Source organism: Sparus aurata, chromosome 17 (genome assembly GCF_900880675.1).
Source record: "Sparus aurata chromosome 17, fSpaAur1.1, whole genome shotgun sequence".
Lineage (NCBI taxonomy): Eukaryota > Metazoa > Chordata > Actinopteri > Spariformes > Sparidae > Sparus > Sparus aurata.
This window is the reverse complement of record NC_044203.1, coordinates 18,760,041-18,832,129: the sequence shown is the minus strand read 5'-3', so window position 1 is coordinate 18,832,129 and position 72,089 is coordinate 18,760,041. Positions and strand designations below refer to the sequence as shown.

General features: G+C 42.0%; 3 protein-coding genes and 2 long non-coding RNA genes across 7 annotated transcripts in view; 3 read left to right on the top strand and 2 right to left on the bottom strand.

Annotated features, from left to right (window-relative positions):
- Window positions 1–9,320, bottom strand: part of kcnn4 (potassium intermediate/small conductance calcium-activated channel, subfamily N, member 4) — a 25,443-nt gene extending 16,123 nt beyond the window's left edge. Inside the window, exons 1-2 of one of the 2 annotated variants that reach the window (XM_030393351.1) lie at window positions 8,754–9,320; window positions 1,279–1,374 (exon numbers count right to left, since the gene is read on the bottom strand). In XM_030393351.1, coding sequence (XP_030249211.1) covers window positions 1,279–1,374; window positions 8,754–9,155 — 498 coding nt within the window. In that variant the 5' untranslated portion in view covers window positions 9,156–9,320. The remainder of the gene's footprint in view (window positions 1–1,278; window positions 1,375–8,753) is intronic. The other variant, XM_030393352.1, reaches the window with a different exon arrangement.
- Window positions 9,321–10,153: 833 nt separating this feature from the next.
- On the bottom strand, window positions 10,154–18,155 carry LOC115567110 (maternal B9.15 protein). The gene is made up of 5 exons (XM_030393366.1): window positions 17,926–18,155; window positions 13,664–13,852; window positions 13,142–13,279; window positions 12,576–12,900; window positions 10,154–11,409 (listed from the first exon to the last, which is right to left on the bottom strand). Exons 1-5 carry the CDS (start codon window positions 18,102–18,104, stop codon window positions 11,197–11,199), a joined length of 1,044 nt encoding a protein of 347 aa, XP_030249226.1. The 5' UTR covers window positions 18,105–18,155; the 3' UTR covers window positions 10,154–11,196.
- LOC115567125 (uncharacterized) lies at window positions 18,113–25,596 on the top strand. 2 transcript variants are annotated; one of them, XR_003981141.1, is made up of 5 exons: window positions 18,113–18,194; window positions 23,225–23,332; window positions 23,668–23,804; window positions 24,097–24,243; window positions 25,368–25,596. It is a non-coding gene; the product is annotated as an uncharacterized LOC115567125 (long non-coding RNA). The 2 variants fall into 2 exon arrangements; XR_003981140.1 differs by having other exon boundaries at window positions 23,225–23,804.
- Window positions 25,597–31,823: 6,227 nt separating this feature from the next.
- LOC115567126 (uncharacterized) lies at window positions 31,824–57,490 on the top strand. The gene is made up of 5 exons (XR_003981142.1): window positions 31,824–32,286; window positions 45,580–45,640; window positions 54,615–54,877; window positions 56,019–56,088; window positions 56,552–57,490. It is a non-coding gene; the product is annotated as an uncharacterized LOC115567126 (long non-coding RNA).
- Window positions 57,491–58,776: 1,286 nt separating this feature from the next.
- Window positions 58,777–62,496, top strand: spaca6 (sperm acrosome associated 6). Its single transcript, XM_030393370.1, has 9 exons — window positions 58,777–59,018; window positions 59,172–59,258; window positions 59,459–59,530; window positions 59,801–59,824; window positions 59,910–59,987; window positions 60,521–60,624; window positions 61,745–61,901; window positions 62,008–62,200; window positions 62,377–62,496. Exons 1-9 carry the CDS (start codon window positions 58,805–58,807, stop codon window positions 62,450–62,452), a joined length of 1,005 nt encoding a protein of 334 aa, XP_030249230.1. The 5' UTR covers window positions 58,777–58,804; the 3' UTR covers window positions 62,453–62,496.
- Window positions 62,497–72,089: the final 9,593 nt, after the last annotated feature.

Here is a 72,089-nt window from a genome sequence, read left to right as displayed (position 1 = left end):
GTGACGTAATGATATGTCACAAAGTCACAGGATGAAAGGTGGAACTGCTAATGAGGCGTTTCAGGACTAGTGTTTTCTGTGGGAGAGAGGAGCTTCTGTAGGTGTGGACTTGGGCTTTTATAACTTTCAAGATCTTTTATATGCACAAGAACCTATATGAAGGAAAGGGGGAAAAAAACGAAAAAAACAAAACTAAAACTAAAACACTAGACATTCTCTCACTGGTTCCAATTTGACCTTTTATTTTTTCAAAGATATCAGTTAATGTTTGTTGCACCTGTTGATGTGCTATCTTTACGATTTGACTGTTTAACTAAACGTGGGAGTTAACGTGGCATGCTAGCAGATGCATTTGGTGTCTATGCGCTGTGATGGTGATGGCTGGTTTGTATGATAAGTTCACTTTTAAGGAAGCGAGAATATGTCCATCCCCTCAGTATATGGCTTTATTATGACTCAGTTTGCTGGAGAAAATAAGTGAAAGTAAGCATCCTCCGTAGAACTTTCTCATCTATTTGCTCCACTGATTGAGACTTGAAGACTCTTGATTATCTCAGCTTGATTTAGTGTGTCAGCTGCCTGTGTGTTGTCTCCACCCTAAACCTCCTGTCTCTTATCTCCTCTACACACTTGCACGGACTAACCTCGTATCAGATACATGTGGCCTGCGACAAAAGTGAAAACCAAGTTGGTTAAAACATAACCCCAGCAGGACAACTTAAAACCTGAAGAGGAGTTCAGTATTCAACACTACCATGCACACACACATCACTCTCTGCACTTGTTCGCACAGCTCATTATTAAATACGCATGCTGTGGGTGTGTACAAGGTTAAATGAAAGAATGTTTACTCTGTTTAATTTCAACCAAATCCCTTCATGTATATTGACTTCACACACAACGGCAGCAAGCTATGTGGATAGACAAAAATATGGCAGCTGTAGTACCGTGCATGCCTGTGTGGGCTGAGGTTTTCACCCAGGGTATTGTACGCATACAGCAAATATAACACGGATAATCAATGTTGAGGCTACCATCAGTGGACCGAGAGCTTCCTCTAAAGCGACTGCCCTCAAGTATCTCTAACAAAGCGTCTTTCTGACCACGCTAATTTGGAACAAACATGCCTGGTATAAAAAGTGATGCACAAAAATATGGCAAGTTGAGCCCTGAATGTCAACAACGCACCTATGCATGCAAACACAGGCCCTCGCTCGGCACATTATAATAAGGGCGTCCAAACTGTTGGAAACAACGGGGGGAAAAAGGGAAACTCACCCTGATGTCCTTATAATGGAAAGCAATGATGAGGACCAGGAGACACCCAGTGGACAGGCTGATGGAACAGTTGAGGATTAAGGCAAAGTTTGAGCCCTGGGAAGGAAAAGAGAGACGAGGGAGATAAGACATGAAAGGAACAGTTTCTCTGCAACAGCTTAGATTTGATTTCTTTCCATTAATTTTCTCCTTTTTTTAAAAAAAGCTCATGAAATGAAGGTTGCTATGTCTACTGTGGTAATAGCAGTGGAAAGAGCAGCAGGATATACAGATAAAGTAAACAGGTTTTTTAGAGAGGTAAGATTACCTTCAAGGAAAATTACCAAAATAAAAGCTTAAACAGACAGTGACATTAGGTCACTGCAGGCAAGTGTGGCCTCCTGACTGTTAGCACTCTCTTAGGGAAAAGGTAGGGTGGAATTGTACATTTGCAGTTTCCTTTTCAGGTACATTGTGTATTTACATATTACATTCTTAGTTATTTAGTTATTTGGTTAGTTTTGTGTCATTCCCAACGTCCATTAAGTAAAAAACAAAAAACTAAACAGGGACTTCTTCCATTAACAAACTACGAAAAATACCATTCATAGCATTATATATATACACACATACTTACATCATTTCAGGCATTTCATGTCTTTATGTGTGACATTTCAAATACAATATGCTCTGAATATCAAAGAATATCGAAGAAGGGAGAAGAAGAAATAAATAAGTCTATAATGGCAAAGGGCTTTGTCCTTTTTTCCAGCCTCTCCTCAAGAAACTAGCTAACTCATGCATAATCAACTGAAGCTTTGCACATTGTCAGTGTTTAAAATCAATTTCTGTTTTTATGCGTGGTTTCCAGTAAAAACTACTGGAAACCACGCGTAGAAAAACAAGAGATTATTATCATTTCAATATGTACCCTAAACCTTTGTACGCCAAGTGTCCAAATTCTCCTATAAACAATGAAAAAAATATTATTGTTCTTTTTCTCACAATTTAGAATGGGAATTTTTCCCAATACCATGCAGACAGACAAACAATAGTCAGACTGCAAGAAGGACTTGATCGCTCTCCAGCTTCCAACCCAAGAAAAACTGTGCTGCAAACTGGGCCTGGAAGTAATGTACCTTTATTTCAATATAAAGGATAAAATATATCAAATAAATATATATATATATATATATATATATATATATATATATATATATATATATATATATATATATATATATATATATATATGTATATATATATATATGTATATATATATCAAAATATCTAGTTATGATGGTGCAATATGTAAGAATTTTAGTTTAAAACATTCAAAAATATATTTAAACTATCAACAGAATGTGAAGAAATAAGAGTTTTGACATTTTATCAAAGAGGTAAATGTTTTGTGATGGAGAGATATCTACTGAAGTTAGCATGCTAACCAGCTAGCCCCGGCCCATCCTTCTTCAAAATACCACTCTGTGCTCCCAGTCCGGATAGCTAGCTGCACGTCTAACTGAGCTGTCTATCTAAGAGAAGCTACAGTTATCAGCGTTTAGCAGTTACTCTGGTGATATGCTGCCCCCTATTTGTTTGGAGTGTAAAATTGATAGGTGGCCAATTCTTACATATTGCACCTTTAACACCATTCACTGTTTTTCCAAATGTAGGGATCTCAAGCTTTTGTATAGTTTTTGTGAATGAAATGTTCTTTAGTTATGGTCTGTTGGTCATTTTTTTTAACAGTGCTTTTATTTATTTTTTTACATGTTATTGACCAAACAGCTGTCAACTACATGAAAAAGATGACTCAATAATGAAAATTACTTGCAGCCTCTACTACCTTCTACTTTTATAAAGGATCAAATGGTATTAATCAAGGATTCATTATATGCACATTACACTACTCCAGTGTTTTTTAACTTTTTTTGAGCCACTGCAGATTTCTTACATCAAATAAAACCCACGCCAGACCGCCAATCAAAAATGTTACAAAATGAATCTACTTTACAGTGAGAACAAATGCACTACTCATGTACTTGTGTGTCCTTTCTCTGCTCACAAAAGAGCGTAAACCATCTTTACTTTCTAACTAAGGTTTTATCAGAGATTTGCCTTCCTTTAAGATTATTTCAAGCTAATTTAAATGTAACATCCTGCTGATTGTGTTATAACAGCACACATGTAGGCTACTTTGTAATTCTAGCCTTTCCAAAAGGATCTTCATTAGAAGTTTACAGTATTTAGTACGCCCTAATGAAAGCGGAATTACTGATTCTGTAATGTACTCCAAATAAAGTACATAAAAGCCACTCAATTACTGTAACGAGAGTGCTTGTAATTAAATACTTTCCATTCTAAGGAACTGACAGCTGGAGACAAAGACACACACACACACACACACACACACACACACGCACACACACCATTGGACGGTTTGCCTCTCACTGTCCATGTTTTCAACTGTAGCATTAAGAACTACCCATAAGCCTCTGCCATACAACTCTGGTGTCAGCAGGTTAAAGAGCACCTATTACCTTCATCCACGCACCCTCAGAACAACTGATGCAACGTCAATGGAAGTTTTTAACAGGGACGTGCAGTTTAATGTGGTTTACAGTTAAAAAGATAATTACAAACTTTCAAACTCGAGGAAACTTGAGCATGTAGGTGGTATGGTGTGACGTCCGTTGGCAAGGTACGCCGTTTTCCACAGTTTCTCCCGTAGCATCCACATCATGTCTGTATTTCGTCCAGGGCCAATTAGAAGACCCCACAAAAGCTCAACATTTCACCACACTCCATAACAGAGAGTTCAACAACATGTTTCTTGCCGAGTTTCTGAAATTGTTTTTGTAACGTTTTCCTGGTGGAAACAGTCATTTCAGGCCCGGTGAACCTAATTTTCGGTTAACCTTGACACGGATTGTTACTCATAGTCTTGGAAGGACAACGAGCCACCTTCACCAGGACGGGCCACCCAGGGCAGAGAAAAATATAAATAAGTATAAAACACTGAATCCTGTGCAAAAGAAGGTGGTCGGGTTTGTATGTGCTCTAATACATAAATACTCATAAAAAATTATAATACATGCATCTGACTTTAGTTCTCCACTTTAGTTTGTTGGTCAGTGTAGTTTCATTAGTTTTCATGGAGATTCATGGAATAAATGGTATGCTGCAGTCAACTTAAAGGGTAACCAATTTAACACATTCAAGTGTGTTCACAGTTGTTGAGGTGTACTGCTGCATGTGAAAAACTAGTATAAAGACTTTTGTGGCTCCAGAGGAGGCTGCATGTAATCTGATAAATTGCCTTCAATTATGTAGCATTAGCAAGTTGCGTTGTGGGTAATGTAGGCACCATACTGTTTGAAAAGCAGTCCGCTGTTCTAATATTGCATTCTTATAACACTGTCGGACTCATTATGGCTGGTTTAAAAACAAAAGATCAAAGATGATACAGCAGAACCAGAGATATCACCTTTTTAATTCCACAAATTCTGTCTTCCCGGTGTCTACATTACCCACAATGCAACTTGGCCGCTGAATGGCATCACTGGGGGGCAATTTATCAGATAACATGCGGCTTCCTCTGGAGCCACAAAATGCTTCATACTAGTCTTTTTTTCATATGTGCAGTTGTACTCAAGACCTGTTAACACACTTTAATGTGTAAAATTGGTGTGGTTAACCCTTTAAGAATAGGCTTACAAGTACTGTCCTGCAATGAATGTCTACTGATGTAGTGCGATGGTCACAGGAAGGACAAAACACTTATTACCTGGTGACACATTCTATGATTATGGGTGCCACAGAGACCACTTAACAGTAAGACTGACCCATCAAGCCGGTTTAACACTGCATCGGACAATGTTTATGTTGTCTTAGTTTAATGTGTGCTGATGAGTGAAATCACAGGAGGGATGTTTAAGGAGCTGCCCCTGATGTCAGGCAGACACTCTACAGGACAGGTGTGGCTACCCACAGGTGAGTAAACCACTGCAGTGCACCTGGCAAAACTGCAGTGACTATATTATATACATTTTTATTCCATTAAGGTTGTTTTGGCCCATCTGTACATCTGTTTCACCTTTATGCTTATATGATACACAGGATGTTGGTTTGTAGGTGAGCAGACGTGTCACATACTGGGAAGACTTTGCTGACGCGGTACACAGTTTGTAGTTGACTTTTGTAGGTTTACATGTAGGCCATATATGTAAGCCAGGTTTCAGTGTGTGGGTGAGTAGCAACCACACTGCAGCATCCTGGCTCATTTTACATAATATGTGGGCCGATACACTTGAAATAGCTTCACATGAATGTTTACAACTTTTTACTTCCACCTATAAAATGACTACGCTGCTATTTGCCTGTAGACGCTCTGAGGTTAGAGCTGTTACTTTATCACGTGTTAAAATTCCATCTCAAAGGTTTAAAAAAGTGAATGGAACTTAATGTACTTTTTGTGTCTGCTGAATCATTTTTGCAGAGACTTAAAGGAACAGTTCACCCAAAAAATTTAAATTCAGTCATCATCTACTCAACCTCATGTCAATGGAAAATCGCTTGAAGTTTCGTAGCCCGCTAAATGTTTCTGAGGCTTCACAGCAAAACTTTGCAGCATTCTCCCACGTAACTAAAGTAGATGGGGAAAATGACTGAAAAAGACTTAGATGGCTTCATGCAGCCTGTCCAGCTTAGTACTTAACTGATTTGAAAATATGTTAATTAAGCTTCTCAGATAGGGTGTGCGCTAAAGCTTTTGGCTTAGAAGCTACAGTGAAGAGCTCAGCTAACAAAAGGGTGTAAACAAATCAATTTATAATCAATAGTAGTACATTTGGATCTTCTGGAGACTTTGATTATGCCAGACGAGCTTGAGAGATCCATTTTATTATTTTTTTTCAGTTTCTTAACTCTTCTTCTCCTTCATTTTTTTAAGAGAACTCTACGGCGCTGTTTTGCCCTGAAGCACCAGAAATGTTTTGCAGACTACAACTTCACCCGACTTTGCATCAGCACGAGGGTGAGGAGTTACTGGCACAATTTCTCTTTTCAGGGTGAACTGTTGCTTTAAGTCCAGGCATGACACTTTTACCGCTCATAGGTGTGCATTCAGCACGGGAGATTCAAGTGAATGAGTCATAACTGTCATCGGCTACACAACGACACTTTGATCTACTGTACTTTCAAACAGAGGAGCACACAGAATGTAAAAGGAGGATTCAGACATGAAGTCGCTAAACGGAGGAGCAAAAGCTGAAAGGAGAAAAGCCAATGACATCTACTATACAAGCAATTAACACAAAACAAATGCATGTTAAACGCAACAGTTAAAACACGTCCAAATGAGATTAAAGGAGACAAACGTTGAACTTTCATTGAAGGATGAGGGACACAATACAGACAACAGCAGACGAGCCAGTTCAAGCATGCAGTGATTGTGATTGTGTTAGTTCAACTCTTCCGGGCTTTAAAATTATGTGCAAGGGATGGTAAGAGTTGTTGTGTCTTATATTTCTTGGAAGGATGTTTCAAAACTTCAAAATTCTTTCTGGCCGAAAGTCCCCCCTTAAGCCTGATCTCACTGAGCTCTCCCCAACATTTCTCTATGTGCTCAGTGAGTAATCCATTAAAAGTTCTGTTTTTCTACACAAACATCGTGCCATTTAAGAATTTTTCCAGCAAAAGAGATCATATCTAGGAAGTGTATATCAATAATCGCAGCCTGTATGTTTTTGTCTGTGTTTTTCTTTAACAAACACTAAACATCGTGCTCATCTTTTCAGTCTCGGCGTGGATATTGTTTTGGATTGTGAGGCCGGTCCTGGAAAATAGCTGCAGAAGAGGACATGAGGTTGCATCCAGGTCAAAGGGCACAATCCTGGCTCATGCACAGCCCCAAGTCAAGACATAGAGACTCTCAGACTTGGCCATGCAAACACTCTAATTATACACTAAATGATGTGGAAAGATAGCCTGAAGTACTGTGGGCAATCTCGCTGTAGGGGAAGAGGTGAAATGTGGAAAAACGTTCCATAAATAGCCCTGTTTTTTCGTGCATAACCATGAAAAGGTAATCTCAAAATATAACTTTGTAGACTGAGGCACGCAAGTTAGGCGTCTCCAAAATATCCTACAGTGCACTTAAAAATGACTTTAAAAAAAAACAAAAAAACAAAAAACAAAACAGTGCTGTGCTATGTGAGGAGAAGTCACGTCAGTCCACAGGGGAGGACGATGTCACAGCTCACGCTCAGGACTGGGACATCGCACGAAGTTAAAAAAGATGAGTGCAGAAGACGGTTATGTAAGCTCTGGTGAAATCAACAAGGAGCCTCTCCAAAATAATATGCTTTAACTGCGGCAGGGAACACTTTTCCAGTTGCATCAGCATTTCCATGGTACCGGAGCTGATGCCTGTTGTGAGGAATGGACAGACAACACCTGTTCTTGGTTCGTATTTGTAAACTGGAATAGCAGCGTGCCAAATAATATTCGTGCCAGCGCCGTTAATTTCACGACCGCTTTTCTCCGGGTCCAACTCTCTGAGCGCATCAGGCAATATTTCCATAGGTTCCTCTCAGAGAGATTGGAGCTGATGTGAGCTGAGAAATGTGCGGCTCTTTGACACCGTAATCAATCATTGGCTTCACAGCATGGAGGTGGTCTGATGTTTTGCAGCATGAGGACTTTTTTCCACATGTGGAACTGGCGTGTGCTGTAGGAAGTCGGGGGGGAGTTAATAATTTGTTGATTGTGCGGCCTGGCATTGTTATCCACTGAGATCTGCATGTTAATGTCATGAGGCCGCGCTACCAAATAGTGTGTCTGGGAATGGAAGAACTAATCAGGAGGCCAGCGAGGTTCAGAGCCCAGGTGCAGGGTCTGCTGCTGGGCTGATGTGACAATAAGTAGAGCCCGTTGTGTAAGAGTGGTGTCCCCTCACCGGTTATGATGCTACTGTAATGTGTCATAATGAAAGATAATCTGGTTGATCATAAATTAATCTACCAATTTGTTTGCATCAGTTCTACTCTGTTGCTCCATTGTTGAGCCCCGCTGCAGAGGTAAAGAGGACAGGCTTTGGTTCCACTGTTTCTGGAGGCATGACTGTCATGATTCTGTGGATTACTTTTATAATTCGATGATGAGTTCAAGGACCATCTGACAAAAAAAAGTGACTTAAAACCTTTAAAAAGGGATGTGAATGTGTCACCGATCATACACTGCTGCGTACACGCTCCAACACCTTATTAAAAGGTACAACCCCTTCATTTTGTGCAAAAGTGGAACATAATACATCAGCAAGTTTTGGAGTGATTTGTGAATATGACACTTCTCAGCAGGAGACATCATAATGAGAGTTACACCGGGAACAGAGATGGGTACAGCTTTAAAACCAGAGAGTCACATTTCAGACATTCCCAATTATCAGTTATTTCACACTCGAGCTTAGAAAGTGGTTAATTTCTTAAACCTACCGGTTTGTAAATTACGGGACACGTCTCGGCGTGGATTATCATGAGCAGTATCCCGAGCACAGCGGTGGCCAAAGCCATCGCGCAGAGCCGCTTTTTATCCTCCAATAAAAACTTTCTGTCTCGCAGTCTGTAGAGGTTTTCTCCCTCCATGGGAGCTGTCCGCTGGGACAGCGGCACCGATATTTCTGCCGAGTCACCGCCGTTCCGATTGATCACGCCATCGTAGTTCACGCAGTCCACTTTGGAGTCGCTCTGCAGGCTGTAGTTGGTCATCTCCATCTCCAGAGCGCACACGAGACGTCTGCCCGTCTCTGTCTCTGCGTCGCCGCTCTCCGCTGGCGCTGCTCCGTCGTCGGCCTGTCCGCTCTTCCCTTTGCTTTCCTCCCGGGCTGGGAAAGGCATAGTCTGATGGGCGCGCTGTCTACCAAGCCCGTCTCTCGTTTGTCGCTCATCGAAGTGGCAGGTTTACCAAAACACTTGGCCTCTAAATACACCCTCACCTTATCACTCCTACCAACCCAACCGGCGCGACGTGGTTACGCGCACTGATGCTATTTGCACACGGCAGCAGCTCTGCTCTCCTATTTGCATGGGTTAGTATTTTAAATTTGTGTGCGTGCGTGTGTGTGTGTGTGTGTGTGTGTGTGTGTGCGTGCGTCAGCCTGCCACAAATGAACTCTTTGTGTCCATGTTTTTCTTTTGTTTTCTCAGATTCTTGTGCCTGTTTTGTATTTTAATTATCGGTGAACAGGCCACATGAATACCTGCTTTTCTTTTCTGAGCACAAATAAGGAAAACCATAAAAAACAAAACATAAGGAACCTCATGTTACATGCCTTTGTTTATTGGTAGTCTGACAACAGGGATGAGCACGAGTTCAGCAGCTACAGAGTGACATCTCGTGGCTGAGCGCGCTCCGGTGACCTGTTGCGCTCTGACCCCGCGGCAGTCAGGGTTTGGAAGTCACTTGGGTTCATTTTTCAACAGGATTTTAAGGTGTTGCCTTCATGGAATCACTATAAATATGCCGTATTTGCTTTATTGTATATTGGTGTACTTCCCATTCCTGTTCGTTTTTTTCACTTGACTTGCCAACATGTCCTTTCACTTCCTGCAAGTCCTCCATAGGCAAAACACTACGTGACACAAGCTCTCCCCTCGCTCTCTTCACTAGGCCTTCCAGAGGAGGAACAGCGTCATGACCTTGGGTTAAATGACGCACCCAGTACGCAGCAGTCCTTCCGCTGCAGCATCCTGCCTGTATGACTTGTAATGATCCCTACAGCGCTCAGAAGGACAGGTGGTTTTTCTAGGTCAGGTCAAAATGTTTTCATTACAGTAAACGGCACCAAATTCAGCACAAGTTGATTACAGGAATAAACGACAGAGGATGACTTGAATAATCAGGTGTGAGATGATTTAATTGGTGGCAATAAGGAGGTAAATAGCAAATGCAAAACAAATGCTTAAAGCACACAAAGTTCCAATAAATAAGCATGACTATAATTAAATAATACAACATGCGCACACAGTATATAAGGATCAGTGAGTGACTGTCAGGATTTATACAGCCGGAGTAGATTTCATTGCAAGTTATTTACAATAAAAAAAAGTTTTTTTTTAAAAAAAAAACCCACACAGCTTTTCTTTTAGCAGGCCATAAGACAGATACACCCGGATAATAAACATTGGGAATTTTGCTGACAGCAGAGAGTTTCAAACCATGTTCTCTGAGGTTACATGTGCAATATTGAGCAGCCAGTTAATAAAAAAAAAAAGGAATATACACGTCCATGTATGAGCTGTGACTTGAGCGCCATCTCGTGGTGGCCAAATAAGTTACAACAATAACACAGTGAGGTTAGAAAGTGTGCATCTAAGTTCTGGATTATTTACAAGCAGTTTAGTAAAAATATTCTTCTTAATATACACATAAGGTAACTTTAGCTACAATAGATTAAAACTCTGAATCACATTTTACATTGATTTACCGTGATGTATACACTGTGTACACACTATCTGGTGAGAGGAATAGCAAAGAGATTGACAAAACAACAAAAATAATGCAGAGAAAGACAATTATTTGGCATTTCAAGGATATTGCTGAGAGTTCCTGAGTTAGTCCTAGCACCCAGTGACTGAAGTCATTCTTCACGTGTACAGTACGTAAGAAAGAATTAGCAGTGCAGACCTGACAGATTGATGGCAACAAAACAAAGTTTTTGCTCAAGTTTAGTGGTATCTTTGCTGAGTACAAGACATAGATTACAAGTCACCAGAAATATAAAAAATGAAAAGAGGAATTATTAGAGGTTGCACAAGGAATTACTTTCAGCGATACAGTTAAAAATGTTCTTTTGTGGCCCAATTTTTTTCTGGACTCAGAGACCTGACACAACATGGCTCAGTTGAGGGAGCTTGGAAAGACACTTCCCTGGACGGTCTAACCCTTCACAGCTCCCCAGGGCTGCAGAGTGGCCTGAGGCAGGATGAACTGTGGAGACGGCTGCGGCAAGATGTAGTAGCCAAATACCTGCTGGGGCGGAGGAGGCGGTGCTGGAGGCACGCACACTGTGTTCAGAAACACTGGAGCGCCCTTCTTGTACTGAGGCCAAACTGGTGCAGGGTGGTAGAAATACTGGAGGCTGGCAGGGATCTGAACAGGAAGGAGTGCAAGAGATTAGAGGGACGTGAAACACACTTTGTCCATATGGGAGGAAACAAAGGTGTTTTCCTTTCTAGAACATTTAATACTGAAACGTAATCACAATGTCAACAAGTCCCATGAAAAGACCAAAACCAACAATCCCTTTGTCTGTCTCTCAGTTCTTTCAGACGTTCTGTTCCTACAGGGGACATATTTAAAGGTGCAGTATGTAAGAACTGTCTAATTCACACTCAAAACAAACAAGAGTAGCATTTCATCAGAGTGACTGCTAACTGCAGCTGCCATTAGGTAGTGGCAGCCAGGAACTGTAGTTTCTAGCAAGCGTTACCTATATGCATAATTGGTGCATTTCTTTGGGACCAATTCCAGCTGCGGATTAACACATTTGATGTTCTGGCTCTAAAAGCAGCAGGATATGGTATGAGGGACTGACTCCCACTACAGTGCCCATTTTATGGTAATTCATGCAAATGTTTCAGACCGTAATGCTTCTTCTAAGGATTTCAAATGAAGCTTAACTGTCTGACATATTTTGAGATGCAGTCACCCAAAAAATCGTCGAGCAGAATCCACAATTTGAATCAAGTGATTCAATGAACAATTAATTGAGCTGCAAGTGAATGCAGATACATAAATGATGTTTTTTGGTATAGACCTAAGTATTTTTACTATAATAGTGTTATAGCCCAATTTTTATATTTATATATATATATATATTTATATATATATATATATATATATATATATATATATATATATATATATATGTTTTGTTTTGTTTTTTTTCCCCCCCTTCTACTTGGGTTGTATAAATGTAATTTATGGTGCTGTTGGATGGCTGCTAGTCTGGATAAAGATTGTTGATTGATTCCGCTGGGAATGAGAATTCTCTAGAATTGCTGAATAGATGACATGTTGATTTAGAAACTGAATGTAAACTAAAGCTTCAAACTCTTCAGTACAGTGTGGTTCATTGATGTGTTTTTGTACAACAATTAAATTCTATGGCACAGATTATACACAGTCATATCAGACTTTGACTGCACAGACAAGACATGTCGTAGGTTCAGTTTCCTTGGTTTGTTTTTTATGGGATTTCTTGACAGTAAGAAAAGAATATCACGAACAGATGGTCCTAAATAAGAAATAATTACCATATTTCTGACGTATTTGACCTTATTTGGTCCTTCTCCGCGCCTCTTCCGAATCCTGGGCACCATCAATATTGTGTACGTGTCACTTTCTGCCGCTTCCTTCTTCGCAACCTCCTTCTCGTCATCTTTTGCCTCCTCCTCTGTGTCGCTCGATGCAGTGGAACCACAATCTGAAGAGGTAGCGGAGTGGTAATCTGATGTGTCCAGGTTTACAGATTCCCCAGACAAGTCATGCCGTTCTCCCTTCGCACCCTCCTCCTCCTCCTCCTCGTCATCTTCCTCTTTGAAAAAGCTTATCGTGAAGGGCCTGCTGTTCTCTCCAGATCTGTGAAGAAAAAAAAGGCGGGTTATTTTAAACCACACGCAAGTCATTCTTAATTTAACTGTTGCCTATATTCGTACTTTTCACGTCCCACATGCTGTTATTCACCACTTTGCAGTATGCATCATGGCTTGAACTCACTCTCATAAATCTTGGCTAGACTGAGAAACGCCTCCTTGTTGTTAAAGCTCGTCTGTCGGTGTCATTCTTTGCCTCTGCCTCAGCAGGCCAGCCGGTGACTCACCTTGCACACACCTCCAGGGGGTCGATCCACAGAGTGAGCTCACGCGGGAGGCCGAGCTCACTGGGTGTGAGCTCACTTTCCTCACACGCCTTCAGGACCGCCTCATCACAGAGCACTCCATTATTTATCCGGATACATCTGTAGAGTAAGCGCGAATGATTATATGGATCTCGCTGATAAATGAGATATAATTCTACAATCTTTTAATCTTTTTAAATGAGCACTGTGTAGTTTTGGAGAAGAAATTCAAACCAAGACTTATTATATTAATGAGGTTATAATGCAAACTCAGAAATATTTATCTCTTCCATCACTGAATAAATAAGCTGTTCTCAGAGGAAAATAAGGTCCCAGAACACTCTTGGAAGCTAGAGAGGTGGCAGGTTCTGCCACATATAAACATAGTAAACCGATATGAAATGATTATAAAATGATTTTTTATTCAGTCATGAAAACAAAGATCTCCCAAATTAAAATTTCTGCCCCAAAACTACAACGTGCACCTTTAATATTAGTAATTACCTGTACGCCTGGCCCTTGCTGGGGCTGTCAGGGTACCAGTGGTCCTCGTATTTGTCGCATAATAGTTTCTGTAGCTTCTCAGCAAACAATTCTGCCTTGGCTTCATCCAGTTTGCCACGTGCCACGACCAGGCGTTTGAGGAAGTTGACTCCAGCTTTCACCTCTCTTTTCATGGTGTCTGTAGAAAAACTGAGGAAAAAAGGGGAGAAAAAAAATCACTTGAGGCTGTAAACATATACATTGTGGTGTCTCTGTGTTTATGAGAATGAGTGAGTGGCTCTGTAATAACACACCACGCTGACATTTGAGTACATAAAGAAGTGTGATTTAAGTTTTTGGTAACAGACTGTGACTTCCCTTCAATAAGCTGCGGGGGAGCAGGAACGTCAGTTGCAGTGATAACAGCACTTCCCTGTGCAGTTACCCCTCAGCCTCCTATTTTTATAACCTTCAGGGGAGCGCTGTGTGTACGAGTGCCTGGCATTTTACAGCTACGGACATGGCGACGTGTTGAGAGTGGAGTTTGTATTCAGGCAAACAAGATGCAAAGTAGCCCTGCCATGCTGACATGCAAGTATTCTGAAATGCAAATCCAATGAGCTCACTGTGCTGTTTATGCTCTGATAGCATGTCTGTTTGGGTTTGGTGCCAATGTCAGCCTGACCGAAGAGAGAACTGTGTTCAACAAAGGCCAAGGCAAATCCAACTTTGCAGCAGAGATGGCTCGGAGTGCTGACATCCTGCTGATGGCCCTGACGAGAGAGTCGTGCCTTGAACTTTGAGGTGCAGGGAGTCATTTGTTATTGTGGCTTGGAACACACAACTGTTGCTTCAGCATGTGTAATGTGTTGTGAGAGAAAATTATTATTTGCCCCGGCGGACTTGGCCACAACCTCGACTAAGAGGAGTGGTGTGACACAACAAGTAAGAGTAGTTGTAACTTTAGAACCCTAACAAATATGTTTTTACATCACTCCAACTATGAGAGCCATATGTTTAGATGTTAAACAGCAGCCTTTCAAATTGCAGTCAGTTATTAGTTTGCGTGGTAAACAGGTTCAAATTGCACGTATCCTTCAGTTTGTTGTTTTTCTGGGTTACATCTCCATTTTGATTTCCATCACTCAGCAGCTGAGGGTTCATTCCAACATTCCGAAAAAGCAAAAGGTTATTGGTCAGAACAACCTGTCACTTTGTCCGACACACACAAACACTGACACAGGTTTTTCTGGTCCGTTGCCGTTTCAAAATTTCTGCCAAAACTTTAAAGAATGTTAAAGCAGCATTGTATTTCCTCAACTTGAAACCTCGAGAAAACACTGAGGGTGTGTTCGCTGACTGTGCTTTAACTGGACGTCTCACTGCCCTTGTCCCCCTCAATCTTTCATATAGAGTGTTCATGTCCAAGTTAACATGATTCACATTTCAGTAACATAAAGCAGAGATGAAACATACATTTGGCTCTGAATGTTTCAGAAAACAAGATGCGAAAATTATTGAAGAAATACTACGTTGTATGTTATTGTCTCCTGCCATTGTGATATCAATTCATTTTAGTATTTAAGTTGTTTGATGTAGGAGTTTATTATTATTTTTTTTTACTATTATTAATCTGATTCTTGATTAACTGATTAATTGTTTGGTAATAAAATGTTAGAATATAGAGAAAATTACCATCACAATGTCTCAAAGTCGCTAGGCTTTTGTTATATAATTTTGTTGAGTTGTGTACTTACATTATCCCAAATATTCCCGACAACAATCAAACCGACATCTGCACCTTCAATCAAGGTAACAGTAGCAGGACCACTGTGATACGTCAGAGAGTGTTTGTTTGTTCGCTCGTGTTGGAGCACGATAATCAATTTTCACGGGGAAAGGAGGCTGTTTAACACTTATGAAAACAACCTCCACGATCCCACACGACTTCACAACATCACCAAAGTCCGACCCATAGAGTCACAAGTTACATTGTGCGCATTCAATCCCAAGTTTAAGCTTATTTTGTTCAAAAAACAATGAAAAATCCAAAGATATTCCGTTTGGTATCAAAGAGGACATACAAATATTCATATGTGAGAAGGTGGAACCAGTGTTTTTTGTGGGCGTTTATGATTAAATGATGAATTGATTCTCAAAATTGCAGCTGATTCAATTTCAACTAATTTACTAATAGTGTCAGCTCTGGCTTTTCCGATATGGCTTGAGAAAAATGTATCTGTCTCACAAACTAATAAACAATTTAAACACCTGTTGGATTATCTGAGAAATACAGTAGTGGTTCACACAGGACGACATGTAACAGTGTTAAAATAATTTCTTGTGATTTATTATTTTTGGCCCTGACACAAGGTTCAGCTGACAACATGCAACACCACACGCATCGCTCTCAAGTCACGCATTGTATTCTGTTAGAGCCCAGCCCAGACTGAGTCATGTTTACAACTAACTTGCATCATACCAACTTAAAGAGAAATGTTTGGAGATACCAGGAAACCTGAGACACATTCACATCTCCAACTGGGTTTATCTATTTTATTTTATTTTGATTACTTGTGCCACTTTCTTGATCTAATCAAAGGTTCAGTGACGCCCTTAAAAAAAAAATAGGCTCCCAACCATGACGAGCAGAGTTGGCTACTCAGTCTGCACACCATGTTTACTCTGTCTGTTTACTGAACAGCGACATGCAGCCATTATCACAAAGTCTGCTGATACTGTTTTGATTTTACGTGTGAAAAACTTGACCGATTTGCAGACTGAGACCGTGTGTTTAATGATGGAGGAGAGGCTGAATCACTTCTCTGGTCGCCATTTGACGCCTTTAAAGCAGCACTATGTAGCTTAATGTAAGACATTTTAATCAAAAGAGAATAATCTTAATTGACTGATTTTTCTATGCCTCCAAACAGCATTTGAGGGGAATGCAAAGAGAAAGTGCAATAATTACTATTAATAATAAATGATCAACACCTTTAGCAACATCTCACCAAGTGTGTCTCAACAAGTATAAGCCGACATGTTTTTGTTCTTTGTTTTGATTTAACTTATCAAAAAGGTGCTTTTGGGGAGGACATTTTAATCCAAATGATAAAGATCTTTATCTGGCTGTTTTTTGCCTAAACAAACTAAATAAACAAATTATCTTACTTTGTGACAATAAACTGAATAAACAAGCTGACTTTAAAGGACAAAACAATTTCATACTGTTTTACCAAGTAGGTAATTATCAATTATCAAGGTGCACTATGCAGTTTTGGGGTGGGAGTGGGACCTTGATTGACTGATATTTTAACGACCTAACAAACTCTCTTTGTTTTCATGCCTGACTAAACGGACTGACCTTGAAGGAACAACAGAATTCCGTACTCTTCAATTTGAATCCAGAAAGGTGGCAGGGTCCGCCACCTATAAACAAACAGTGTTCTGGGGACCTTGTCCCCTGAGAACCTCTTGTTTATTCAGTTTTGGAAAAGATACACATTTCTGAGTTCGTGTTATTAAGTCGTTAATAATGCAAATATCAAAATTCCACGTGAGGGTTTCTTCTCCAAAACTACGCAGTGCACCTTTAAGGTGTTCTCAATGCACAGCTGAACAGGGGGTTCGTGGTTGTGACCGACAGGCAGGTACAGGTGAGGCTTTGTGAGACCTCTTTGAGATCTGGTTTCGTCGATATTTCACTTCAGGTGAAACTGAAGGAGACACAACAACGCGATGAAGACACAACTTTGAGTGCGTGACTCAAGTTAGGAACACGTGTCTGTGTGCGTGTAGCTGCTCGTGGCTGTGTATCACAACCAGAAATGAAGAATAAGTTGAAGAAGAAAAAAAAGTCGAGATGAAACGACAGCTGAATTCTCTCTCGGGACTCTAGTTTCTGTTCTCACTGCTGAGGGAGAGGAAACTTCTCGCGACGAGCTGGAAATAACACATTTGGGTTTTCGGGTTTTCTGACAGCGCGGAAACCCCCCAGTGGAAATGAGCAGAAACAGGCCTCCGCTGAGGTGTTGAAGGTACAACTTCACGTTTACTCAACTCTTAAAAAAGTTTGACGCGGGGTAGTTTCTAAAAGTTTATCCGTTAAACCCCTTTGTGATAAACTAGTAAAAACATAAAAATAAATTGTTCGCTGATAATAAACAGAACGACACACAAAATCAAGTGGCGGACTTATTGATAACAGTTTGATAAAAGCGACCTCAACAAATTAACCATTGATAAAAACACTCAGAGAGAGACAGATAGAGAGCGGTACTCACGATACAAAGCGTCCGGGCAGCGCGTGAGTGTCCTCGGGGCCCCTTGTGCTTGTTGTCTCGTGGCTGTCTGCCTGCTGCTGCCTCCGTGCTGCTGTGTTGGAGTTATTATGGTTAGCACATGTTGCTTCCTTGTTCTCGGCTCTGCGCTCGTCCCTGCTGCTGCAACAGAGACGTAACATTACCGTCAGTGTGACTCACTTCCTTTACTCAGCGCCGTGAGCAAGAGCTGACGGGGCGACACCCCACCGGACCAAATATGGGCAGTGAAGGTAAACAGCTGAGTGAACGGGGCTTTCTCTCTGTTACAGGACGTCTGTTCGGTCCTATTACTTACAATAATACTCATTGTCCTTTAACTCTGTGATATTTGATGTTTATCCCTCGTGCAGGTTTATTTTTTGTTTGGCGCGTGGCAGATAACAGTGATATTATGGTCACGTCATCGTTCAAGATACTCGTTTTGCTTCCACTTTCTAACAACGCGCCCTTTTATTAAAGATTTACAGGCTGTGTTAACTGACTGCTTCATCAGTGGCTTGTAAGATGATCAGGGAAGACATCTTTATGGTTGCCAGGTTGGGAAAAAACATAATAGATTCCAATAGAAGCAGCAATGCAAAGTGGCAAAATAGAAAGTACCAATGCTGTGTGTAGGCTACTATATGTAATTATTGAAATAGATTTTAATAGCACAGGTGTCAAAATGTATGTGTGGAGTTGAAAAGCAAAGTAGCAAAGGGGGTAAAACCTGAGGAAAGTACCTCAAAGTTTAAGTGAATCTACGTAGTTACATTACATGAATGGTGGAGAACTCCTTTGACATGGTAGTTTTTATTTAATCTGTCATAAAAAAAATAAAACAGACGAAAACCAAAACAACTGACACAGATTCAATCCCACAGTCACACCTGGTCATGAAGTGACAGAAAAAATTATGATGTAAATGGATTTGCATTTCTATGGTGCTTTTCCTGTCTACTGACCATTTAGGGTTCAGTATCTTGCTCTTGTTTCGACATGCAGCTGGGGGAGCCGGGTCTCTGAACCAGCAACCAAGTTTGCATTAAATTGGCACATGACAAAATGAAAAACTAAAAGTTATCATAACTTCTGGTCATAAGACGTACTAGTTAAAAAAGCTATAAGCGATATACTATCCAATATATATGTATATATATATATATATATATATATATATATATATATATATATATATATATATATATATATATATATACATATATATATATATATATATATGTATATATATATTTATAATTCATATTGTGAAAGAAATATGAAATAATATAACAAAACCTATTCTATAAAGTAAGAAAAAACATAGATATAAAAATATATTTTCTTTTTATGTTGTGAAGAAGCATAAACTGGAAACTCAAGTCCCTCAAAAAATAAAATAAAATAAATAACAGTACCTTAATAGACCAGTTAGTGATAATGTTGTTTATAAATACTCCTGCTTTCTAATAACCATTACATCTGCTGTCATTAATCATTAATAAAACATTTTTTTTAATAATCCATGCATCTTTAGAGAATAATGGGTTATTAATAAGTGGATTTAGGTTCGGATTTTAAACTATTTATCCAGATCCTAATTGTTTAAAGTACAGTACTTGGGGGATTAAGGGAACACTTTATTGCCATAGTATAACACCAAGTCAGTTAAAATTCAGGGATATCAATCTGTCCATTTAGGAAGCAGAAGTAATCATGAATCAATTCCACTACTTTGGTGCAAATGAAAGTGACAACAGGTGCAATGGAGAGGCAAAAGCAAAACAACATACATAAAGGGAAAGTTTTTGCATGTGGTGGCCACAGACAATTGCTCTCTCTGCATGAGGCGGCACCTGCAGTCCAAACAGGTTGCACAGGTAGTCCAGTTGCTCCAGAATGGCACCTAGTGGGACCTGTGCTCACAGCCCTGCACCATACAGCTCCACTGGCATTTGTGAGAGAACACCAGAATTGGCAGGTCCGCTACTGGTGTCCTGCTCTCTTCACAGATGAGAGCAGGTTCACACTGAGCACATGTGAAAGACGTGAGAGACTCTGGAGATGCTGTGGTGGACATTGTGTTGCCTATAACATCATCCAGTATGACCGGTTCTGCAGTGGATCAGTGATGGTCTGGGGAGACATATCCTTGGAGGGTCGCACAGGCTTCCATGTCATAAGCAACAGTACCCTGTCTGCTGTAAAGTACCGGGATTAAATCCTCAGAGCGGTTGTCAGATCTTATGATGGTACAGTGGGCCCTGGGTTCCTCCTGATGCAGGACAATGTCAGGCCTCATTTGGCCATGAGTGTGTAGGGAGTTCATGGATGACGAAAGTATTGATGCCATTGACTGTCCCTCTTGTTCCCCCGACCTAAATCCAATTGAGCACCTATGGGATGCTATGCATTGGTGAATCCAGCGACACCAAGTGCGGTCACAGACTTCAGGTGCTCACTAATGCCCTGATCCAGGTCTGGGAGGAGATTCCCCGGGACACCAGCAGCTGACTCATCAGCTACATGCCCAGACGTTGCTGGGTATGTGTACAGGTGCGCGGGAGCCGTACACACTACTGAGTCACATGATGAGTTGCAGTGATAGAATTCAAGCAAGTTGGATCAGCCTGTTCAATTATTTACTTTGATTCTCAGTGTGATTTTGAATCCAGCCCTCAGTGGGCTCATGATTTTGGATTTCACTGACCATTGTTACGTCATTTTGTTTTCAACAAATTATATAACGTACATCAGAAAAGATTTACTAACTTGAGTAATTCATTTATTAAGATCTGATGTGTGTTTAAAGTGTTCCCTTCATTTTTTTGAGCAGTGTAGTAAATAATTTATTAACCAATAGTAAAGTTATTGCTTTAATATTTTTGAAGGTCCTTATTAGGAGACAGTACAGATTTTATATTTCAACAATCATAACTTAATTTATTATATTTTTCAGTCAAATCAAAGCAATGATAACCACATTTGATTTTTAACCAAAATACTTACCAATGTTTAATAAAACAGCGTTCAGGTTGGCTGTTACATTGTTTTTGAGTTTGGGTTTCACCATAATAAGCTGACACACTGGAATTCATAAATGCACATCATTACTGGTTTTACTGTCCTCCTAAAATCTTAAGTGCGTTTGTGGATTACCGCAGCTTTTTTATTTTCGCCTTGCACATATTTAGATTTATCTGGGCTTATTTTATCTTTATTCAGTCAGAGATGTTGAGGCCCTCAGTCCCAGCAGCCTTAGATGGTCTACAGTCTACAGTTTATTATTGTACCATTAAAAACAGCCATTCACCTGCTGCATGAGCACTGGCGAAGATTTACAAGTTTGGGTTCAAACACGAATGAGACGGGTGATGAGAGAAAAGACAGAAAAAACATTTCTTTACTCAGAGATGGAAAAGTTCAGTCCTGACCTTAAAGGGCAATATGGAAGAACTGGCCAAGTGTTAGATTCATACTCTAAACAAATAGGGGGCAGCACATCAACAGAGTAACCGTTAACTGCTGCTAACTGTAGTTGCCTTTAGCTAGTTAGCTCAGTTAGCAGTGTAGCTTACAGTCCAGACTGCAAGCTTGGAGCACTAGAGGAGTGTTGGTGTTGTTTACACAGTTGATACTTGTAGTTATTTTTACATACATAAACATTAAGTTGATATGGCGAGCCATTTAAGCACGCACTTGCTATTTTACACACATGCAGTAGATACACTCAGCTACCCCAAATCCTGCATCCTGCTTACAAGCTAACGTAAGCGGCGAGTTTGTGTGTGCATGTGTGTGAGCTATGTGAGAATTTGTCTGAGTGCAAAAGGTAGCAGCAAAAACTTGTATAGAATTTTATTGATTCACTATTTCACTATTTGTTAACTCTTCTTACTTATCAATACCTATGCATTTGTGTTAATTGCTTTGAACTCTGTTAACTTTACTAAACCTGTACAGTCGTTGACAGCAATAAAATCGTAATATTTTCTCTTTTTTTTTTTTTTTTTACTTTCAGACTTGAGTGAGGCAGACTAACAGGTGACTAACAATGATTTGCCAATTGAGTGCACAATAAGTCTGGACTCGCAGCAGCATTGTGATGATAACTAATTTATCTGGGCTTATTTTCAACAAACTGTCCTATATAATTTGTTCAAACTCATGGCTCTTGACCACAGAGCTACGACCATAACAAGCTGCGAGTCTGTATGTTTAAGATCAATAAAGCATCCATAAATACCAGCAGTTCACAGCAACACAGACTGAAAGACTCACATAAATCACAGAGCAAAGGCTCATATAATATTAACAAGATTGTACCATAAGAGTATTTTCTTTATAGTCCCTTAAGGTCAGAACCCCTACATTATTAAGTGTAAAAAAAAAATGTTGCTGCTAATTGATTGTTGCCTAGTTTGCAAAGTATCGTATTTTACGAGCCAACTATATGTTTTGTATGTAAAACCTAGATTACAGAGTGACTACAACTGTGAAGTAAATGTAAAAAGTCCTGTAGCTCCCTTGATAGAGAAGAAATTTTATTTTAAAGTGACATAAAATGTGAATATTCAAGTAAAGCACAGGAACCTTGAAACAGTGCTTAATTACAATGCTTGAGTAAATGTACTGTTTTACTTTCCACCACGGCTTCTTAGATAATATTGATCAGGGAGCTGCACTTCACTCCTGACCAGACTGTGTTAGTTCCTCTTTGTAACCACTAGAGGGCAGGCTGGTTTCTCTTCTTAAATTTAATCCCAGTTCAAAATGTTGCACCGAACGAGGCAGAAACTACTACTCACGACTCTGTCCCAGTCTTTATCGCTATATTTAGGTGTCAGCTCTCCTTTTCTCCCTTGATAACCGCATCTGTCAGCTTTCTTCAAACTCAACCATCATCCCTCCATTTGTATTTCTTTTAAGTCTAATATCAGGCCTTAATTTTATTTGAAATACTGCATTCTTGCAGGACATTTGCACAATGAAAGAGAATGAAAACAAACATGTCGGCCTTTAATGCTTTACAGACGAGCCATTAGCTGATTATTAGTTCTCTGTGCGATGTCAGTAATTCCTGTTACCTCTCTCACTTTTCCTGTTGTCTTTCAGTCTGTTCTTCCTTTTCCGTCTACACACACCTTTATGTCCCTTTTCCTTCTTTCTTTCACGCAGCTCCTCATTAGTCCCTTGGTTTCTCTTGGTCTATTTCTATTTTAACCTTTTTTTCCCTTTCCTTTCTGTCTCCTGACAGTGGTGTGTGTTTGTGTCATTGCAGGTGCTCTGAGGACAGTGTGTCAGATCTGTGTGGATTTTTTCTTCTCTCCTGCCTGTACTGGGTCACACTGCCTGTCCCAGTTGCCAACTCAAGGGAAAAAAAATTGCGGTGAGTGAGTGTGTGTGAGAGATGGAAATAGATAGATAGAGACATGAGAGAGGTAGAAAATGTTCAAGAGTGGGTGTGTTAGTATTGATTAGCATTGTTTTGAGGGGCTGATGGAAATTAAATTGCCTTCTCCGTCTTTGTTTACCGACCGTCTCTCTTTCTCACTCTTTTTGCTGGCGTTGACCTCCTTCCCACTCCATCTTCTTGTGGTGAACCTCTGTAGGCAATTTCTGCTGTTAACTATAAGACTGATTGCATTAAACAAGCAATTAATTTTCTCAAAGAGTCACAGGTCGTTCTGCTTCGTTCTTCCTGTCTTTCTAATCCTCATGCAGCCTCTCAGACCTCACAGCTTCTGCACGACTTTCTTCAAACTATTGATTTTCCCTGCCAGTTTGGCATTCGTGCTCCTCAAATACTGGCTGGTCTTCTGCTGTGATAATGGGAACTCAAACCGGGACACGGTTTCAATGTACGTATTTCTCACAAGTGTTCAGATTTTTGTAGATAAGTATTGGAAATGAAAGCACTTGACCTCGAAATGTGATCGTTCTTTTTCAGGAACAGCTTCTCTCTGAACACGTCTGGCGGTATCAATGAAGCCCACACGCACACACCACATGCAGCCTGCTTCGCCTTTAAAAACATATTGATTTCTCTCTTTCGCAGGGAGCTTAATGCGATCGATCGGCCAGGCCCTTTCAAGATCAGCGCCAGTATAAGCATCTCTTCCCCTAACACACATGCTGCCTCTTTCCCCTCAGGTAATGACTGTCCTTGGGCTGGGGGGAATAGTTTGTCTGCATTAAGAGAGAGAAGTGTTTCTCGTAGGATCCAGTCCCCCTTCGTCCTCGCTGCTCCTCAGTAATGTGGTTAACTATGGAGAGTGTATTCGTCCTCTTTGACAAAAGGTATGAGCGCATGCAGCACACACCTTCTTTGACCTTTATCATCTGCCCATCCCCCTCCCTCCCTCCCTCCCTCCTCCTCCTCTCCACCTCTCAGTGGGTCGATACCTATTTGTATTTGCAATGCATTAGACCAGTGCCCTCTTTTTAGATTGAAAAAGTTGGCTTTACTCACTTTGGCGCCTTGCTGGCAAATCGCACATGTAGACAGATGCTTTTTTTATGATAGTATTCCAACATTTTCTTGTTCTTTAAAGGCATTTTAAGATCACGGTAATGTGTCTGGTTAGCTCTTAAAAAAAGCAGGAAGTAAGATTTATATCTTTATTCAGTCAGAGATGTTGAGGCCCTCAGTCCCAGCAGCCTTAGATGGTCTACAGTCTACAGTTTATTATTGTACCATTAAAAACAGCCATTCACCTGCTTCATGAGCACTGGCGAAGATTTACAAGTTTGGGTTCAAACACGAATGAGACGGGTGATGAGAGAAAAGACAGAAAAAACATTTATTTACTCAGAGATGGAAAAGTTCAGTCTTGACCTTAAAGGGCAATATGGAAGAACTGGCCAAGTGTTAGATTCATACTCTAAACAAATAGGGGGCAGCACATCAACAGAGTAACCGTTAACTGCTGCTAACTGTAGTTGCCTTTAGCTAGTTAGCTCAGTTAGCAGTGTAGCTTACAGTCCAGACTGCAAGCTTGGAGCACTAGAGGAGTGTTGGTGTTGTTTACACAGTTGATATTTTTAGTTATTTTTACATACATAAACATTAAGTTGATATGGCGAGCCCTTTAAGCACGCACTTGCTATTTTACACACATGCAGTAGATACACTCAGCTACCCCAAATCCTGCATCCTGCTTACAAGCTAACGTAAGCGGCGAAATTGTGTGTGCATGTGTGTGAGCTATGTGAGAATTTGCATGAGTGCAAAAGGTAGCAGCAAAAACTTGTATAGAATTTTATTGATTCACTATTTCACTATTTGTTAACTATTCTTACTTATCAATACCTATGCACTTGTGTTAATTGCTTTGAACTCTGTTAACTTTACTAAACATGTACAGTCGTTGACAGAAATAAAATCTTAATATTTTCTCTTTTGTTTTTTTTTTTACTTTCAGACTTGAGTGAGGCAGACTAACAGGTGACTAACAATGATTTGCCAATTGAGTGCAAAATAAGTCTGGACTCGCAGCAGCATTATGATGATAACTGTGTTCAAATAAGAAATCCATGACAAATAAATACAATTTTGATTTGAATTCATTGCAAATAAATGGAATTCTATCACTGTTTGTTAACTATTCTTACTTATTCCCAAATTACTCTACTCATTGATGCATAATAAATCACACACAGTCTTGTTTTTCCCAATGCACTTAATACCACAATGAATTTCTTAAAAACTGTATTTAAAGAAGTCAAACAGATCAGCATGTCAAGCTGTTTGTGTCCTTTCTGCTATGTTGTCCTTGAATACAGTCTTTACCATGGTGCACTGTGCTGCATGGGGATGCTCCAATCGTTCGGAGAAAGGCATGTATGGCTTCCCCAAAGACAGAGAGAAATATGTGAGGTAATCATATTCAAACAATGCATTTGCAGTTTCGCACACTTTCAAATACCACACCACTGGGAAGTTTAAGATTCAATTAAAGATTAAATTGAAAACAGAGAACACAGAACAAGAAAAACTACTCAAAAAAACAAGTAAAGTTAAGTTGCCACCCCTCCCAAGAAGTCTATGATGTCATTCCCCACATTGAGGAACTGTTTAGGACAAAGGCTGGTTCCTCCCTCATGGAGCTTCCCAACGCAGTGGGTGTGTTGAAGAAGGAATCTCTGGCACTCTCCAGCAGGCTTCCATCATGCTATGGAGTAAAAGAAAAGATCATCGTAGATTTATTAGGTTTAGGTTGAGGATTGAAGCAAAAAAAAAAAAAAGAATGACAGGAAAAAACAACACTTAAAAGATGGCCATCTTAGAAGCAAGAGCCACACCAAGAAGGTGAAAAAGAACAGTGGCCTAGGTTCCACACCAAGCAACCCCAGAACAGCTGAAAGTGTTTCAGGACAAAGCCAGCATCACTGCCCCTCCACCTACCTGTATCCAGCAAACATCACTGTTCCGCCAACTACAATCATTAACAAGATACATGTAACATCCTTGTCATCATCATTCCTGAGCTATAAGATCTTTGGTCCTTACTCTTCAGTTCTCCTGATGTGCACCATGCAGCATCAATGCTGTATAATTACTTAAATTATTCATTAACTATATATCCATTACAGATACTAATATACATAGACTCATCACCCATGTCATAAGGCATACTTGTGCAGTCTAAGACAATCCAGTTCAACTGCTCTGCCATACATTCTTCATTTATAAAACTCATATATTTCTAAAAGGTGATCATTCTGGTTGCTGTTTATTATGAGAGTCTTAGTGGATGCTGCTGTGCTAGGGTGCGTTATATTCATCAGTGTTTCTGATATTTTGCCCTCTCCATTAAAATAAGGCAAAATATAAGCAACAGTTGTCGAGACAATGCAGTCCAGCACAGCACCACCACCCACTATGACCTCAACAAATAACATAAAGTAGAATGAACAGCTTTCTGATAATGTCAACAAAAACTGAACATGTATAAGATATTATAAAAGCAGAATTTATGGAACAGCTGTTGTACTGCACTGCATGATGTTGCACAGGTGTATCAACTAATATGACAAATAGCGATAGCGTTATGTGTAGTATGATTCCTTGAATAATATTGCAAGGTAATACCCATTTAGTATAATTTATTATGTCTGAACCACCTAACTATGTTTTCAGTCTCACTGTGGTCCACTCAGTACTTCTGGCCTGCAGCATCACTGACGCTCCACAACAAAGTGCTCCTACTGTAGGTTCCCAAACATACACAAGATGATATCACCTGTTAGAGACATTTGTTTAGTATGACTGCTTGAAAAATATTGCATTCATTATGCGTTTTCAGTCTCACCATTGCCTACTCAGCACTCCTGAAGTGGCATCACTGCACCTATACTCGAATATCTATTAAAAACTGACAGCCCTGATATAGTAGGCTATTGTATAATTGTATTGCATTGTATGTATATGTATGTATGTGTATATATATATATATATATATATATATATATATATATATATATATATATATATATATATATATATATGTGTGTATATATATGTATATATATATATATATATATATATATATATATATATATATATATATATATATATATATATATGTATATGTATATATATATATATATATATATATATATATGTATATACATACATACATGTATATCTAAATACATACTGACGATGGTGTTGAGTCAGTGCAATGCGGTGGTGAGAGACATTATGAGCTCCCAGTCCAGAATCAGTGTCCTCATATCATAAGCCTCACCCATCATTCTGCAGACTCAGCAATATTAAATTGACGCTTAACTACAATCACATTCCCTACACATTAACCTCACTACTAGTTTAAATTGACAGCATTGGATTAAGTTATATTTAGAGAACAGAATTTACGTTTATCAGCCTGTTGCATGTGTTGCTATCGTTATCCAGTGTGCTAGCCTAAAGTTTTATCTGTTAATATTCTCTAAATCTTCTAATCTAGACGGGGGCAATCCACCAACATACTTAATTACTCATGTCAATTTAATTCCAATGCACTCGTGATATGAAAAGGTCATTCTTTAAACATTTTACCTTGAACAAGTGTTGCTCCGACCATCTGCTCCATAGGAATTACATTGAGCAGCAGTTAGCTTGTGCTAACTTCCGGGAACTTTTGAGGGGCTCCATGCTTCGCCATTGCTGTGAAAAAAACTGAACCATTGCAGTGAACGTAAGTGGCGTCACTCTCTCTCTCTTAAGGCTCTCTAATATAATAGCTGTGCCTGAGGGAAATATCTGGCTCTTCAGCGGCTAAATGTTTCGTGTATTCACAAGTTAGTTGCTAACTTTGTTTGCCTTGGATTAGGTGTTGAGAGGTCGTGTGAACTGAGGATTGTGAGCTTTATCAAACAAGACCTTTTCACAAACTAGTAGTTTCTTGATCAGTTAATGATATAAAAGGATATCAAATATTGTTTATAGCTGCTAATATTGATTATAGTGGTTAAAAAAGAATGACAATTTAAACATCTACAACTCTAAGACCATCATGCAAACTTCATCTGGTAACCTTTTCCTGTTTTTATACATGAAACTGGAGAGTTCCCCTTTTTTTTAGTCTAAACTGATTAACAAATTAAACAATCTAAAAATTGAACCCTGTATTTCCAGTATTTCGGACAAAAAAGTCTTCCAGCTTTACTTCAGTTTAGCAGACAGCCCTTTCTTGTTCGGGTTCAAGTGCTGTATGTGCATGTCATGTTGACATTTTCCCTCCACTTATGTTTTCTCTGTAGATAAGACGGCCTCTTGTCCACCCTTACCTCTTTGATCTAAGGGTTTGACAGGATTAAATCAGCTTGAAAGTCATTTTTCACTAGATTTAACTTAGTTGTTGACTTTTTAATTGGCTATATTTCAGTCCCTGTCTTTGGTTCACATGGCTGCAGTCTAAACACAACATACATTACAGTGCTGTCCATCTCCTAAGTGCATTAGAAATAAACAACACAATACAGAAAAGGATAAAGAATACTATAAGTAATTATAATGAATCGCTTAAGCTGGTACCGGTCTAATGTATGCCTATTTCATCCTGGGAGATCCGATTGCAAGCACTGAATAAATCAAAAATTGTTGAATTAATATTAATTCAACAAACTTCATGTATCTTTCAAGTGATTTCCTGCTTGTACCAAAGTTCTTCTTTTCAAAGAGAACATTGCATTTCCTGGTTTTTAAAAATACTTTCAAATCTCCCAAATCACCTCACTGCTGAGATTTGAAACTAAAATGTAAATGTGAAAGTTTCAGCCTTGTGCTGATTTTCAGAATATGAGTGAAAAAAAAAGGCTGGAGAAATTTTCCAGAACTATCTTGTGTATATTATGTCTTTGTATAACTCAAAATAACACATTGTTTTTACAGGCCTACAATTTACTCATAACTTCCTATCATATTGTTATTAGATATTATTTAGAGATAAAATAGGAAATAAGGAATTTCCCAACCATATTGCAAGAATTGATGTTGGCAAAATATGTTTCAGCAAAACACTAACATGTTAAAACTTCACATCTGATATGTTAAAACTTTACATTTGACTCTTCTAGTATGAAGCTTTAATTTGTTATGTTAAATTTTCAATTTATGTTTTGGCATCACTGTGCCTACAGTGTGGTTTGGTTTGAAAACAAAAACCACTTGGTTAGGGCCCCAGGGGTCAGGAAAATATCTTGTCTTTGATAGATTTTGTTACCACTAACACAACTGGAAAATGTCCCAACATCTAGTTTATTATACCCAGTTATAAGCCCATAATTTCATCAAATATATCCTGTGGTTATGCATGTAGAATTGTTGGAATGCTTCTTGAGAAGTGGTTTGTCATTAAAAAAAAATCCAGTGGTTTAGCGATTGGCAGCTGTATCCCTACGTCTTGTCAAATGTATCCAGTAGTTTCACGTTTGCAAATGTTTGAAGGTGTCGTAAAAAAGTGGTTTCATGTTTTAAAATATCCAGTGGTTTAGCACTTACAAACAGTCAAAGGCCGTATTGAGCAGTGGTCGCTTATCCTAACGTCTCGTCGAAAACATGTGGTTTTACTGGCACTAATACGACCGGACAATGTCCCTATGGTTTGCCTCATTAAAATATCCAGTTGTTTTGCTTATCAAATGTTGAAACAGTGTCTCAAGCAGGGGTTTTTACCAGCCTCTTCTCCTGCTTGCGTGAAAGTCAACTCATATATATGTAATCTGAACCTGATCGGACACATGTGGCAGAAATGTTCATATGACACATAAAATGCGCAAATGTATTGTATCTGTTGTTTGCAGAAACGTTATGGTCTGTATAATTAAAGACTGTCCTGGTTGTGCTAGTAACTAAATGGGAAGCGTTAATTGAACTCTCTTTGTTTTTATTTTTGTGTGATCGCTGTGAAGACCCTGCATAGTTCCAGGAAATGTATTGGAAAATATTTAAAAACTATGGGCCTATTTCTCATAAAGCATTACATGGACTTTTCTTTTTCTTTCTCTCTGTTACTCTATTTTTGTTGTTGGTGGTGGTGCTGTTCAAATCTTTTGCCTTAAAGTTATAAAATGCACTCCAGTTACATGACACGTTTCTGAGCCCCGGGTCCACTGTGCAGACTCTGGCACCGCATACATAAATGCTCAGGGACTGCTTGTATAATATAGAACAATTTAACATATGCAAGTCTGTGCTTTGAGAGGCGTCGGGTGGTTCGGTTTACCGCGTGCCCCCGCTGGCCTGCGATCGAATCCTGCCAGAGCTCCTGACTCCCCTCTGTCTCCCCCTCTGCTGTCTCAACAATTAAATCAGTCAAGGTGAGTGGACTGCCCACTCACTTTCTTTTTCATACAGCGAAAAAAACAGACCAACACATAAAAGCATAAGCTGGTATAGAAGTCTACTTTGTGACCCACAACACAGACGAGTTGTCTTATTATGAAACATTTCACCTGTATGTCAGCAGTTGCCATGGAGATTTGGTGCAGCTATGCGAGGCTCTGCTTAATGGTCCGACCTTAACCTTGCACTTTTTCTCGACTGCACGCTTTCATGATGTTACAAACATGCGGGCATAATTTATACGGGGAATCAATATTTCACCACCCGTCTGTTCTCTCACCTTTCCCAACAAAACGTATCAAACCCATTCCTTTTAATATTCAGTACGTTCAGTCTTCGACAAGGGTGAAAAAAAAGGAGAGAAACTTGTGCTCGGATTAAAATATTTTTACGTGTTTTGGACGTCGTACATCTTCTTTGTTTCTTGAACTGATTTTCAAGTCGTCCAAAGCCTTGAGCCACCATTTACAAACCTTTCCCATCCCCCATCTGCATTTCTCTCTCTGCCCCTTTTTGCCCCTCTGTCCTCTCTCTCTCTCTCTCTCTCTCTCTCTCTTTTGCTCTCTCTCTCTCTCTCTCTCTCTCTCTCTCTCTCTCTCTCTCTCTCTCTCTCTCTCTCCTGCAAGCTGTGTCTCTTTCCTGTGTGCTGGGGGGCCAGCGGAGGGGAAGTACACAGAGAAGGAAAAGCACTCTCAGAGTTCAAGTGCACAGGCTTAAAGACACAGCTGGCTTCAACAAAGGGGAATATGACAAGGGGAAAACAGTTGTGGAAAGGCAGAATAATGACCTATTGACAAGGCGGTTGTGTACACGGAGACACTAGAGGGATCATTTCACACAAAAATGGGGAGGAGGAGGGGGGGCAGTTTAAAAAAATGTGAACAGGAAAACGGAGAAAAAATGTCTCCTCCCCTTTTCCTCTCTCCACGTATACTCCTATTCCCTCCCACCTTCCTTTCTTTCAATCTCTGTCCCTCCCTCTCTCCTCTCCTTCATTCCTACCCTGCATGCATGCACACTCACACTCACACATACACACACAGACGCACACACACACACACACACACACACAGATACACACACACGATGACTGATGCCTTCTCCCTTCTCCCTCCTTCTCTTGCACTCTTGCGTTCTCCGTTTTCTCAGCTCTCTGCACGGCGTACAGTGGAACCGGTTCTGCACAGCTCTAGCACAACGCTTTGAGCAAAAAAACAAAAAGTACTAATCCCGTACTTTTCCTCACGGCGTTCATATCCTTTGTCCATGAGGGCATGTTTTCCCTTCAAAGTCCCTTGCGTGGAGGGGTGAAGATAAGAGCAATGGTGTCTGAGGAAGGAGAGATGAGGCAACAGCGGATAAAAATGTGACGAGACTCGAGTGAAATAGAGATGCAAGGCTGCAAGTCAAGAGGGAAGGCACTAACTCGAGAGTGAGGAAGAGGGGACAGAGGAGGAATCAACTTGGAATCGGGGAAAGAAACGCGGGAAAAGGTAAAAGAAAAAAGGGGGCTGACCTTTCCAGCTTAAGCTTTATACTCTTATATTAAGAAAGGTTATCATGTCACACGTTGTTCCAGTCTTTTCTTGTTTTTGCTGTCTATCCCGTCTTGATTTCTGTGTTTCAGCTCGCTATGGTCTCTGTTAGTTTGTGTACCTAAAGTCATTTTCCTTCCTCCCACTCCCACTGGAACATTTCTGCCTGTCTCCACGCTTCCCCCACAATCCAGCCATGCTTTTAATCTCCTGTACAAATGTATACTGAAAGTCTCGCCCGGAATTGAGCTCAGAGTCAGTCAAAGACTCGGGGTGGTTTTGGGGCCCAATTATGAAGACGAAGGAGAAGGAAGAACGGGGTCGGGGCACTCACTCTCGTTCCATTATTGTCGATCAGTGTCTTTGTAAATCTTTACTTAGGTGTAGAACAGCGATTGTTTTCGACGTAGTTTTAGCTCTTATGTTTCAGTCGATATGCAACTGTTCAAAAGTATTTGAATTATTTGGCCATCATCCTCCCTGCTCTGGAATTGACACGTCCCACCCTCGACTTCCCCTTGCTGTTTGTTTGTCCTCTCAGTATGTGTCCCTGTTACACATGACTGAAGCTCATCTGTGTGTCTCTCAGTGTCCACTAACACCTAACTTACTGCTCTGGTTGCCTCAATGCTTTGTGCCCATGCAGCTCTCAACTCATCCTCGCCATCCTGTTTGCTCTCAGCCTCGCCTCCATTGTTTAATATCGACAAGTTACTGTTGTCTCCTGCCTGTGTGCTCGAGGACCTGCCCCCACATGTCCTTTCTGAATCTATCCATGCTCTCAAAACCTTGTCCATCTCTATGGAGAATGGTACAAGCTCTCGGTACCCCCCTAACTGGAACCAACTCATAATGACACCCCCGTTGTCTCTCTGCCAGGGTGCGCCATTTGGAAGAGGGCAGAAAAACATTTTCCCTGATCAGTTGATTGGTGGTGTCTGCGGGAATGATGGTAGTCTTAATAGTTGTCTGAATGCAGGTTTAACTCGAGGCTTAACACTGGAAGTGAAGTCTGAGGCAGCCGACCTTGATGAGTGGTTGATGGTTTGCACCCATAGACGGGGTTTAGCAAAGGCCGGCTAGCTAGCTGCGGACGACAGTGAAGCACGTATATTTGTCTTCAGTAGAAGTTGCTCATTGGGCTCATTTAAACTTCTGCTTGGAGTTGAAAGATGAAAGTATAATGAAATCATGTTGACCTGTGAAATTCAAGTACTTCAGCTATTCAGGAGGAGCTTATTCTCCTCAGTCACAGTGGACTGAAATATATGAAATAGCAAATAAAGCACAAGTACCGAATATACTATAAGTGTGTGTGTGTGTGTGTGTGTGTATATATATATATATGTATATATACATACATATATATATACATACATACATACATACATACATACATACATACATATATATACATACATACATACATACATACATACATACATACATATATATATACATACTTATATTTTCAAGGTCTTGGCCAAAAGAAACAAATTTAACAGTTTCCATCACAGCTAATATGCTCATGGTGCTTTGACTGTTTTCATTATACATTGATTTGCTCAGTATTACCAAGGTTATGTTTTCACCCGTGTCTGTTTGTTGGCTTGTGAGCAGGATTACCACAAGAACTATCGAACAGGTTTCCACGAAACATGGATGGAGGATGGGTCTCTGCCCAAAGTAGACCCCATTAACTCCCCTTAGGATCCAGGATTTATTTTTCAATTTCTTTAACATTGTCAGATAGGATATTTTTGTTCACTTCTCAATGGATGACAAAATAATCAGCCGTATTTTGATACAGTTTGATGCAGATCCAGATAAAAATCCTAAACTACTGGATTCAAATGTTTTTTTATCTCATATTGGACTAGGTTGGGCTAGTTGCTAGGTTGCCAAGGTATGCGCTCAACAGTTTTCTTAATCAATCAATCGATATTAGAGCACAGGGAAAAAGCCAAAGTCACAATTTTGAGTCCAAAATTTTTTTTTTATTTACCATCATAAAAAACAGCAAATATTCACGTTTGAGGAATCAGCACCAGTGAATGTGGACACTTTTGCTAAAGAAATTATTTCTGTAGGTCACACTGGCCCCGATGGTCTGAATTAGTGAGTGGTCTAATGTTATCCTGCAGGGAGCTCAATGTGCCACTGTGGTATTGAACCATTTGATGTTGATGTTCAGTTTTGTGCTGTTAAAGCATTAAGACCTCGGCTACATGGTTTTCTGTTACGTGTTCAGACGCTTGTTGAGGAGATAATTTGCACATAGCTCTGACCACTCATTTTTTGGATGATTTAATCTGTGACTGTAAGTTATTTGAAATTGTGGCATAAAGGGTTAGGGCTAACCATCGTATCATAACATTTAAATTATATGAGCAGTCGAGGCAATCACTGCAGTTCCAAAGCGCCGCCTCTTTATGACATTGCTGAATACTTTGGCAGAAATAATTGATTACCTTGGTTTATTGTACTGACAATGAATGCGCTAGTTATTTAAAACCTCTTTTACTTGAGGCCACCACTTACTGATCCCGGCACAACTAAACTTTAGAGTGCAGAGAAAGCCATTGATGGACGTATTTCACTTTATAAAAACATAACTCGCCCTTCGCTATCAATTATGTAGCTCTTGTGTGAAAGGGATGGGAAGAGGGCCACACACAACAGGCAGCAGGGCCCGGCGTGGAGAGAGAGAGGGAGAGAGAGAGCGCTGCACCATGTGACCGCTGTGGATGTACTAACGCTCTCTCACGGTCTGAGTGAGAGCTATTCCCCCCGGACTCAGTGTTCTAGTTGCATCAGTGTTTGTCTGCTTTCTCTAGAACATGGGGCTGAAATGGGGCTAGAGCTGAGAGAGCTCCATCTGGATACTCGTAGGGCTCCTATTTTATAAGCGCAGTGCTGATAATGTTTCACCAGTTTGAATCCCCGGCTGACGTGAAGTTCTTGTGCTTTGTTCCAGTTGCAGCAGGTGCCTGTCTTGGCATTACTGTCAGTTATTGGGCGATGTTGTCTACGTAGAGCAAGATAGTTAATTACTGCAGAAGTTTCTGTCTCTTTTGAGGTGGAAAATTGTATACATTTTGAAATGTTGTACTTTTTCCTCCACTAGATTTATCTGACAGCTAAATGTACTTATTATCTTGTAAAATATAACGCTATCAAATCAGCTCTGCCTTGACCAACTTTATTAACATGTTTTTAGATGAATAATATAATACAAAATTACAAAATGAATAATTATATATTCTTTGGATAAGGATCCATTGTGTGTACAGTTACCATCAATAATAAAAGCCTTGGGGCTAAGAGATGTACCACATAAACTGTCCTTGGTTCAAATCTGGTCAAGAACTTTTGTTGCAAGCCATCCCCCTCTCACTTTCCATACCCTGTGACCAAAATGAATTTAATTGAATGTACTATTAAGGACAACACACAACAATCCTCCTCCTTGAACCGGCACCTTATCGTGGTGGAGGGGTTTGAGCACCCGAATGATCCTAGGAGCTATGTTGTCCGGGGCTTAATGCCCCTGGTAGGGTCTCCCAAGGCAAACAGGTCCTAGGTGACGGGTCAGACTAAGATCGGTTCACTCGCCCCTGATGAATAAAACAAGACCAAGGACGTGCACGTCGCCCGGATCGGCGTCACCGGGGCCCCACCCTGGAGCCAGGCCTGGGGTTGGGGCTCGCAGGCGAGCGCCTGGTGGCCGGGTCTCTGCCCACGGGACCCGGCCGGGCGCAGCCCGAACGAGCAACGTGGGCCCGCCCTCCCGTGGGCTCACCACTCGCGGGAGGGTTCAGACGGGGCCGGTGCAGAGGGATATGGGTGGCGGTCGTGGGCGGGGGCCCCGGCGGCCCAATCCCCGGATGGTGACTCTAGCCATGGGGACATGGAATGTCACCTCACTGGGGGGGAAAGAGCCTGAGCTGGTGCGGGAGGTTGAGCGGTACCGGCTAGAAATAGTCGGGCTCACCTCCACGCACAGCCTGGGCTCTGGAACCCAACTCCTTGAGAGAGGCTGGACTCTCTTCTACTCTGGAGTTGCCCGCGGCGAGAGGCGGCGAGCTGGTGTGGGCTTGCTTATAGCCCCCCAGCTCAGCCGCCATGTGTTGGAGTTCTCCCCGGTGAACGAGAGGGTCGTTTCCCTGCGCCTTCGGGTCGGGGATAGGGCTCTCACCGTTGTCTCGGCTTATGGGCCGAACAGCGGTGCAGAGTACCCGGCCTTCTTGGAGTCCCTGGGAGGGGTACTGGAGAGTGCTCCAACCGGGGACTCCGTCGTTCTCCTGGGGGACTTCAACGCCCACGTGGGCGATGACAGTGTTACCTGGAGGGGTGTGATTGGGAGGAACGGCCTCCCCGATCTGAACCCGAGTGGTGCTTTGTTATTGGACTTCTGTGCTAGTCACAGTTTGTCCATAACAAACACCATGTTCAAGCATAAGGGTGTCCATATGTGCACGTGGCACCAGGACACCCTAGGCCGGAGATCAATGATCGACTTTGTGGTCGTGTCATCTGACCTCCGGCCGTATGTCTTGGACACTCGGGTGAAGAGAGGGGCTGAGCTGTCAACTGATCACCACCTGGTGGTGAGTTGGATCCGCTGGCGGGGGAGGAAGCTGGACAGACCTGGCAGACCCAAACGTATCGTGAGGGTCTGCTGGGAACGTCTGGCAGAACCCTCTGCCAGGGAGATCTTTAACTCCCACCTCCGGGAGAGCTTTGACCAGATCCCGAGGGAGGCTGGGGACATTGAGTCCGAATGGACCATGTTCTCCACCTCCATTGTTGACGCGGCTGTCCGGAGCTGTGGCCGTAAGGTCTCCGGTGCCTGTCGCGGCGGCAATCCCCGAACCCGGTGGTGGACCCCGGAAGTAAGGGTTGCTGTCAAGCTGAAGAAGGAGTCCTACCGGGCCTGGCTGGCCCGGGGGACTCCTGAGGCAGCTGACGGGTACCGGCAGGCCAAGCGTGCGGCAGCACGGGCAGTCTCGGAAGCAAAAACTCGGGTCTGGGAAGAGTTCGGGGAGGCCATGGAGGAGGACTACCGGTCGGCCTCGAAGAAATTCTGGCAAACCATCCGGCGCCTCAGGAGGGGGAAGCAGTCCTCCACCAACACTGTTTACAGTGGAGGTGGGGAGCTGTTGACCTCGACTGGGGACATCGTCGGGCGGTGGAAGGAATACTTCGAGGATCTCCTCAATCCCGCTGACACGCCTTCCATAGAGGAAGCAGAGGCTGGGGACTCAGAGGTTGACCCATCCATCACCCAGGCCGAAGTCACTGAGGTAGTCCGTAAGCTCCTCAGTGGCAAAGCACCGGGGGTGGATGAGATCCGCCCTGAGTACCTCAAGTCTCTGGATGTTGTGGGGCTGTCTTGGCTGACACGTCTCTGCAGCATCGCGTGGCAGTCGGGGACAGTGCCTCTGGACTGGCAGACCGGGGTGGTGGTCCCCCTATTTAAAAAGGGGGACCGGAGGGTGTGTTCCAACTATCGGGGGATCACACTCCTCAGCCTCCCAGGGAAAGTCTATTCCAGGGTACTGGAGAGGAGAATTCGGCCGATAGTCGAACCTCGGATCCAGGAGGAACAATGCGGTTTCCGTCCTGGCCGTGGAACACTGGACCAGCTCTATACCCTCCGCAGGGTGCTCGAGGGTTCATGGGAGTTTGCCCAACCAGTCCACATGTGTTTTGTGGACTTGGAGAAGGCATTCGACCGTGTCCCTCGTGGCATACTGTGGGGGGTGCTCCGGGAGTACGGGGTCGGGGGCCCTCTGTTAAGGGCCGTACGGTCCCTGTACTGCCGGAGCAGGAGCTTGGTTCGCATTGCCGGCAGTAAGTCAGACCTGTTCCCAGTACATGTTGGACTCCGGCAGGGCTGCCCTTTGTCACCGGTTCTGTTCATTACTTTTATGGACAGAATTTCTAGGCGCAGCCACGGGCCGGAGGGGATCTGGTTCGGGAGCCAATGGATCTCATCTCTGCTTTTCGCGGATGATGTGGTCTTGTTGGCTCCTTCGAGCCGGGACCTCCAGCATGTCCTGGAGCGGTTTGCAGCCGAGTGCGAAGCGGCTGGGATGAGAATCAGCACCTCCAAATCCGAGGCCATGGTTCTCGACCGGAAAAAGGTGGCCTGCTCCCTCCAGGTGGGAGGAGAGTTCCTGCCTCAAGTGGAGGAGTTTAAGTATCTTGGGGTCTTGTTCACGAGTGAGGGAAGGATGGAGCGTGAGATTGACAGACGGATCGGTGCAGCGGCCGCAGTAATGCGGTCTTTGTATCGGTCCGTCGTGGTGAAGAGAGAGCTGAGCCGAAAGGCGAAGCTCTCGATTTACCAGTCAATCTACGTTCCGACCCTCACCTATGGCCATGAACTTTGGGTCATGACCGAAAGAATAAGATCCCGGATACAAGCGGCCGAAATGAGTTTCCTCCGCAGGGTGGCAGGGCGCTCCCTTAGAGATAGGGTGAAGAGCTCTGTCACCCGGGAGGAGCTCAGAGTAGAGCCGCTGCTCCTCCACATCGAGAGGAGCCAGCTGAGGTGGCTCGGGCATCTGTTTCGGATGCCCCCGGGACGCCTCCCTCGGGAGGTGTTCCTGGCATGTCCCTCCGGGAGGAGGCCCCGAGGAAGACCCAGGACACGCTGGTGTGACTATGTCGCCCAGCTGGCCTGGGAACGCCTTGGGGTCCTCCCGGAAGAGCTGGAGGCAGTATCCGGGGAGAGGGAGGTCTGGGTGTCCCTGCTCAGGCAGCTGCCCCCGCGACCCGGCCCCGGATAAGCGGATGAAAATGGATGGATGGATGGACACATAAATCAATAGCGCTGTAGATGTGCCAGTGTTAGAACATAAAGTCAGATACGTTTATAAAGGCAAAGAAAGGTCTCCGAATGAATCTAAAAACGTAATAAATATATTCAAAAATGCAGTCACAGATATAGCCTACAGCCACAGCAAGTATATATTTTTTTATGTAAATATCTGCATTTGAGTCTATATCTTGCAGTTCAGGTCTGTCTACAATAGACCCATAAATCCTCCCTCTTTGCCTCCACAATAGACTGATGAAGAAGATTTAGGAGCAAATCCCATTTTTTTTCTCAGACAGACAGACAGAGCTCTATTTACGTCTGCTTGGATGTTTGGCTTTTCTTTACCCTCTGGTATCGTTCAAGATAAAGAAATGGTTGGACTGTGCTGAGGTTTGCTTACATGGTGTTACATGATTTCTGGGTATGGGACTGCAAATTACCCCTCGTTAGCATTCGGTGATGACCATGTGTGGAGTGTAGCTTTCCCAGGTCGAATATCCTTCCTTCAACCTCCCTGTTCGAATTTCTTCCAGTAAGCGAGTTAATATCAATGAATAGTTTCCTCATGCAGAAGCCAGGTGGCTGCCTTGTGCATTCAGACGGAGGCAGAGGTGGTGAGGTGGGGGTTAATATTTGCAGGCTGTAGGAATGTGTTTGGAGTCAGCAGTGAGAATTCCTTAGTTCTGCATTAGTAGGTCTCAGCGTTGCCTCTTACCTCGCCAAACTATCTCAATCCTCTCTTTTCTCCCCTTCCCTTATGTCTGTCTCCTCCAGCAACCGCATCCGTCTCGTATTTGATCTCCATCTTTGTCACCACGTTCCTACTGCTATCTCGCTCTTTTTCTTCCATGTTCAGTCTCAAGGTTTGATCCTCACCATCTCCCCTCTCTTCTCGGGCTCTTTAGATGTCTCACAGACATCTGAGGAGCCGCAGGAGTTGGGGGTTGGGTAGAAAGCGAGAGATACTGTAGTGAAACTGTGTGTGTGAGTGCGATAATTCGAGCACAGTGCTTCCTACTGCTGGCCTTGTGTCCTCTTCAGCATGTCAGTCATGTATGATTTATGGAGCAGGTTCCCAAGGAATGGGCTTTGTTGATGTCATCAGGCATTGTCTATTCATATCCTCTCATGAGGTGGTTCAACTGCGGACCAGGAACTAGTCTCTACCAACCCACACAGCGTCATATCAGGTATTATGATTGTTACTTGCTGAGGTAAAATCAGGACAAGAATCACAGAGACAGAAAACCCAACTGCGTGAAAATATATTTTAAATCTGAAACTGAAGAAAAATGAACATCTGAATAGACGGCTGCAGGGATGACGTATTTTTGTAGAGTAACATGGAAGTTAGTGGTGCTGTTTCCCTCAACAAAAAGCCTATGTTATATTGGATTTTGGGTTATTGCAGAAAGAAAGCTCTGCATGGAAATAGGGTAATGACACTTAAACATTTTGTTCAGCAAGATAATCTTCATAGATTAAAAAACAAAACTTTTTATGATTTTTGAGGCATTGAAGTGAAAAGTTAATGTTAAAGCTATAAACGAACGTAACGCTACATAACAGTAGCATGACTTCAACGTCACCACCACTTCTTACTACAATATTCTGTACTCACTGTACAAAAAGTTGATCAATCTAAAAGTTGTAAGGAGTTAGAATAGTTTGCAGCTAGAGTCTGTAAAGATGGACATAGTGACTAAATGAGTCTCAGTGTTCAGTGTGATGACGTTTGATGTCCTTGACAGCCTCTGTAGTCTCATTTAGCCACCTGTTAGCAACCACCATTTTTAAGACAGGTAAAAGCTCTTTAATTCAAACTTAGGGTATTCACTGACAAGTTTGATATCGTAGAACAAAACATAAAAATCTCTAAAGATAAACCCATTAAGAAAAACCCAACGCTGGAAGGGAATCAGGGAACAAAAAATGCTAAGGTATTACTGGGTTTTAGGAGGAAGCTGTTGTGAAATACCCTAATTTGCTTTATTTTTGAGAGTAAGATGTGAAGATTGATACCACCCTATTACTTTACCGTTTGATTTGACGCTAGAGCCAGCAGGCGATTAGGTTACCACAAAGACTGTCTCTCCAAAGGAACACAATCAGTCAACCAGTACTCTCTTAGCTCATCCGTGAGCTTTGAATGTGCTGGCAGGTTAATTTTGGTATCTTAAAGGTTGTTTGTGCTAAGCTAACAGCTAAGTGCAGCTTCATTTCTAGCATAAAGACATAAGAAAGGTGGTGATTTTCTCATTTAAGTCTCATTTAAGGGAAAAAAAAGCTAATACAGCGATACATAGGATTTAGGAGGATTGATTCATGATTCATAAATATGTATAAGAATATTCATAGTTATCTTTTCATCAGTGTATGGTCACCTGAATAGAAATCGCTCATTTTTTTGGTACATGTGATTGAGCCTTCTTTTATCTACTAAAGAAGCAGGTCATCTTCCACAAAGTTTGCCATGTTGCATCGCCATAGTTCTACAGCAGCTTAGAACAGATTAACAAAACACGGGCTATAGAGACGGCCTTTTGTGTTTTTTGCAAGGGAGGGTGAGATGAGGGGTGTTCAGTTGGTTGTACCTGCAACCTTACTGCAAGAGGCCACTAAATCCTACACACTGATTCATATATATTCAAATGATCATGTAAGTCATTCATCAAGTGCATTTTCCAAATATTTGCGGGTGTCGACCTCTCAAAATTTAGTTTTTTCTTTTCTGTTATTGTAAATTGAACTGGCTCTCGTACTGTTTGTCAGACAAAACAAGTAACTTTAAAATCCTCTTTGAATAAATATTTGCATTTTTTTTTCAAGCTTTGACTATCGTAATGACTAAACATTAGCTGTAGCCTCAAAATGGTATGTCATTTTGAAAATCATTTGGTTTGAGGTGTCACTACGTCTCCTCTGGCAGCATATTGGTGGCATTCACAAGGCTCTCCATTATGCTTTGCGGTGATACACATGCTCTGCAGTGGCGTCGGAGGTGTCAGCTGCCCGCGTCACACAACGACACCCTCGAGTGTGCCAGCTCTCTGGTGCCAGACAGAGAGGAGGAGAGTTGGGTACGGTGTGAAGACAGAGGGGGAAAGAAAAGATGAAGGCATAAAGAAACAGGCCGTCTGTGAGGTAGAGACACGTGGGTGAAAAAGCAAGAGAGAGAGCATCTGAGGGAGGAGAGGAAGAAAGAGGAAGATGAAGGGGAGGAGGAGGAATCATTTGTGTTCATTGTCTGTCTGCTCAGTGAATCATTAGAACTGAACCTCGTGGTTCAGGGCACCATCAGTCACCTCGACGTCTCCTAACTAATAAATATGCGTCAGTTTAATGGCAAGTGTAACTAGTTTTAAGTGAGGCAATGGTCTGTAAACTTTACACATCAGTGCGTAAAAGCAACCTTTTACAAGTCAAAGACTCTAAAGTCAGTAGTAGATGTAAAACCTGCCGTTGCCGGCTGTTCTTTGGTCAGCGTGGGTCGTCAGGGTCACATCTGTAAGATGAAAGGAGAGGCTGCGGTTGGTTGCTTCCACAGAGGGATGGAAAGGTCAGGAAGTGGCCCCAGCACAAAACACCAGACTCATTGTTCAAGTTCAAGGTAACACACTGAATGGGGGTTTCATTCAGTTAGCTCAGCCCTCCGTCCCCTGACAAGTTGCTGTTTTTAAAAGGGTCGCAATTAGAGGAAAACACCGCCTCTGGCAACATCTGACATTGGTGTCATGCTGTTATAATTGTTAACTAATTATGTCAATTTTATGTATTTAATTACGGTGTTTGGTGTGGATCCGGCAGAGTATAGTGGGCTGTTTGGTTGGAGATCTTTTAAAACGATATTGTATGTACATGTGTGTGTGTGTGTGTGTGTGTGTGTGTGTGCGTCTGTGCTCACACGTGGGCAGTGTGCTCAGGTGTGTCCACTCTCTAACCTCTCAGACAACGAACAAGGTCAAAGCCAGAAGGTCAGATGTCAGGGCAGCGTTTCCCCTCCTCCACCTCTCACAGCCTCCCTCCCTCCCTCCTTCTCTGTTGTGTCTGTTCAGTCGTCAGCTCCTCATTAACTCCTCACAGGGGATTTCCTGTTCGCCTCCTTCGCTTCCCTGTTCCTGTTCAAAATGGAACGGCATATTAGCTCTTTTTACAAAACGTGAATAATTAAACCCTTCACGGTTATTGTGCTGAATATGCAAACCAACTGCCTAAAAGTTGTAGCTACACGCTAGGAATGAACAAGGTAGTCAGAGCACGACTAAACCAGCCACAGTGCCAAAACCTTTGGGAAGTGTAGGGCTGTAATTGATGACTTTGTGCTCCCAATGAGCACCGTACAACACACACACACACAAACACACACACACACAACCAAGGAAATCCACACACAAACACAAGTATGCGCACAAACACATAATTCAGAGTCTGACTCACCCCCTTTAACAGTAAGTCAATAACAATACAGGAATGATTAATCAGTCCCTCTGTGGCCCCTCCCTCTCTACTCACCACCTTCCACTCTCTCCTCTCAACCCTGCTCACCCGCTCTCAGCTTAGTATTGATCTGAATGCATTTGCTTCCCATTTATCCGTTAGCCCCCCTCCCCCCATCACGTAAACACTGCCACTGCATCGAGCGGTCACAAAGAACCTCTTACACAGGAGTGTCTCACCAACAGCACACACTCGCAAGCGCGCCCTCGTGCAGGCAGCAACACACGTCGGCGTGCACACCATCCGATACTCTGATAGGTACTACACTTAACTGCATTGCGTGCGGGGATTTGCCTTGATTATTCTGGAGTGCAAATTAGGAGGCTTCTTTTCATAGTGCAGGTGCATTGTGTGTGTGTGTTTGTGTGTGTGTGTGTGTGTGTGTGTGTGTGTGTGTGTGTGTGTGTGTGTGTATTTGTGGTTGCATGTTGTACGCACATTAGCCCAAACACAAGGCAGCATTCTTAGAGCTTTAACTGACAGCTCATTGGACCCCCCTGCTTCCCCCTTACCATTCTGGTTGGTGGCACACAGGTTGCCATGACACCAGACTGTTTTGTCTGCCCTTTGACCTCTTTAAGGGGTGCTGTGGTCAATCAGGCATTACATGTGAGGGGCAAACAGAAGGGAGGAGAGGGAGGGGGGTTGCATTTCCTCTGTAAAAAATGAGGTCCAAAAGGTTCCTCTATACATCCGCTTTGTACAGAGCAGAAGGTGGGGAGCCTCCGAGAGGCTCGCCGTGAAACAAAGACACATGTGCACATACAGACATGGCAGCGCTTTGCAAGGGTAAATGAACTAGGCTGGAGCTCCCAGGGGGTGGGGAGTTATTATGCTCATTGTGCAGTCGGCCAGCTAAAGCTGTTTGGCTGCTTCTTTTGAAGTTATATTTATCAAACCGGAGCAGGAGGCTTAGCACTCCAAGCTGGTGCATTGCTTTGTCCACACTGCAGAACGCATGTGTGCGCTGAGATGGCTTTCAGATATCTAGGTTTAAACAGCCTCAAATGTTGAATCAGACAGAAAGAATAAGCCATAAACAGATTTTAGGTTACATTAATGTCCTTCCCTGATACTGCCGAGCCCTAAAACACTCAAGTATGAGCGTCTAAACGAGTTATGATCCCCATAGTAAACATTAAGTGTTCACAATAAGCTTCGTGTAGATCATGTTGGGATAATGAGGTAAATTTCCAAACATTTATTAATGGCAGCATCCATTTAAACATTTAGGCAGTGAGTGCAGCTTTTTAAATGAGGCTAATTATCATGTAATTTACTCTGCAGCGTGAATTAGTCATCCTGTTCTCTTTGTCAAAACCATTACAAAAGTTAGACATTGATTCCTCTCTTATGTTGTTTTCTAACATGATGATAATTAATCGTCTAATCTGGACGGCCACTGTTTGAGTCTTTCAGTTCATGTATTTAATAGAGGCAATGGTGCATGCTTTTCTGACATATTTTACATTTCTTTTAACCAAATACTGACATTTACCATTCATTAAGGAGCCCACATCAAGAGCGGAAATCCTGCCCTGTGTCATGTGTGTGTGAATAATTTGTAGATTAGACGCTGCCTCAGTGACTCTAAGATTTAAAGATTAAAATACAGCAGGATTATTATTAAACACAATTCTTTTCCAGTTACTACAAAATAACTGTGTGTGTGTGTGTGTGTGTGTGTGTGTGTGTGTGTGTGTGTGTGTGTGTGTGTTTGCAGCTGATACAGTTCAACAGAGCAGCTCATGAGTAAGTCGGTAGCTTTTCATGGTCTTGTCCGGTGACACTTCAGCTGTTGCAGAGATTGAACCTGTGACCTCTTGGTTAAACAGTCTTTCTATTCACGAGGCCGGCCTGTCTCCCACTGACCTCTGTGTGTGTGTGTGTGCGTGGGTGTGTGTCTTTTTCTGTGTGTGTTTCAGTGGGCCTCTGCTTCATGTCTGAGGAACACCTGGCATACCTTGACGAGGGAGTAATCTCAAGGTAATGATGTTTTGTATGTTTCACATTTCACTTATCACTACATGTTTCATCCATGACTTCTTCTTCCTATCCACATTTTAAATACTGACATTTATTCTAATGATTTAAACTCTTGGAAACCAATGATGTTCCACAATGTCACGGAGGGAAAAATCCACACTATTTATCAGGACTTTTATAGATCAGTCATACAGGACTCTAGTCACACTGAGAAGGATCTTTGTTGCTTCTTATGCATGCCCTCTAACACAGAGAATGACTTAACAAAACCTTCACTGACTGATTTAGGATTTATGATCAAGTACATTTTCAACAGATCTATATCCAACACCTCAGTTCAGAAACAGAAGCAAAGCTTGTGTCCAAGACTTCTGCTCGATGTTGCAATACTGGGTCTTTATGAACTGTTGTGTCTGAGACAGCTCCACTTCAACACAACATGAGTTGACATGGTATTTCTAGTCTTCCAACATTTATCTGGCAGTCTGTGAAAACAAAAAATGCGTCTAAACATGAATCAACAATCCATCAGCGGTTATTAAACATTCCTCTTCTTGTTAAACACTTAGTTTTATTGTTTGAGCAAAAGAGCAAAGTATTTGACGGCTTGACTCTGTTATAATAACATTCAGCCTTTTTCTTCATTTTTGCAGTTAGTAAAGTCAGTGAAGAAGCTTGGTTGTCTTCGTTCACAAAATTCATTCATTATCTCTGTATCTCAAGTGACTTTTACAAAGGCTGTGAGCCAAAGGACTAGCCCACACACACACACACACACACAAATATCTGTTGTCTAATTTAAACCCTCGAGTGAAATAGATTGGGATAACTATAAGAAGCTTAGGCCTTTTATCTAAAGTGGATTATTGAATTATTTGGCAGAAAATATCTCAGGAGGTAATTAAAAGTTATCAAATTATGTTTATTGAAAGATCTGAATAGTGCTTGCACGCAGTTTCTGTAGATATGAAATAATTATCATGCCAGTGTGATACTCCAGCTGTCTGGATGTTTTAGCGTCCGAAGATTTAGCCAAAACTAATTTATGTCTCGAATTAGATGCATTTCGAAGTAGGATGCCACTGCCTCTATGCAGTTTAATTTGGTGATATAACATGGCAACCTATTTTTTATTTTCTTACCCACACCAACACACACACACACACACACACACACACCTCCACCTAACATAAATTCCTTCTTCGTGATTTTGATTGGAAACTTTGTAAGGGAGGAGCTTCGCCACACACCAATCCCAGTAGATTGACAGCTGTGCCATAGCAACAGTTTGGCTAGTTGCCAGGCTGTTGGGGTTGCCAGGCAAAAGGTTCCCATGGCAACATTCATTTTGCCGACGTGGTATACAAGGCCGGCGTTAACCGAGGCAGATTAGTGTGGGACAGAAAGAGAGTTGCTCTCACCTGGGAAACAAAAAAACACAAAACACACACACACGCATATTTTAGCAGATCGGAGTGTTGCTCTTAAAAATCACAAACGCTGCAACATTCAGAGCTGTTGTACGCGTTGCTTTAACGAGAGGCTGTGGCGGAGGTGATTCACAGACATTTTGAATGGAAACTGGAGAGCATTTGGCACAAAATCATCATCCGTTCCGTTTCCTCTGAGTTGCATCATGTTTGTTTCATCACACCCAGTAAAAAAAAAAAAAAAAGAATTTAAAAGTGAGCTATGTGAGTGCTTTGCGTGCCATTTAGTCCTCAAACACCTTGAATGATATCCCAAACTGTGGCACTGTACGTGGATGATGCTCAAGTATGAGAGGAACATTAAAGTTGAAGTGAGATTTATGAATCAGCCCAGACGTTTTTTATAGTGGAGTAGTCTTTCACCGCTCAGACACTCGGGCAGGCCGGCTTAAAGGTGGAGCGAGCAAGAGAGACAGAGAGAGAGAGAGAGAGAGGGAGGGAGAGAGAGGGAGGGAGAGGGATAGCTGACATTGGCACAATTACACTGCATTTCTGCGTGATTTGACTGTGAAAATATTGCAGATGCGGGTTATAAAGTAGAGGAGGTTGTGGCGGGGATGAAAAAAAGGGCCGGCCGGCATTTGAGGATAGAGGAGGTAGGAGGGGTATACGAAGACAGAGGGTGGTTAAAAGGGTAAGAGGCGGGAAATGGGGACCCATGAGGGCTCAAACAGAGAAAAGGTTGAGTGAGTGACGAGAGGGAGGAGAAGAGGTGGAGGAGGAGGGGGTGCACTTTGGGACAGGAGAGTGAAAAGGGACTGGGAGCGGCAGACGGAGGAGGATTAGGACTCCAAACACATACCGAAAAAGAAAGGAGGAGGAGGAGGAGGAAATAGGAAACAAATTCACCTGGCAACATTTTTACGGTCACGCCAGCATGTTGCCTGATTGGCTAACGGGCTCCGAGACTAGCTATTTAGTTTCTTCGTCTTCTCTGTGTCTGGGTTTCCTCACGGACATTGTTAATCCACGCACAGTTCAGCACGAGGTCTGCTGAAAAAGATAGGTGCGGCCTGTAACTCCTTTTTCTGCTTCTCTGTTGGAAGATGGATTCCCACATGAAATCCCACATGCCAAGCAGTGTTTTCATGCAGAGCTCCCACGTACGGCTCTGCTTTGTCAGTCTTGCAGACCCAGAATATTTTTATATCATCTGCATTTTGATTCGTGAATCTATATTCATGTTTTCTCTCTTCAAAACGGCATTCGCATAGCATGTCACACTCCTGCCTCGTAGCTGTTGGAATGCAACGTTGTGCCAGCAGACGTGGTGCTGTGGCGTGCCACATTTACGACTCCGACGGAGAAGATTCACAGATCGAAAAAAAGTTTTTACTTAAGAAATGTTTTTTCTTGCCTGTGTCTGTGTGACGTGAAGGAAATTCCATTTTGACAGTGGAGCAGAACCAGATTTAGATATCACAGCTGACAGCAGACTTAACGGTGATGACACTGTTATGGCAGATGGCGTTAAACTCCCGTGAAAAGCTGCCAGCTCGAGTACAATCAGACAGCTGATCTGGATGAAATGCTGCAGTGTGTGTGTGAATATCAACAATATGCTTTATTAATGAGTTGGGCTCGATAATAGCTGCAGATTGTTAAATGTTTAGGAGCGGAAAATATATAAATTTAAGTCATCGCTCTCCAGGGTGCGTGATTGTGTATGTAACAATGCTAGAACAGCCAAACCTTTATTGCTCATACACGGCATGTTGAGAGTTTTGCAATGCAGCTCTGGTGCAGTCTGGTGGCATTGAGAGAACAGAATAGAGAGGAGTGAGGGAGTTCACACAGTCACCAGTAGAGGGCAACAACTACTCACAAATGAATGGAAATACTATGAATGAACATTGGAAATGAAACCTTTGTAGTACTCACGCCTGCATGAGACTTGTGGAAATGGATTTACAGAGCAACAGTTTTGTCAAATACACAACGTTCGTCTCATAATTTGTCCCAGCTGCCTCGTCTTTGTCCTCCACTGGCATCAATCTGCACCACTGAGTGTCTGCTTATTTCCCTGCTCTACATAAGTTACCTCCAGGCCTTTGTGTGCACCCTTACACCTGAGCTCCCCCACTGCTGCAGCCAGTCCTGTGGCATCATGGCCACTGTACCACTTAGTAAAGGTGCATCTCCGGGACCCCTAATTGTAAGGCATGCGTCTTTTCAGAGGTAAAACCATGTAATTCAAACCCTTCGTTTCCTCCAAATCAATCAATACTGTCTACCGTATCGTCATGCACAAATTGACACACACCACCAACTCAGCTCAGTGGAAAAGGGCGATATTCTGTCGTATCAGAGAATCAAAAATTCTTTTGCCCGCATGCGAGACTAAAGAGAAAAAAAACAGCATGAAATCATTCTTGAAGAACAACGAAGCATGCACACAAGACAACAAAAGGAACAAAAGGGGTGAACTCCCATTGAGTCTCACTCTTAAAACTCGAGAAAACAAGTGCGGTAGAAGGTAATTGGCTGCCTGGCAGACAGGAGCCAGGCAGGTGTGTATACGTACAGTAGAGTATGTACATAGACACCTCCATCTTGCTGGTGAAGATCCTGTCTGGAGAGCAGCTCTACAGTCTGTGCTCTGCAGCGTGAGGTAGTTGGTTGTATGGTTTCGCATAATAAACAGCACGGAGATAACTGTACAACCTTCTAGCTTTCCCTGCGGAGTCACTTCTTGCCACGTCTAATGTGCCCCCAGCAGAGAAGGTAAGTATGTTGTTACTCGCCGTAGGATCTCCTAGTGGTTAATGACATGACTCGTCCTTTTGCAGCTGCGATTCCTCTTAGCTGCTCTGCCCTTCGGGCAAAGTCCTGACTGCCCCCGTGTGAGCCTGTGTGTCATTTTGTGTGCAATATTTGTAGCGTCGGGACATATTTGTCAAGAGGAACACCTGCTGTTTGACAGGTTGTCGGTCATAAGCTGGCAATCAGTAGTTTCTACTGCAGTGGAGAGGATTCTGAACCTCCATCCCTCTCCACGATCATACTTAGTGGTCAGTTAAGGGACTGTACAAAAGTTATTACTCTTGAAAGTGGCCTGGATTTATTATTTAATATCTTCTTTTTAAAATTGAAGTTGCTGTAAGTTATATATTTGTATTTAAATGGGTGTTAAATAGCTCTATATTCCACATGTGAACGCCCAGAGAGCAGGACCTTCCTGTCTGCTGCTCAACATGAGACAGTACTTTGTTTTTTAATTAAAAAATCTTGCCGCTCCATTACACTTAAAAATTAGGTATATTACCGTAATCTATTACATATTAACCATTAGTGTCAAAAGACTTCATTCAGATTATTTTTGACGCTATTAAAACTTGTAGTTTTGTGTTTTGTTACTTTACAATAGACTGTATTCATAAAGTGTTAATAAAAGTGGTACAACCACCTTTTAAGGCACCTACTAGCATTTTAAAGATGCAATATGAAACAATTTTAGTTGATAACATTAAAAAAATTGCTAAAATGAACAACAGTATGTGAAGAAATTACAGGTTTGACCTTATCATTTGTTATTTTTCTGTTGTAACGATATATACTGAAGTTAGCATGCTAACTGACTGGTCCCGGTTCATCCTGGTCCACGGCTCCTGTGCTCACTGAGCAACACTCCCTCGGTAATCTGAGCTAGACTGGACTGCTAGCTGCTCAGCTAACTGAGCTAACTAGCTAAAGTTAGCTACAATTAATAACAGTTTTATTCTGGTGATACACTGCCCCCCATTTGTTTTCAGTAGAAATTTAACAGTAAGCCAGTTCTTACATAGTGCACCTTCAAGATCATGATTCGTGTACAACTATAACAATTCCTTACCCACAAACAGTCAGCAATAATTAGGATGTGATGAAGGGGAAACTCTCAGTTGATGGCAGAGTAGTTGCAGAATATGTTCACGGAGCTTTATAATGACTAATACAGAGCTGATATATTACTTATATGCATGCTAATAAGCAGCACGTTAATGAATAATATGTTCTCTAATGTGAAGTGTTACCAAAAACACTGCTGCAGCCCTGTTATTGAGACAGGATTGAATTCCTCGGCATACAGCCGAACAGACAAATTGATGATTCTTTTTTTTTAAAAGTGGGGTAATAATGGCATTGAGATGAGAAAAAGTTGAAAGATCCTCTCCCTGCACTCCAGAAACAGTTGAGACTATACCATCCCTTCATCAGAAAGAAAAATTAGATAACTGTCACCTTTTTTGACCTCTCTGTTACCCTCCTAATTTTAATGCAACCCCCTAATGAAACACCGTACAACATATCATACATGCAAATTACGCGAGTCATTATACATACATTATACACAGCCTCGGCGTGGAAATCGTGGACTCCCTGCTGTGCTTGGCAGCAATTCATGAGATCAGTGTGTTACTGTGCGACAACAGGTAGAGGAGCTTTATTTGCCTGGTGCACTTTTCACACACGCGCCGCTAATACTTATATGTTTGTGCGCTGCTCTGCATCCACACCATCACAATCATTTCTCCAGATTCATTACCCCCACAACCTCCTCCCTCCTCCACCTCCTCCCCCCCCTCCCCCGCCTCCCTTCCCCTCAGTATGTCAGACCGGTGGGTTTGAGACAGCAGCCATCTGCAGTGCGTTATAGCAGCCTCTCCTCCCCTCCTGGAAAAGAAAAAAAAAAAAGAAGGGGGCATACATCAGAATTGTGCTGATTCGGCACTGTCAGTCGGACCATTCTTTATCATCCGCCACACGACGCTGCTCTCCTGCCAGGAGAGACAGCTGAACATCTGACAGTTGCAAGGTGTGCAGGGCAAGGATGGTGCACAATGAGCAATCTCCCGCTCATAGTATAGATTGTTTATACCAGTGACCAGTTGGCTGGCTCATTCTTTAACAGTGGCAGATGCCGCATATATGTGAGCAGATTTTTTTCATACGAACATAGCCTCACACACATATGTTCCTCCTGAACGTGTCTTTCACAGTTGGACCTGCAAGTAAACCTCTCCCGATCTAAAGCATCATGGGTTCCTCGAAGCGAAATAAAAAATTGGTTTTCCCCCGTGGGAACATAAACTAAACAGGTGTGATGTGGAGGATTGTGAAGCCAAAAAAGATGCTGTCTCTGATCTCTCGGGACGCAACGGAGAACTAGAGCATCCCGATCCTGAGACAGACATGGCAGACACCATCCCAGACTGATGATGTCATCCCTGCGAAGCACTCCCAGTGCTTTGTCTCTCAGTGGCACTGCAGAGTGCAGCCACAGGCGCACACACACACACACACACACACACACACACACACACACCTGTCTGTGACATTCTGCATTTGTCCCTCAGGTTTGGACACTGTGTGAGCAGAAGCTGCTTTTTCTCCGATTTTTTAGGCCAAATCGGCATCCAGATAGCCAATGTGTTGGAAGCGGTGCTCTAATTCTTAGTGTTTTTTTCTGGCGAGAAGAAAACAAATGGCGACTCCTTCACTCTATAATAAGTTCACAGTCAGAATCTATGCGTTGTAGACGTACAGGAATTCGTCTCGGCGACATTAATGCGGGATCAGATAGGGTATATGTGCTGCGCAAGCACACATCGCACAGGAACCCACAGTGAGTGCAAAGAGATGGTGCCGAACACGCAGTATCACAGAGGATAGTGTAAACACATTCAGCATGTTGTTTCTATGCAAATTTAGGTGGCATGGCATTACAGTATGATTGCAGATACGGAGGAGGATGTGAAGAGCCTGTAGAGCATTGGGGGCTGTGCATAAGACAGTTAGAGAGAATGGGATCAAAGCAGGAAATAAATTCAGCTGTGCAGAGAATGTGTCTCGAATACCTGCTGCTCGAGTGACACAGAGTCGTCCATAGGCAGTGTGGGTACGTGATGAATATTCATGAGGTGTTATGAATGTATAGCGTAGTGTTTTTTTTTTATTCTAACCTACATTTTCCAAAAGGTTGGATGCTCGTCTTGCATATTATGAAACAGAGGCTTCATCTGAAAGGCTTCCGGAGGAAGGTGAAGGCAAGTTTGTCTCACTCGAATCCCATGATGCTGACTGCAGCTTGTCAGTTCTTTATTCCTTATTTGTCCTTGTGTTTTCTCAATTAGCCGCACTGGTAAGTAGCTATCCATCAGTAAAGGTGTTATCACAGGCCAAACGTAACGTGCTTTCCTCGTCACTTCACCCTCATTTGCTCTTAATGTGCGACACCTCAGTGATACTCTCTGTCCTACAACGCGGTCAGAACACTTTAGGGCCATTAACGATGCTTACACATCAAGTGTGGTGTTTATGCTCCGTCTCACTGAACAGACAGCCAATCAGTGGGCCCAAATTAGATTTACTTTCATTTCTGAATTTCCCTGAGGGCCGTGTGATCCTGTTATCCAACAAACACGACTGCAAGTCTCTGTCCTCGCGGAGAGTCGCACAAATATTAGAATCAAACTGCCTTCAGACACTGAAGTATTAAAACAAAATGCCAGAGAAATGAAAGTGTCACAGGATATTAAACATGCGGAAAACTGTTGCAGTCTCTTTGTTTACGCACGTACCACAAAGCGTGGCGTATTTTCTCATTATCTCGTCGTGCTTAAACAGACGCCATCTCTGCACTGTCTGATGTCACGCTGTATGATCGAGACACCTTCTTTTTTAATTGGCGAAGCTTTATTTACTGCGTCTCCCGTCACTCCGGCTGCAATTTACAGTTGTGTTGGAGCAACACCGTAAATCCTGTAATCAATTTGATGACGGTATGATTGCTGTACACATAGGAGGAGGCGGTAATGTCAGCCCCTCAGGTTCATGAGACTCCAGGGCTTCATATTTTCTCTCCATTCTCATCCTATTAGAGATTCTGACCCTCCCCCTCCATCCCCACTTTTCTGCTAGCCTCTCTGCCACCCCCTTCCTCCCTCCCTCCCTCCCTCCCCCCTTGCCTCCCTCCCTCACCGCCACCCTCACCGTCTCCCTCCTCTCTCACACACACACACACACACACACACACCCATGCACTCGCTGCACTCTTACTCTCCCACTCTCTCTCTCTCTATTTCCATCTCTCACACGTTCACACACAGACTCGAGTGTATGTATGTGTGTGTGCTGGTGGTGCGAGGGGGTTACTGAGCTAGCAGAGACGCGAGGCTCGGGGAAAAAAAAAACGTGAGAGGGGAAAAGAGGGAGATGGAAGGATGACGGCTGGAGTGTGTAAAGGAGGGAGAGAATCTGAGGTGGAATGAAAGCAGAGAGAGACGATTAGAGACCGTGAATGCAGTGCAGAGGGTGAATGAGTGTGAGTGTGTGTGTGTTTCGTCTGTAGGTGTTGGATAGCATGTGCACCCGGGAGGTTTGGTGTGTAAGCAGGCACGTGAATGCACAAGTAAGCAAGCTTTTTCTCTCTCTCTCTCTCTCTCTCTCTCTCTCTCTCTCTCTCTCTCTCTCTCTCTCTTTCTTTATTTTTCTCTTGTTTGCAGCTGTGTGCGTTTGGTGACGGCAGCCCTGCAGAGACAAAAGGTGAGGAGCTGTGTGGATGTTAGTCAGGCAGGTAGGCAGAATAATGGAATCAATACTATTGTCTGTAACCTACCTGCCGCTGGGCTCTCTGTCTGGCCCCAGCACAGACCATCAGAGAGAGCGAGAGAGAGAGAGACAGAGAGAGAGACAGAGGGGGGAGTCGAGAGGCAACAGAGACTCACTCTGACCGGGAAGAAAAAGAAAAGAGGAGGCTGGCCGTGAGGTGATTGTCTTTATTCCTTTTTCATTCACAAGATGATGTAGATTTAGGATTTGTACATTTATTTTTTCATGCAGATCTAGCGTGCTTTTTTTTTTTATCTGAAACTTTTTCATCACTGATTCCAGTCATGTTTATGCATGTGTGCACTCCTGTGGCTGTATATATACATGTATGTATATATGTTTATATATATATACATTTGTAGTAGGAACATGACATTTTGTCTGTGCTTGCACACGAGCCATAAAGCCTCTGACTTAGTGTCTGGGGCTGCGTGCTGTCGACAGGTCATGTCTGCGTTTTATGTTTGATTTGCACCTTCTTTTAATTCCCACTTTTTCCTTCAACGCCTCGTTTGTAAACCTCAGATGAAAAGGCACGACTGAAATTCACCTCATTACCATCCTTTTTGTGTGCATCAGCCAGGTGAATTATTTAAATTAGCAGCTGTCGAGGAATTCAAATATTATGACTGGCAGCGTTGTACAATGTGCATTTGCTGCAATTACCGTGAAGGTGTTTCAACACAGACATTTCCATAGTTATCATCATTAATTCAGTTTTTTATTGACGCTGGCGTGAATGACAGTCCTTTAAACAAACCTAGAAAAGAATCTGCTGCAGACAAATCCATAATTTATTCCCAGGTGAAGTTGTAACAAACATCTGTTATTCCCGCTGGTCATGACTGTCACATGCAGTTTTAACTGAGATGATCTCAACATCACAACTCTGTATTCCAAAAAATCTTGAGGCCTGTAGCTCCTGTAGTCAACCTGTGGGTAAAAGATAATGTGCATTAATGCAGTTCAGTGTGGTGCAGGTGGTGACGCAGGCACTTTGCACCTTTTTTCACATCGACACTGAGGTGTTTCACCTGATTAAAACAAGCTCCCCTGGAAGGAAATGTGCAAATTCCTGTTTTTTCCACAGCATGCGAACATTTTCAGTCTTCCCCCAGTCAGTGTGTGTCATTCTGTCTGTCTACCAGTGGGTGGCATCGGCTTTTTATATTTCTACGCAATGAATTTCCTTTCAGTCAGAAGATTGTACATTAATATATACGGATTTATAACGAAGACAGTTTGATATTGTTACATTGTGACGGATTATAAATGTAATCGTTTTTCTTCCTTTACAGATGGATTCACGCCTCATACGCCCTCCTCGTCCTGTCTTCAGATCATCGAAATGTAGTGTCATCCGTCCAGGTAAGTCATAAGACACAATGTTGGACTGATAAAACGATAATAAAAAAACATTTTGACTGTATATCCCTGGAAATTCATTGAGACGCGTACTGACATGTATTTCCTTATACAATGAAAAGTCATTCCTGTGAATATAAATGTCCCTTTCTGTGGCACTTAAGTTACGATTTAAATTACAGAGTCTGCTATTTATGTATCCAACACTAAGTAGAAGAGGTCGGCTGAAGAGCATAAGATAAATCTTCCTTTCTTTGACGTTTAACTTTTGTTCCAGACAGTAATTCTGCACACTCATGGAGCAGATTTTTAAAGCCCTCTCAGCTCACTGAGCTCACTGAGCAGCTATTAGACTCTGTAATTTGTGGGTGCCAGCTCAATAAATCATGTTCAGAATGCCCATGACATTTAACAACAGTCTGAAATTAATTGTTTCTCCTAAATGAATTGTCTCCTCCACCTCCAGCTGCTGCAATGCTGAGATTATTTGAGACCTGCTGTTGAAAAATGTTACCTTACTCCTTTCACTGCTGCACTGTGAGGTAAAAGATTAGCATGGATGAAATGTCGGGAAATGTGTGGTGATGAAAACGTGTTAATTGAACTGATCAGTTTTGCTTCTGTTCTGCAGCAAACCGGGAGAGAGCGGCCGGTGCCGCAGAATCCAAATGTCAGATGAGGTCATGTCTTTGTCTCGGTGCAGCGACTCTGCGGTTTTTCCTTTTAAAAATGATTCTCCTCAGCGTTTTCCTTCTCTACGTGTAATTACAGATTTTTTTGTTGGTTAAATAGAAGTAATTGCTGAGCAATTCCACCCTCCCTGTGTATTTTAGTTTCACAGTATGCCCCTCTGTCCCTGAGACCCTTAACCTGTGAGGTCAAAGCAGGTCACAGGTGAGGTCCTCGGGAACAGGGCTGCATTCAGTTTCAACGTCCCGGAACAAGAGGAGCATTTTGTGAAGAGAAATATAACATCACAAACATTATACTCCCCAGAAAATATATGATGTCTTGCCTGTCTCGCCATTCTTTTTTCAGTGCAAGAAAAACTCTCAGACGATTACGATGTCACGTCGAATGTATCTCAGTCTCCAACTGGCTATTTACCTGTCATGTCATGATCAAGACCTGTCATGTTGGACAACAAGAAGAAGGAGAAGAAGAAGAAGAAGACCCCTCCTCCTGCAGCACACACACACACACTCTCAGGGGGCCAACCCTATTGGCTGGCTTTGTGTTATAGTCCTCTATGGGGGGCCAATAGGAAGACAGCCAAGGGTTGTGACCCCGTCATTTATGTCACCTTCAAAAACCAGAGTTGTTTGTATATCGCATACATGTTTCTGTATTTTGTACTGGAAATGTTGCTGTTTTTTTAACCTTTGAATGTCAATAAAATATGGGGAAAAAAAGTTGTTGTAATGTGTGAATTTCTGATAGAATACGTCTTTGTCTCTGACTGCCTTAAAAGTTATAACTTATATAACTTTTGCAAGCTCTCGGTTTTGCACCAGTGGTTGAACATAAAGAGACAGCATCTTGTGAAGAGAATTCCTTTTTCCCGGAGTCTGGAAAATTTCATAAAGCTGCGATTTTTAAACTCTGGATGTACGAGAGAAGATTTTATCAAAGCACCCTGACGCAGCTCGTACTCTAAACAAACAAACATAATTAAATGCACTCAAACACACACATACACACACACACAGTCACACACATACATATTTGGGATTTTCCGTGTCCGACCGCCTGCCTAGCTCTGACTTTGGCAGTCCTGGAGCAGACTCTTGCCTAATATTGATTGGCTTGTCTGTGTGGAGACAGATGAATGCATTAGTACCCAGCTCACCCTGCCACTGAAAATATATTAAGTTCATGTATTAGGCACCCTGTCTGGTTGCCATGGAGATGCACTGGGAGTGGGGGACCAGGGAGGAGAGGAGAGGAGAGGAGGGAGCTGGGGGGGTGAGGAGGATGGGAGACGAGTGGGGGATACAGGATGTGATGAGGCGGTCGACTTGATTTGTAGTCCCGCTCCCTCTTCCTCCTTCTCCGCCTCGCTCTGTCACTTGTGTCCTCTTCTGCCTCTCCTCTTTGTCTCCCCTCACCTCGTTTTTCCCTTTTCTCGCCACTTTCTGAATTTTCTTAACTCCACCAGCAAGAATACGCACTTTCTACTTCTCGTCGCTCACTGTTTTATTGATTTTGTTGACCCTTTTGTTCCTTTTGTCTCTTCGCCTCGCCGCCGGTTACACTTTTATTCTTTCTTTATTTCTCTTGGGTTTTTCTCGCCACCACGCTTCCCACCTTATCCCTCTACGTACACGAGCATTTAACTCCCTCTTCATCTGCCCCTCTCTCACGCCACCCTGCCGCCCCCACCCCCATCCCCACCACCGCCCCCGCCGCCGCCGCCGCCGCCTCCCTCCTTGGCTCGCTCCATCTCTGTGCTCTGCAGTAAAACTGGTGCATTGAGGCAGCAGGAAATGGGGACTAGAGACAATAGAACGGAGGGAAATGTAGAGGGGAGTCTGTGATTCTCTCCCCTCAAACCCGAGCATGTTGGGGAAAACATGAGCAGGATACTTTAAAATCATGCACATAAGATCCTTGATATTCAAGCTTCTCCTGGAATGTGAAACCTTAGAATCTGTGGTCACTAGGGACCACAGATTTGAATAAAAACAGATACCTTTGTTTTTCTGTGAGCGCTGAAAAAATGTGCACCACTGCCTTCTGGCTCGTGTGTGTTAGCTTGCTGTTCGGCACCTCTCTGAGCTGCTATCAGTGCTTTGTTGATTTGCAAGACACCAACCGTCTGTGTTTGGGTCACATTTTGACTGAACACAATGTTAGATATGTTGATGGCTGCTTCAGGAAGCTGGATCACATATTCAACAACAACAAGGCAGTCATCGAGGCAGCGAGAGTAGGTGCGGGAAAATGATCTTTTTTACTCATTTCTTAAATGTTTTTCATCGTGTTTTATTGCATTTGAATAGTAAATAAGCTCTTAACAAGAACTGATGACTGCATGTGTGGGTGAGGAAGTTGGTTGACAGGTGTATGATATGTCCTTTTTCAAGGTGAAGGCTATGAGAAGCAGCTGAAAGAGATTCTGAATGCAGAGATCCTGCCCATAGTGGAAGAGTTTGACCAAAAGCTGAATAAAGGTAGCCGAGCACCTGCTCTCACGCACAGAAATGAGCTTTTAGAGCGTCAGAATTGTTAAGTAAGGTTAGAAACGGAGGGGAGTTACAAATGAGACATTTCAAAATGATGCCCTGAGGCACACAATTCACCAGGATGTGTTGAGCCAAATATTTCTGTCTTCCTCCCTCTCCTCCTCCTCCTCCTCCTCTCCATCCATCAGACACAGTGTATGAGGAGAGGTTGCAGACAGCAGCAGACAATTTCATTGCAGCTGCCTCCAAACTGCCTAGAGGTGAGACATGGTCTCTTCCCCCCTTTTCCTTCATCTTTTCATCTACAGTCAGGCCCACATTAGGTCATTACGGCTCCCTCTGATCTCTGCTCTCTCTCTCTCTCTCTCTGTCTCTCTCTCCGTCTCTCTGTGTAATAAGCTACTTACGTTATTAAAGCCTTTCAAACATTGTGGAGAATAAAGGAAGCAGTCAGGTCGAACTGACACATTTTTTTCACCTGATAGAAATAAAGATGTGCTTATCTAAATCGACTCTGCTTGTTTTCACAGTCTCTGGATGTATCCCTCCATGCGGTTAGTCACCTTTGTTGTCTCCCTAATATCACATATTCTGTTTTTAGAAACAAAAATGTCAGCATTAGTCTCTTGCGCCCGTCAGGTTACCAGAGTTTAGGCAAAGAGTACAACTGTGTCACCTGCCGGTACGACTCCTGTAGGTTCCCTCTCGACTGTCCTGGTGAGTATTAATAATCTGTCCAACACACTGGATTATAGATACTGTTACATCACAATTTTCCAAATAGGCTGCTAATCCAGACTTGACACATCCTTACATAACTGTATTTTCACCTTCATAAGCATCCACTCCTGATCCTTGAAATGCACCACGTTTGATCCTTGAAATGCTCTTAGCAGAAAGTCGGGATTTGAAAAAGAGACCGAGGCAAGGTTTTATTTCCACACATTATATCTTTTGCACAGAGCCCCCAAGGTACTCTTTAAGTCCTTGGCTTCTTTATGCAAGGTGACAGTTGACTCCCACACACGATGGTATTCGTATCAACCCTGTACAGCACAGCCACTGTTTAGCATATCATCACTTTTACTCCACTCCTCAGAGACTGGGCTTAAGTATTATCATTAAGGAGGGCTCAGACTGCAAGAGCTGCCCCCCTGTGAATGTTATCTGTGCATATGTGTGTGTGCGTGTGTGTGTGTGTGTGTGTGTGTCCGCCTATGTGCATGTGGGTGGCTTTATGTTTATTTCAGTTGAAGAAATTAACGTAGGAGAGAACAGCAGGAGCAGGATGTGGTGCGACGTGCCGTTTCCTTTACCAAACGATATCGAGGTGATCTGGAGGTTTGCAGACCAGGTATGTGTTGACCAGGCAGAGTGTTCTGGGTCAGGGTCACTCCAATACCTTTAAAGGGGTAGTTCAACATTTTGGGAAATAAGATAATAGGCTGTCATGCCGAGGGTTTGATGAAAAGACATATCTGGACCTTTATAGTAATGAATTTTTTTTTATTCTGTTGCGTTTGTAGTTTCCTCTTTGGCTTTGTTCTCCTCTTTCTACTTTCCATTTTTTTTTTAAACTCCCTCTAACAGGTTCTGTAAGTTATTATCTTTGCTGTAAACAATGTTACGATTATGTCCATGTCAAATGAATAAACTAAACTACACTAAAGGGTTACACCACTCTGTTGAAAATTAAGATAGAGCTCGGGGACAGTTAGCTTAGCTTAGCTTAGCTTAGCATTGATTGGGATGTGGGAGGTTTGGTTTAGATACATTTGGGAGGATAAGGAAACAGCTAGCCAGGTTTGATCCTGAATAAAAAAAAATAAAAAAAAAATCTACCTTTTATTAACATGTTGTCGGACCCAAACAACCAAATAGGCTGATTGCCTGACTTTCAAATGACATATATTGCAATGCGACAGTACCAGTGACAGTCAGAGCAAACTTTCATCCTCCTTTGAGCCTTCATCTTACTCGACCTTTATCGTTACATGATAAATATTGTGAAACAGTCAGTTTGGTTCAGTCCAGGCACCAATGCCCCTTGAAAATAAGTGCATATTTATGTTCTTGATGCAAGATAAGTTTATTACTTAAGTTAAAATTGACTTTTGGTTTCACGTTTGGCCACGAGCATCGGTCTTCTGAATGTCAAATAACATCACAGGACAAAACACGAGATTTATTCATTTATTTATTTATATACTCCAGAAATAGATCACCAGTCAACCTTCTTTTCGCTGGGTGAGTGTGTGCCCGGTGGCAGACATGTTGTTTGTGATAGCGAGGTTCACAGAGACCCAATGTAAACGCAGATATCTATTACACTGTGCAATCAATACATCAGCTCATAATGATTTGTTGAAGCGGAAAACTTTCCTAGTCACATTAAATCTGTCTTTGCATCTGTGCAGATGAACTATTAATGATTCCTGCCTATACGGTGTTAGTAAGAGTATATTCCTGTGCAGGTGAAAACGCAGCAGGTGGATCAGTTTAAAGAAGTGACTGCGGGGGTGGACAGGCTCTATTCCATCCCTTCAACCAGCGTACAGCACGAGGGCACCTACCAGTGTGAGATCTACTCAGGCAGACGCTCCATTGTCAGACTGTACTACCATCTCACAGGTAACGAGACGCCTGTTTTGCCTGCTCCCTCGTCGTTATCTTTAAACTCTGTGTCCTTACTGTGAGTTCAATTCCCCCCCCCCCCCCCCCCACGTCTCTCTCTCAGTGACCCCCCAGGTTGCGGCCGGCCACACAGAGCTGCAGGAGATATTCGACCTGTCTCTGCTCCCAGGAGGGCGGTTGCTCCCTGCGCCTGGTGGTCCTCCCCACTCCCCCCTCCTCCTCGGCCTCTTCTCCTCGCCACTGCTTCTCACCGCCTGTTTAACTGCTCTGCTCCTTCTGCTCTTCCTCTCCCTGGGGTAACAACAAAGCCATTATTTTCATAATACGAGACGTAAACAGCGACGTAGCTTATAAATGCTCTCATTTCCTGTGAATTTAAGATGCCCCCAGCTAAGGCATATATATATATATATATTTATATATGTATATCAGTCAGCATCATATCTACTACTTTTTCCCTTGGCTGTCGCAGGGCTCTGTGTTGGTCATCAATAGCAGAGACAAGTCATGCTGAACAAGCAGATGGAGATGAAGATTTAGGATTCTGAGAGTCGGGATGATACACGGGGTGCAATAAAGGCATCACATCAATTCTCCGGCTCTCTACAGTGTAACGTCATAGCTTACAGAGAGCCTGCGTGTGACTCCTTCCACCACTGGAGGGCAGGATGCACATCATTGTCAGCCCAGTCCACAGCAGGCTGTATGTTTCATCTGTGCCACACAGTAATGGAAAGCAACTATCTTGGTTAAGTCACTTTAAGTACACTTTTGAGGTTCTTCACTGAGTTTTTACACTTTAAACTATTTTGTTCTTCTCTTCCAGAGAGAAATAATGAACCGCTTACTTCACTACATTCATTTGACAGCTGTAATTAGCAGCTTTTTTACTCTGCATATTTAGATTTGACATAAAAGAATACTGTCTTATAAAATATGATGCAGGTCAAATTCAATTAAAGTAATCTTTGTGATTAGCTCCAACTCAACCAGCTACAACAAAACACCCTGCATCACAATCCAGCTAATGCAGACATAAGTATGTCATATCAAACAATAGTCTAAATACATTAAACTGTATATAAGGGAGACTGATTTTTTAAAGTAAATGTTGTGCTTTTGTAATAAAAGAAAAGTAAAATGAATAAATAAATAAGCATGGCAAGGTGTGAATCAGAGAAGCCAAGCCTTCAGGGGACCACAGGGAGGCAGCAACATACAGACCACACCTCATGCCAGACAGCACAGGACTAAGAAGGCATCTCTCACCTATTAGAGGACGTGTGGCTAAAAATATAATTGAACTTTGTCGTTTTATTGATAGTGTGTCTCATTTGGGCTGTGGTCCGGAGAATGTTTGGTTGCTAAAACGAAAGACATGTCCCCAAAAACAAATATGAATCACACTTGAGGATGGGGAAGTGCATCTGTTGCAAAATGGATTTTTACTAAAGTGTGACGCTGAAGTGGTAGTGGATATTTGCCAACGTGTTAATTGTTACAGGGAACCGTTAAAGCCTCGCCCAGAGCCATCAGACGCCATTACATAACAAACTTATCCTATGTTGTACTCTGACCTGACCAATGACCTTAAAACACAAGGTGGAACGGTGAAGCTTTGATGATGATTTCTTTTCTGACCCAATAAATCAATAAAATAATTGTTATCATTTTACTTTGCCATTTTGGTGCTTCAGGAAAGTCTAAGTTACACTCAAATCTTTGCACACACAAACACAAAAGTGGATATTTATAACATATATTCACACTGTCTTCCTCTCTAATACACACTTATGGAGTCCTGGAAGTGACAAATGCCACTGTCACTTCTTTAAAAAACTATATTTCCGTTTCCTTTTCTTTTAAGTGATGATTTCAGATTACTCTAATACATCATTTTATGTTTTCATTGTTGCATTGACATTTTTTACATTATGCTACCCCCTTTACCAGTATCGGGGTGGCACAACAAGCTCACTATGGCTGCTGTGAATGGAGAAGGCCAGAAACCAGGAGGAAAGAAACAAAGTGTCCATCCATCCATTGTCTGTAACCACTTTATCCCTTTTTATGGGGTCGCGGGGGTTTTTGCTGGAGTGATGGCAGGATACTCCCTGGACAAGTCGCCAGCTCAGCGCTGGGGCCTCACTGATGGCAGAGGCTGCCATGCAAGGTGCCACCTACTCATCAGGAGCCGTTTGGGGTTCATCTTGCTCAAGGACACTTCGACGTGCAGCTCAGCCCAGAGCTGGGATTTAAACCAGTGACCATCCGGTCACTAGCCGACCTGCTCTACCCGCTGAGCTACAGCCGCCCCAAGAAACAAATTATTTAAAAGATAATACTTGTTTTATCAACAACAGTCTAAACAAATCAACCTGTGGATGATGATGGATATGGTGAATGTTTTCTGATGCGTGTGTGGATATATACTGTACATAGCTCCTCACTCTGAGCCAGAGATCTAGTGCAGATCTAACAAACAGAGACGCGAATAAACAGTAAAACAGACTGAAGAAAAAGGAAGTCTGAGAAAGTGCAAACATAGAATATGCATCAACATATTTTGTTATGTAATTTTCTATATTTATATTTATATTTTTTTAAACATCAGTTTGTAAAAATTATAATTGAAATACGTTGATTAAAGCTGCCGTTAGACTTGTCGTCATCAGGTGACTTCCTGTCTGTTTTGCAGTTAGCCATGTCCTCCATCATCTGTCGGCATCATTTTTCATCACTTGCCCTGTTTGGTAGTATAAGCCAATGTTGGGATCGCTAGTATTGGTTGCTTAACCTGTTCGGCCATTGCTGGTGCACCAGAACAGGACGATGCTGCTCTCCATTCCTGATAGAGATCTCTGTCCTGATGTGATAAAGTGGATTGTGCCTCTTGGAAGTCCTTATGGAAGAGCAATACGTGATCACAAGAGTGCCACGTTGAGTCCACTTGGTGGTACTTCATGGGTATTTTTTTAATTCTTGAGAATTAGTCTGAATTCATTTTTGGTGGACAGTAATGGGGGTAGACCAACTGTTCCTAGTAAACATGCTCTATAAACAGCACATTTTCTGCCTCTGCTTTTAATCAACCTTCAATTGAAGCCTCGTATAGATAACATGCAGAGATAAGATGTACTCATAAAACCAACTCATACGCTTTCCGTCACGTCACTACAGATTCCTGCAATATAAGATGGGCGATAATGCTCAGCCTGTCATTGTCTTTGGTGGCAGTGATTTGTTATCCATACAGTGCCGTTGCTAAACGACACTTTATCATTTAGATAAATTTAGATTTCACGCCACCGAAGAGGGAAGGAAACAGTGTGTTTAAAGCTTGTACACTTTAATGCAGTGAATCAGAAAAACTTTAGCAATCAATCTTGTTATTGACAAATGCTCTGCTACAAAGAGTTTTACTTCTTTCTTAATTACAGTTACATAGTTACTAGAACCTCCTGTTTTGTTCTGATAACTGCCGGGCAGCAGACTGTAACTGTGGTTGGTGGTTCCAGGTACAAGAGGGAGATATAGGGCAACTCAGGCACAGTCAGTTCACTTGGGCATCATCCCACACCGATACCTGCTGGAAACCACTTCACCCATTCTTGAGTTGAAAGAAGGACTCTCGTCCGTCATCTCCTCTGACATGACGTCTTGGCAGCAGTTACTGCGTCCTCCTCTTCTTTCTGTTCTCCTTTTTATGTTTTATGGCAAGTGGCAACCAGTGTTAAGGTGCATTGTATATATATTTACATGATATAATAATATTTGTTAATCATATGTCAATAATAGAATATCATAACCACCTTAAACACCCCAAGCCTCAAAATGTTGAATGCAGCCAATAAAATGCCCTCTATTTCTCATTTTTTGGTAGACTAAGGCCACTGCTTGGCTCTAGGGATGACAGACAAAGTGGCCGTGAGTAGAGAGCGTAGCGACAATGGAAGACAAAACTAGTCCATTGCAGTATACGAAGATGACCCAATTTGCTCTACTGAAGGGCTTTGAGCAGATGGTAATATCAGTCTGTCAGTCTTTGGTCTAGACTGAAATATCTAATTGGCTACTGGATGAATTGCCGCTACATTTTACAGTCTACAAGCACTCACGGCCCCTTGAGGATGACTCCTAATGGCTTACGTGATCCCCTGACGTCAAAATGTTCACATAACCTGAGAAATATAATAATATCTTCTTCATGGATTGGCATAAAAATTCTGTACAGACATTTAAAGTTTCCAGAAGATGTATTTTTTTCATCAAGCACCATCATCAGGACAAAATTGAGTTGTCCATTAAATTTGCTTTAATGAAAACACAATTTACACTAAAGCAAACATTAACAGTCTAACATGCTAAGTAAATTTGGTAAAACTGAGAAAAATGTTTCAACTTCAGCAAAAAATGTGTACATAACTCAGTTATCTTTATAAACGTACAGAGATGAGACAAGATAACTGGGACCTGGAGGTCAAAGTGAGTCCTTAGTTCAGTCAGATGTTGAGCAGCCATAGATGCCCACACGTGGCCAACATGTCCATGATAGCTAGCGCACAGCTAACGTTTCTACAGCCCACACACTGGGGCAAATCGACACGGACTACACAAATGCAGCGGTCAAATTAGAAGGACACGAGGTGAAAATTCTCTTGTTCACTTCTCTGCGCGAGCACATATTTGACTTGTTCTATTAGTACGTACATTGGAATGTCAGCTCTCCCGGGGAAGCTTGATATGAAAAAGCCCTGTATTCCAGGAAATAGCTTCAGTGTCATCAGTGGCAGCTGCATCTGCTGATCCAAAATATTACTTGTGTGCTCCTTGTTTACAGCTTCTACCATAAGTCTGTAATGCCATCATTTTCAAATCAAAGTAGCAAAACATAAAACAGGTACATATACCTAAATATATACATCATATAACACAGTTTCTTTTTCAACTCATGTCCCACGTCACCTTTCACACAATGATCTCGGCATACGTATATCTGAAGGACCAGCTAATGAGGGTAATAGTCGATAAACATTACAGCACTCAATTAGTTGACCTGTACAGCTGTACTGATTATCAAGCCAATACCTTATCAATGTGTGTGTGTTCCACAACATAGATGGAGAAAATAAAAAATGTTACTGGTAACACCTTAAGCCAAAATCTGGATATTCATTCTCTGTGTTTTCTTTATGACTTCCTTGTGGGGGTTGGTATTATAATTTATGCACATTGCACATTTTGCACAGGCACATTTATTATATATTACACGTGTCATGTACACACAAGGACAGTTACTGTATATGGTATGTTTATCTTTATTTTTAACAGTTTTTTGTTATGCTTTTATTCAAATTGTTATTTTAATATTGTCTCTATTCTTGACACCCTCCCAATACCCATATCAATAAAGGAACATCTTATCTTATCTTATCTTGTCTGATCAACAGCTTCTGTCTAATCTTATCTATTTTATGACTATTTCAATGAAAGTTTTAAACTTTTGACCACAAACAATTATATCTTGTGTTCTTCTTTTACTTCTGACTGAAGTCTTGACTTTGAGTCCTTTCTAGTACTCAATAAAGGAGTTTTATTTTTTGAGAACTTTCCTAGACTATTGAATTAAATGCAGTGTGACATTTTAACACTGTTTGAACAGTGTTTATTTATCTCCTACATAAATAAAATACCTTCACATTTCAGCTGACTTTACTTCTCCTGAAATGACTGATGTCTTGATGGTAGGGGAAACACAATGTGAGGACTCACTGGGATCTGCTCGTCTTATAAAGCACTTGAGGAGTATCTAAAAATAGTCAGACATGACTCAGCACTCAACTTGTCATTTAATGGGCAGATTGCTTGTATGTTTTCCAGTGGGTTGCTGAGTTGCTGAGGCAACCAATGATGCATTGTGGCAAGCCTTACAGCAGGAAATCTAAACTGTGCGGATTTTAGTTTCTAAATAATTTTACTGGTTTCCTGTGACCCTGAGCTGTGTGCCAGAGTCCTTTACAAGTTTTCTCTGTTATGGACCCCTACTCACTCTCCCTCCCCTATCTAAAGAGGTAATAGCTAACAGAGAGGAGTGCCCATAAAGTGAAAAGCATTGTTAATGTTACACGTCAACAATGCTCCTTCAGCAGATCTCATATTGACAGAGCCATAAATCTCTCCTTTCTTTCAGATTTGTGTGTGTGTACAAGGTGTCATGCTTTTTCTTAGCCTGTGACGTTAAACTGTTGCAGGCTTTCATGACAGTACTGTACACCCATCACAATCCCCAGGAATCCATCATCGCCTACCTGAAAACCCCTTTGAACATTGCGAATAAGCTATTCTCTTGTTATGATGCAAATGAACCATAGCAGTTTCTTTTCACTCAAACTGACCTTCGACAAACATGTGCAATATAATCATAATCATAATCATAATCATAATCATCATGCGGTTGTGTTCCTCTGCCTTCGGTTTATCACGAGTAGAGTTTGGCTCAGATATTTCATTTATAAATACAGGATACGCTTCAGGACTCAATCAGGTTCACAGCATTTTCAGCAACCCATCAACCTTAATCTGTTTCTCTTTTTTTTGGCTGTCTGTCTGTCTATCTGTTTGTTTGTTTGTTTGTTAGACTGTAACAGGGTTTCAGATAATAATAAGGGATGCAGTGATCATGAAATTCTGGGCCACTACCGATGTTTTGTTTTTTGTTGTTGTTTTTTATTCCTCCTTTTTTTAAGAAAAAAGCGTTAACTGAACTTTTTTTAAAGCTATTCAGCTCTTCATTACGAATCTATGATATATCTGTTGATATGGGCAGCTGTAGCTCAGCGGGTAGAGCAGGTCGGCTAGTAATCGGAAGGTCGCTGGTTCAAATCCCAGCTCTGGACTGAGCTGAGCTGCATGTTGTAGTGTCCTTGAGCAAGTTACTGAACCCCAATTTGCTCCTGATGTGTGGTTGCTTTTAAGCATAAAATAATATTACAAAAAATAATGATAATATTATTAGTATTAATCCAAAAAAATGTTAAGCACAGGAAATCATTCAAGATTCGAATCATTAGGATGAATGCAACCTTCAGGCAGCTTTATAACTACCTACTACTACTCAATAATAAGAATTTCATTGCTAACAAGGCCTTAAAAACTGATGGCAAGGATGTCACATGCTCACCAATGTGCGCAATATTAGTGTCACAGGATGAACATGAGTCACGGCTGTTGGTGAAAGACAAATATCAGCCCATACTAATGTGTAGACAATGAATCCGTTCATTCCTAGTGATAATGTTTCATCCCAAAGGGGGCAAACTTGAAACTGTCTTCCCTCATCTATATCTCATTGAATATTGAGGCACCGGAAACAATTTTGACATTGTCGTGACATTGCAGTATAAAAAAATGACTCTGACAAACCAAAGAGGGAATTATAGCCCAAAAACAATGTGACATTTTTGTCACTGATTGTTTCAGACAAACTTTGGGCAAAGTTGTGGCCTCTGATTGGTGTCCCCTGGTATGCAGCTTCAAACTCTGTGTTGAAGCGCAAGTTCCAGTAAATGACGGCTGCTCCACCAATATGAGTGTGCACGCCGCCACTGACCCTGAGGTCATCAGATGAAAGCCATCTCTGCCGACCGGGGGAACACCCTCAACCTCATTTGTCCAAATACTGTGTGCCAGAAATAACTTACTGATCTAACTGAAGTGTTCTGTATATTTGTTCACTGTCCCATCTCTGCCACATTCTGATTATTTTTTCTCTCTCTTTTTGCAGAAAGGAGTAAAAGGAAACTGATAAATTGTAGACCATAAATCTAAAGTGGAAAATATTGAATTGGGGAGAGCAACGACAAGCCACTCAACAACAAAAAAAATGAAAACAAGCTTGTAGCATGTTGTTTTGTTGTAGAGTAAAAACGTGTAATTATCATAATGATATATTAAAAGCATTGTCACAACCATGACAGTGCTCATTTCCTCTCATCTACCACATTGTTGACAATTTTGTACCTATCATCTGGTATTAATCATGACGCCTTAAGCCATAAACTTAATCATAAACAGCGTGGTCCTATCCCGTGTTCCGCAGTTTTACGTAAATGAATTTTCTGTCTGAGATGACGCACTGCTCAGAGGGGGTGACACCGACAAAGAATTGAGTTCTGAGGGTGACACAACACTTTGTGGTTGGTACTTCCCATTTGTAACACATCAAACGTGCACCCCAACATGTGCACCAGCTGAAACTGTTCCTCCTTCCTGATGTCAGTGAGGGAGGGCCAGACAGGGTGGGGGAGGACTGGCTAATTGAAAACAGACCAGAGGGGAGGTGATGTTTGGATTCCACAGACTCTTGATTCGCTCTCAAGTTTTTTTTTGGTCCAGCTCTCTCTTTTCTCTGACTCATTACGGCTCCCTTACTGAACAGAAAATGTTTTTTGTCGTAAATCACATCAGAGCTTCGAGATCCACTGATTACAGCTGTGATAGAGTATCCATGGTATGTTGTCTTGGAGGCCAAAGACGGGGTATTACCATAAAATCTGATGAGTAACGTCGAAGAAGCTCTTGAGGAAATCAGACACTTTTACTCATGTGAGAAAATACCCTCGTCTGCCAAATCACAGTTGTTTTAAGCATCGTCAGAAGCCTTGACTCACTGACTATCTGGCAAGAGATTCAGGCAGATATTCTCTGCTACGATGTGTGGGAGGTGTTTCCTGATGATGCCCTTGGTCTTGTGGTCATCTAGTCAACGTCTACTCTTATTGGGCAACCGCAGCTGAGTGGAAGTGGAGGTTAGAGTTTATCACATTTCAAAGGATGAGCAGATAAGACGGCCTAAAGCTTTAGTCTGACTTCCATGTGAAAAGACACAGCTCTTCTTAGAGCCTCAGTTAACTTTAATGAGGAGATACAGGACTGATGCAGGAGAATGACTTGCATTGGTGGAAGAAATATTCAGATCTTTATTCCTCCGGTCGTTCGTCTCTTTCAAACGCGAAATTTCACCTTGAGGGAATTACTTCAGATTAGTCAGAGAGGTCCATTTGGACTTAAGGATGAACTAACTAGACTTTGGTAGTTAAAGGTCAAGGTCAGTGTGACCTCAGAAAACATATTACCTTGAATTTCACACAAATAGAGAGCTGTGGGGATGACGTATTTTTGTACCCGAAGTTAGCATCGCCCTGGTTCCTTAACAAAAAGCTTGTGGGATGTTTCCATTGGGTTTTGGATTACTGCCTAAAATAAGTTCTGTGGCAAACACAAGTTTATGATACATGCATGTTTTGTTCAGCAAGATGATCTTCATAGACAAACACCACGATTTGTGTAAATGAAAAGCTAAAAACTAACAGTTGCTCTGTTCGGCATTATGATGTTTAATGTCTGTGACAACTTCTGTCTCTTTTTTTTAACATTGATTTATTCAGTGTTAGTTTTGTGAGAGCTATGTTCTCTTTTCCAGGAAATAATGATGTAGGATTTAGTGAAGTACTTTATGCCATAGAAACAAAACATTAATATCTCAAGCCTGTGATAATCCCTTTCTTTTTTTTGGCGGGGGGGGGGGGGGAATAAACCTGAAACAAGGTATGCATTTACTACAGGTTTAAGAAATGTAACATATTTTTGTTCTACGACATAATATATGTCAGTTAATACTCCATGTTTGAACATATAAAGCATTTACCTGTCTTTGAAATGGTGTTTGCTAACAGCTAAAAGAGAATTCAGAAGTTGTCAGGATATTAAATGTCATCATGCCGAACACGGGGGACTCATCTGCTCACAAGTCTGTCTTTAGAAAGAGAATTCTAGTTGCAACCTATTTTGATTCTAAGTTTACAACTTGTAGATTGATCAGGATAGTAAACAGTGTAGTGTAGTAATTACGCTTAGTGTTGATTGATGTTGAAGTCATGCAAGTGTAGGCTGGTTCATTTATTGCCTTGTTAGGTTAGCTTTTTACTTCTGACGGTTTCATTCATGCTTCAAAAATCATAAAAATAGCGTTCATCTGTGAAGATTATCTTAATGAATAAGATGTTCAAGTATCACAAACTTGTATTTGCCACAGATCTTACTTTCAGCAATAATCCAAAATCCCATAGGCTTTTTGCAGAGGGAAACAGGGCGATGCTAACACACTGGCTAACCTACAGAAATACA

Coding starts and splice junctions, on each gene's coding strand:
- spaca6 (XM_030393370.1), top strand. CDS start 58,805: ATGTGCACCACTGCCTTCTGGCTCGTGTGTGTTAGCTTGCTGTTCGGC. Junction 59,825..59,909: donor TGGATGTATCCCTCCATGCG/GTTAGTCACCTT, acceptor TGCGCCCGTCAG/GTTACCAGAGTTTAGGCAAA. Junction 62,201..62,376: donor CTGCTCTTCCTCTCCCTGGG/GTAACAACAAAG, acceptor TGGCTGTCGCAG/GGCTCTGTGTTGGTCATCAA.
- LOC115567110 (XM_030393366.1), bottom strand. CDS start 18,104: ATGTTACGTCTCTGTTGCAGCAGCAGGGACGAGCGCAGAGCCGAGAAC. Junction 13,280..13,663: donor AGCAAGGGCCAGGCGTACAG/GTAATTACTAAT, acceptor CTTACTCTACAG/ATGTATCCGGATAAATAATG. Junction 12,901..13,141: donor CCCCTGGAGGTGTGTGCAAG/GTGAGTCACCGG, acceptor TTTTCTTCACAG/ATCTGGAGAGAACAGCAGGC.